Raw genomic sequence first — 60,948 nt, 5'->3', positions numbered from 1 at the left:
AGATCGTATGTGATCGGAACCCCTGGAATATCGAGGATGGTCGAACCTCAGACATAGGATCGTACCTTGGATTTCCCCGAGACAGCCAAATTGAAACAGGTACAATCGCTCGTTCACAAAATACACCGGCGTTTGTGTTAGCTGCAGTGACGACAAGCATCCCACACCGTTTGTTACAGATGCGGGCAGCCAAACAACACCAACAAACGTCCTCGGTGCGTTCGAATCCGTTGTTATGCAGCGCTGCTCATGTCGTCACATGTACGCAGCATTGTCAAAATATTTCACTATTTATCCGAAACGATGACGTAGATTTGAGTCGGTACGTGCTCACGCTCAGGACTAAGAGTGTATGAGGTATATATACGTATCTGAGTGTTTACAAACGATAACGTACTGATTACACTCATGGTCGGACTACTGTAACTAGGAATTAGACGGAGCTACTACTAGTAACTTCACCATGATGAACTTAAGGTAAGTTTTATATTACTTAAGCCTGTATGTATTAGTTTTGGCATGGCTACATATATGTATGCATAAAATCATACATTATATATAAAATTTTATCTGACAGTGATTTTAAGAAATTGTAATTGTCTGTCCTATTTTTACTTTAAATACAGGCTTTAGATTTAATGCTATTTGTGTAAGGACTTTTAACATCCTCGATATTCCAGGGGTTTATATCACTGAACATCTACGTGGATATAACCCGTGGATATAGTTCGACAGTGATAGTAATCCTTGGAACATCGAGGATAGGGATTCCCTTTGATCACACATGGGAATCAAAGCCTATTGGGAAACCCCTTTGATCGTACAGTATGGGGATTCCCTCAACACCTTAGTACGGGATTTCCTTTTGACCAGACAAGAAATTCACTCGGTGCCCTAGACAGATTCTTGTCGGGTAAACTCCTATCCTCGATATTCCAAGGATTACTATCATTAGATTCCCTTTGATCAAACCGGAGGTTCCCACAATGCCTTACAGGAAATCCCTTTGATCATACCAGAGGTTCCCACAATACCTTACAGGAATTCCCTTTGATCATACCGTGGATTCCCTTTTATCGTACCGGATATTCCCTCAATGTCTTACAGGGACTCCCTTTGATCATACGCGGGATTCCCCTTGTTTACACCGGGGATTTTCTCAATGCATTACGGGGATGCCCTCAATGCCCCACTTTTTTCTCAATCTTTTTAGAATTGTAAGCTTTGAAAGTGATTACATATACCCTATCCCTGTACATGAAATATATTCATTTTTGTAGAATACCACAAGTGCGCTACGTTGCAGCCATTTTGGCCACCATATCTCTCAGCTTTGCCTTGTATCCAAGCAAGTATTTGACAGGTCAAGGTTCAAAGTTCTTCAACTTTCTGTACTTCTTCACATTTATGTCGCACTATGGTGCACAATTTTGGATGACGTTTGTGGCAGGTAATGATGACGTATAAGTATTGTAATGATGTATTTTTTCGTCAATAATTATACATGCATATTGTTATTAATAAAACCATTATCACGTTGAAAAACAGTTTCGTTTGAACCAGTATGATATAAATTTAAAGACTGGCCGTTGTTTTTCAAAAGAAGATCATAGATTTTTATTTTTTTTTTACTTTAAGTTTCCTACATACGCGGTAACTAGCACATTGCACAGGGGGGGGGGGGGGGGGGGGGGGGATGAAATTATGAAATGTAGCTCAGGATCGAGATAACAGACAGCCTTGACATGATTATGATGAAATATTGTATCAATGAAAAGTTCGCTTATAAAGTATCAAGACTCAAATTGATAATTTTGGTAACTTTCTGTAAATATGAAATGTTTATATATATATAAAGTTACGCAATCGGGAAACGGAAAGTGCAGAATGTTCGCAATTGAACATTTTCAGGGAAGACTGTCCCAATGCACTGTAGAATCACGTGTCAAATATAAGTTAGTCTATTTTGGTTTCGAAAATACATGTTTACGCCACATGTGACCGCGCCACTCAGTCTGCTCCTATTACATTGTATTTCAGGACTTTTGTTGTTCTTCAACCTACCGCGCATATGGTTTGGGCACGTGCAGAGCAAACTCTTCCCACTGTTTTTCTGTTTTGGATTCGTGACGTCATCAATCACTATGGCGGTATTTGTAGCTCGACATAAACACGACAATAGCGACGTACAATTACAGGTAAATAAAGAATCTTGTTACCATGGCTACATCCAAACGTTAATATCTGAAAGCTTGTTGGGCAATGTAAGAAAGAATGTGAATATATTTTAGAAACTTTGATATTGGCACTGGATCTTTCGTTCGACTCACGTGGTTTTCAAACTATATCGAAATTCGAGAGTACAGAATTACAATTGTCCGTGAAATGGTTTGGGAAGATGTGGTACAAAGGTTTGGGGGTTCCTTTTTTATAAATGAAACTTATGGTTAATGTTCATGCGTGTTTCGGGGCTCATTGATCATGAAATTAACATCTGTTTAAAAAGTCAACTTTTAGCAGCGCATTCTGTAACGCTCTCGGAATCTCATAGACAGAATAATCATAGCCGGACTCCAATCTGTTCCAGACAGAAATCGTTCGTCAGTCGTTCAGAGCTACGTGATCGCAGCTAGCCTAGTTATCTCATTGTACGCATATAATTTTGAGCGTGCTACGATTCCTATCTAGTACAGTTGCTGACGTCATAAAAACCCCATTGCTAATGTACAGAAAAGAAAACAAACATTAGGTCCAATATAATCGAAACGTAAACATGGATTGAATGTTTTTGACTAAGTTTCAGTGTAGTAAATATTGTTTTGAAAAGCATTATACGGTTTCTCAAATGTGTACTCGGGACGAAAATTTTTAACCAACAGTATATATATATATATATATATATATATATATATATATATATACTATAGTATCAAGGGTATAAACTCGGGGGTCGAGAAAAACGGACCTATTTATTTAAAACCGTAGTTATTTTAATAAATGCGCTTTATACACTATTGACGCATATCTTACCTTAAAGAGAAATAATTTATCTTTCCATTGAGTGCTTGATGAACAAAATTGGCCAAGTATTGACGAAGTTATAGCTTGATGAATCGGGAAATTCACATGTGTACGAAAAATATGCCAGGTAGACATTTCTATATATATATATATACTATAGTATCAAGGGTATAAACTCGGGGGTCGAGAAAAACGGACCTATTTATTTAAAACCGTAGTTATTTTAATAAATGCGCTTTATACACTATTGACGCATATCTTACCTTAAAGAGAAATAATTTATCTTTCCATTGAGTGCTTGATGAACAAAATTGGCCAAGTATTGACGAAGTTATAGCTTGATGAATCGGGAAATTCACATGTGTACGAAAAATATGCCAGGTAGACATTTCCCTGTCCGGTCGAAATGTCGTCTCGCCTCTAATGGGTACCTCAAAAACCAAGCCGAAATCACAAAATCTACGCTTGTGGTGGTAAACAGTACCCATAACTATGTTCATCCACAATCTCCTTTGGAGGTGTCATGTGCCGTACTTTGTAGAAACTCAATTTAAACATTGTGTAGCTCACTTACTTAAACCATCACCGCCATGTTCATTTGTTCTTCGGAACGCTTCTATAGAAACGAGGAAAATCTGGATAGAGACAAAAGCGAATAATGAGATATTTTCAACGAAATTGTAGAGAACTGTGATATGTTCTAGAAAATAATATGAAAGTATACGAAGCAAGTACATATGTCAAACCACAGGTATTTGGTTCTATAGACATATATATATAATATAAATGTAATACTGTGTCATGGTCAATAACTCGGTCGGCGATATAGCACTACCAAATTCTAGAAAAAAATATATGATTATTAACAAACCGTATATGATGTGACAATGAGACTTTCAATCGACAGCCAGATAGTTTATCTTTAATTTGGTATCTGATACAATATATGACATGCTGTATAAATATCACTAGGTATCCAGAAACATCGGAAAACTGACAGATTTTAACTGGTCGGACACTGGTTTCCTCCGATAAACACCCAGGGCTCTAAACCACTGCATGTACAAAATTTCAGCTTCATAAGAATAAAAGTTTGGTAGAAAACAAACTTACCGGTTAGTTAGTTTATGTCTTAATACCATCCGTTTGCCCAACGTAACCCTTTTAAATTCCCGATTGAAAAATTTGTGCCTCTAACCCCCCCATTATTTTTTGTAGTACAATTGTTTTCTCGGCGTTGATTGGCTCTAGAAAATTAATTGACCTATCAACGCCAAGAAAACAAATGTGCTACACACATATGGCGGTTAGAGACTAGTTTTTCAATCGGAAATTTTAAAGGGCTGTTTTGAGGAAATGGATGGTATGTTTCTTTTCTACATAACTTTTATTCTGATGACACTGAAGTGTTGGCATGGTGGTTTTTGAGCTACCCATTAGAGCCCTGGCGTGTCCAACCAGTTGAAATCTGTCTGATTTCCGATGTTTCTGGATACCTAGTGACATGTATACGGGTATGATATATATTGTATCATATATCAAATTAAAGATACATTATCTGGCTATCGATTGAGAGTATTCCCATTGCCACATCTTATATGGTTTGTTAATTATCATACTTTTTTTTCTGAAATCGGGTAGTGTTATATGGCCGAACGAGTTATAAACCTTGACACTGCATTACATATATTTATATAGAGAAAAATGTCTATAGAGCCAAATGCCTGTGGACTGGTCAAACGCATATATCTCTGATACTAAAATAAGACAATGTATGTGTTATCACATGGACTTGACACGGATTTCTAACCAACGGGAAGTATACATATGTTTTATGATATATATATATATATATATATTGACTTTTGGGCGGAAGTCCCTGTGGGTGTTATAGAACGTATTTATAAAATTAATTTCTTCTTTTTTACAGATCGCTGCGCTTCTAACCAGCCTCGGTGCTGATTTTATCAACGCTTTCTTCCTTTCACCTATCATTATCGATAGTATGCTCACACGATTCTCACTGGAGAAGGAATCTGGAAAAGCCTACGAGATCGGCTTTACTGACCTTTCAGACCTTCTTTCAAATCCAGAGTACGCATGTGTGAATCGGACCTTCCGGTTATCGCACGGACTTAGTGGCGGAATAAATATGATTGGTCTTGCAGCCAATACGTTTCACTTGTATCATATAGCAATGACAAACGATGTCTGACGCTCCAACAGCGCCATAGGGATAAAAGACCATTGACTTCCGGTGCTTCTACGCAATACCGGAAGTATGTTAGAAAGAGCCGGAGACATCGTATTCGAATCATAAGTTACCTAATACGATGATGAAGAATTCTACAATGAAAGGACTCCGCTACGTGTTTTGATGAGAAAGTTAAGCAGAAAGTTTTATGAATGAACGATTACACTGACAAATGAGAATGGGACTTTCGTCAGGTCTAAAGCACAGGGACCTGGCACAAATTTTCAACCAAAGGTATATATACATGTATGTTTGTGTATTATACAAAAGATGTATTATATATCGTTGGTTGAAATTTGGTGAAAAATCCCTGTGGTATCAAGGCAGCATCTTTCGATATTTATCTTTGTGATTTAAATGAGAATTCATGTTGTGTCTATTTTGTACAAAAACGTAACTTGTCCTGTTATCTCATTTAATTTGGTTTTGTACACAGATCCCTGTGGTTTTGTATGTCTCAATATCCCTGTATGGTATATCAACCACAAATAAACGGGCTCACTGTATGTATTAATTATAAAGAACATTACAGTTCCATTCCTCCTGAAATTCACCAAGACATCTTTACTCCGTGTTCATACTAGCTGCAATATTGCAGCTCAAAAGACTTTTTGACAGAAAATGGTGTCGTCTTTAGAGCTACAATTGGTGCCTACTACTGCTAATGGAGCAAAGTAATGATTATGCAAACCATTATAAAACGTTTGTTTGTATTTTTATCGTACTTGTTTGATATCGCTTATCTACTAGGCAATAAAACTGAACCACATAAAATATCAAATTCTCATCGAGGCATTATTATTTAACATATTACATATGAAGGTCTTTCTGAAGGGAATGTATACGGCAAGTCCACAAATTGTGAATTTGACGTCTTGTGAGCGGTACGGTAGATATTAAGAATGGTAGTTATGTTTGTTTTGGACAAAAATAATATGTAAATGCATGTACATGTATATGCATAAAAAAAATTGGAAACCTACAAAAAAGTATAGAAAACTATGCCCGAGTGATTTTCGGAGGCAGTGCTCCACTACGACACATAGGGACCAATTCGTACCCGACCGAAAGGTATAGTAGGCCGGGTACGCATATTCGTTCTATGTTCATACTAGAGCTTAATAAATTAATAATAATATTGAGATTCAATAATTCATTCACTCACTCATACTTTAAACGTATTTGTTTTAATATACGCATTCACTATTATTGTTTTATCAAAGACGAGAAAAAATATTGCTATCGTTGTCTTTTAGAGCAAACTTGGAACCGCGAAATATTATTAACGCTAAAAAATGTAAATTTACACACTTTCATTGACTCGAGGTTATTTGAAGAACTGTGCACGAAGAATGAATAATACTACTTCACACATTGGCTTGTGTCTTGGGCTCTTGGCCGAAATCAAATGTCCCAAACATCTGCTCCGTTAGATATTTGTTTATTAATCGATCTTGTAGACTTAACCTACCGGACAATTGTGTTATCAGAGATATGCGAGCAGTACGTTCATTTCCATATTCATAAGAAGTCGGTCGGGTCATAATGAAGTTAATGGGACATTCGATGCGCGATTTACATTCTAGTTTGATCACAAAATCACGCGGGTAAGATAGTCAGAATCCCTCAAACTACAGACCGCCATCCATATTAGTACAATGTAATTTGGCAACTTCCGTTTCTTTAAAATTATTGTACTCTTAATTTCAGTCTCCTACCAATTAAATATTTGTTTTGGTTTAGTTTTCATCTGTCTCACTGTCCGTCTACTTCGCAATTACAAAGTTATTATATAATTTTTTATAGACCTTGATCCCAAAGCAGCCATGACCTGGTTTCTTTAGAACTGCTTTTCCATATTCTAGACATCACATAGCTTCTGTAGACTACCGCCAAACTGCACATATATATACAAGTAGTGATTATTGAACAGCACGCTGTGTCACATCTTTGACATTCCAGGGGTTATTTAAGGAATGATTTTTATTGTTTGTTGTTTACTGGTGTGTAAACTGCACTTTTTGTACAGATATTTTAAATGACATTTCGATCGACCATTTCATTCAAATTAAGTGTTCAAATAAATTAAAACTCTGTTTTTCCAAATGTTATACGGTCGATGGAACAGCCGGTCAATTGATGGAATCCCGGAACAGCTGGCTTCAATTTGGCGGGAAATGTTGTCAAATTCAGAGAGTACACAAAATATAGTTCCACATACAAAATTTAAGACAGATAGCTTCATTACTTTCTGAGAAACAGCGGTGAAATCCAAGATAGCGGCCGGTTGGCCATCTTGTTGACCAATCAGTCCCAAAGGTACTATGCACAACTAGGGCCCAAGGGGAACTTACGCATGGAATTTGAGATATCCCTTCAGTAATTTCTGACATATAGCGATAACTATCAAAATCCAAGATGGCAGCCGGTCGGCCATCTTGTTGACTAATCAGTTACCAAATGCAATACGCACAACTAGGGTCCTAGGAGAACTTGCATATGAAATTTGAGAAAGATCCCTTCAGTACTTTCTGAGAATTAGCGGTACCAAACTTTAACTATCAAAATTCAAGATGGCCGCCTGTCGGCCATTTGGTTGACCGATCGGTCCCAAAATGCAATATGCACAACTAGGCCCCTAGGGGAACCTACATGTCAAATTTGAAAAAGATCCCTTTGTACTTTCTGAGAAATAGCGGTAACAAGAATTGTTAACGGCCGGACGGAAGGCTATTTGAATAGCCCACCATCTGATGATGGTGGGCTAAAAACGGTGTTTTAATATAGCTACTCTATATAGGGGTTTTTATTTTACATATTTATACTATATGTTATTGACATAACTTCAAACTCCTGTGGTACATGTTATATGGATATGAACTTTTATTATTTTATGACAAGTTCCAAATCTAAGTCATTGTTTTTTAACCCCCCCCCCCAAAAAAAAAAAAAACCCAAGAGGGGATCTTGGCGCCCACCAAAGAATGATTTATGTCTGACAATGGAAAGAGGGATCTTTTCCCTGCTTTTCAAACACAACTACATATAAAATTTGAGACAGATCGCTGTAGTACTATCTAAGAAATAATGGTAACAAACTTCAACAATGAAATCCAAGATGACAGCCGTGCAGCCATCTTGTTGACCTATCAGTTACAAAATGCAATATGCACAACTAGGGCCCTAGGGGAACCTACATATAGAATTTGAGAGAGATCCCTTCAGTACTTTTTAAGAAATAGCAATAACAAACTTTAACTATCAAAATCAAAGATGGCTGCCAGGCGGCCATCTTGTAGACCGATTGGCCCCAAAACGCAATATGCATAACTAGGGCCCTAGGGGAACCTATGTATGGAATTTGATTGAGATGCCGTCAATACTTTATGAGAAATAGTGGTAACAAACTTTAACTATCAAAATCTAAGATGGCCGTCTGATAACCAATCGGTCTCAAATTGCAATATGCAAAACTAGGGTCCTAGGGGAACATACATATGAAATTTGAGAAAGATCCCTTCAGTACTTTCTGAGAAATAGCGGTAACAAACTTTAACTATCCAAATTCAAGATGGCCGCCTGTTGGCCATCTTGTTGACCGATCGGTCCAAAAATGCAATATGCACAACTAGGGTCCTAGGGGAAGCTACATATGAAATTTGAGAAAGATCCCTTCAGTACTTTCTGAGAAATAGCAGTAACAATATTTAACTATCAAAATCCAAGATGGCCGCCTGTCGGCCATCTTGTTGACCGATCGGTCCCAAAAAGCAATATGCATAACTAGGGCCATAGGGGAATCTACATATGGAATTTGAAAAAGATCCCTTTAGTACTTTCCGAGAAATAGCAGTAACGAGAATTGTTAACGGACGGTGGACCATGGACGAAAGGCGATTTGAATAGCCCACCATCTGATGATGGTGGGCTAAAAAAATCAAAGTACTGAAAGTACTGAGACTTAAGCCTAAAAAAAACATTACAAATCAAGAATTCTGATTTGCATTGATAACATAAATGATAAATCTCAATGTACAACAGCATGGCCATCAATTGTTGTCAAATTGCAATGGTAAAGAATTTTTTTGTATACTTTTTTAGAGTTAATTTTCTATTTCCTTCTACTCAAAACAAAAAAACATGCGTTATGCAATACAATAATCCAAAAACATTGCAATTCCTTAGATAAATGAATATGATATTGGTGTACATCATATCATAAATGAATTTGATATTGGTGTACATCATATCATACACATCATGTAAATTCCCAGTTGGACAACTATAAATTCCAGGTAAAAGTGTTGTATTATAAATGCAAGGACACTATCATAAGATGACAATTTATTTCATTATATATAAACAAATAGCAAATCATAAAATAGGGTTGACCATGAGTCAATGATTTATAAATATTTCCTTCTCTCTTTCTTTTGAGAAAATGGCAAAAAAATGTCATTTGTCACTCCAAGATTTTGTTATTATGTGTACCTTGTATTTATCATATCCTTTAAATCCCTTTACGGCAATCTTCAATTTACTCTGACAACATCAATTGGATAGTATCCTATATATAACTTATTCGTGCATATGCATATTATTTCTTTCATTCCTGCATATTTAATCGATATTGATTGAAAGACTTTTTTTGCATCATTAGCAATGTCAATAAAGCTAGAGCGCATCATGAAATTGGCCTCCCTCCAATTGGTATTCATATTGACTATGAATGCCAACTGAGAGCCAATGCTTATATTAATATTTACAACCTGAACTCACTCAAGGTTATCTGTATTTTACACAATATCATAAGCCACCTATATTTCAAATTATTTTGTAAATGTTGAAAATATCAAAATACATTTTAATTTGCATGTATACTTTTCAAGCCATCATTAGGTAATAGAAGCTTTTTTTAGGTATTTTTATTTCAACATAAGTATGTTAATTTAACACTGTTTGTGTCCGTTTTTATCATAATGATAGAATTCATTCTGTGTTATGAAAATTAGATCGTGGTTTTAATCTAAGAAGCATGCATAATTATGGGGAATAAACACAAAGAGTAAATTCTGCAATCATAATTTGAATAATAATAAGGTATCAACCATGAAACAGTGTCTCATTAAATTCAGTGATTTCATTCTGATGTACTGAAAATACAGTTTCAGTGTTTTTTTTTATTCATATATGATTTTCATATGTATTTGAGGAAAAGGCAAAAAAGATGATTCCAAGGCCATTACATTAATCATAGAAATGATCATGCCGCACAAGTATATATGGATTTCATGATTTTAGTGACACCTCCAAAGTTGAATCTTTGTTAAGCTAGCGAGATGCAAACACCATATTTCATTTTGAACATTAGTTTACATAAATGTTAGAAGAAATGAAATTGTAAACCATAATTTGACTTCATGGTCTGAATGTATGTACTTGTTTCACTTATAACCATAGATGTAAATGTAATATTTTTTGCAATACTGCCACAAATGCTAATATAATTCAAAATGATTTTTAGTTTTATGTCGATTACACCATTCTGTTTTTACAATTATCATTATAGTAAAAAAAAATAATTTTCTAATGATAAATATATGACTAATTCATAATAAAAACATTAAGCTGTTAGGCAGATTTCTATTCCCCAGAAAACAGATACTGTGTGTTATATGAAAATTAAGCTTAATTCAAAGCTTTGTGTATCTATCAGCAGTCAAATGTCTTGTGACCGACTTTGATATAGATTATTTCAACAATATTCAACTGATCACAGAAAAACCATATATATGTTTATTTGACATTTTTTTTATCAAAATTCTTATAAATAAAAGAAAAGATTTTAAAATAAAGAAAGCAAAAGTCTTATATTCATTAAAAAAAGTTCTTTGTACTACACTCTTGTGTTGCTCACTTATGTATGCAAGTAAAACCATGCACACATAATGGCAGCCTTATATTGTCTTTAACCTCAGGTCTGTTTTCAAAAGCATTATATAAAGTACACGGAAAGAAAGTTTGATTAATTTACTTTTTTTAATTATAACTTTTAGGTCTATAAGACTTAGATAGCAAGATCAGTAACAGAGATTATGTGTTTACGTTCGATGGGGGAGTCAACAGTGTGTATAGATTGTGTGGACAGCAGTCAGCTGGAAGGTAAGGTACTAGTCTAGCTGTGTATTAGTTGCCATTATACACATGCAGGCACAGGGGAGTAGGAGGGGGGATTGAGATGTAGTACACAGTATAGATAAAGAGCATTTAAATTAGAGGAGAGGGGTGAGATGTAGTACACAGTATAGGTCAACGGCATTTAAATTAGCTGGTCAACGGCATTTAAATTAGCGTGTCATAGGTCAACGGCATTTAAATTACTGAGTTGAAAGGTTACTGAAAGTAGTGCCTATGACTTAAGCCATACAAGGTATGGCTTAAGTCAAAAACCAACCAAACAACAATTATAGAATTTTATCAGTATGTTCAAGGTACATACTCAAATTGCAAGTCTACCACAATACACCCTGTTTGTTGGCACTTGGCTATATCAAAAGGGTCTCGGAGTACATGTAACTTATGTTTTTGATATCTTTCTCCTATTCTAAGTGGGGGATGATCCTGTTATCTTCCGTAGAGTGAGATGTGTTGTGTTTCTGTAGTTTGGTACAGTAGATGCGACAATTGGTCAGATTGAATATTTGCACTCGTGTTTTTGTTCCGGGTTTATTTTACATTTGATTGCTATAGTTTTATTCTCGTGCGCTAAAATTTCCGCATATAATTTTTGTATTTTCATTGAAAAAATTTGTGGTTTCAGTATTTTTTATTTATAAGTCCCTAATATTTATACGGTTTGGGCAGATGGAGAAGGCAAATCTTTTTGTTGGTATGGACGTAACTGTAAAACCAACTTCCTATATGCAGCAAATGATTTTTGTATTGTTTTTTATTGTCAAACAACTTTTTCACAGCACTTTAATCTATTTATGACTAAAATCATTCAAATTGTTTGATTTTCCCTGTGTTACAAACATTATTTTGTAATTTCATATTGCTTGCAAAATATCAAATTTAAATTGCACACGAAAATAAGTAGGTTTACAACTAGCTTAATTCATGTATAGACGAGTAATGAAGATGATTTGTATGGCCTAATGATTACAGAAGACCAATACAAAGAAGACAAGAAGACAAGTTCTTTGTTTCCCCTTTATTCTGGCACATTCATCACAGGTGTATAAGTTAAGTTTATTTCCCTTTCTTGGTCTTGAGCTTCCTCAGGTAGAATTCCAGCTCCTTACCCTCAAGGATGTATCCGTCACAGCGACCACACTGACCTGGCCTTGAGGCAATCTTAGCTGGAAACACAAAAAAAAAGCTAAATTAATCTTAGCACAAGGTTTGTTTTACTTTACTTGTATCAATTGTTATTTCAGATTATTTATTTTTAAATCATAGATTGAGCAGTCAGAGTAACTATGACTTGTTATCTTTGGGTGAAGGCTATACGCCAAGCCAGAACGGCCATAGCAAACCTAAACCCTCCAGTCATCAAGATATCATCATTCTGCTAAATCCATTCGTTAAAACTTACTGTAGTAAAGCTTAACCAATTAGTTAATACAAGTAATTACGAGCAATAATACAATATCAAAGTATTAAAGACCCCTAGGCCTCCTTCTCATTTACTTTTTTGGGTACTTGGGATTACCCATCCCAATATTCAGTTTTAAGAACATGCTAACATCTGCCTATGGTCTGTAAATGGCAGCTACCCCAATCACAACTTGCAGGTGAGGACTTGTGTTAATATATTGTGACTTTGAGCTTCTTGATCGACAGTCAGAGTAACTATGACTTGTTATCTTTGAGTGAAGGCTATACGCCAAGCCAGAACGGCCATAGCAAACCTAAACCCTCCAGTCATCAAGATATCATCATTCTGCTAAATCCATTCAATAACGCTTACTATATAATAGTAAAGCAGTTTGGAGGACATGCCAGATTTATAAGGTGAAGGAAAGCCGGAGTACCCAGGGAAAATCCACCTGCCTACAGTCAATACTATACAAGTGTTCTTTTCCGTAATATAGACTATGATACAGTTGTTACGGCATATTAGGCCTACTTCCTTTCCTACAGTTCCAGTATCCAAGCTACAGTAATATAATACTGTAGACAAGTCACAGAAAATTTAAGAAAGAGGTTTAAAACAGATACTAATATCAAGATCATTACTTGTAATACATATTACAAACAAGAGGCCCAAAGGGCCTTAACGGTCATCTGACTACCTTGGCAATAGTAAAATTAATTATATATGGTGTTACTTTGTCAGGACCATGTCAGGATCATTTTCAATTTCTTTCAACAAATTTTATTTCAAACAAGAGGCCCAAGGGCCTTAACATATAGGAAATTAATTAGATATAGTGGCATGGTAGCCATCTTCGATTTGTGATCAACCAGAGATGTAACAATACTTTGTCTGGCCCATGTCAGGATCATTTCATGCAAGTTTCAGCCAAATCGCACCGGTGGAACTTGAGAAGAAGTTCAAAATGTGTTTTCAAGATGGCAGCTGTGGCGGCCATCTTGGATTTCGGATCGACCCGAAAAATAACAACACTTTGTCGGGACCATGTCAGGATCATTTCATGAAAGTTTCAGCCAAATCGCACCGGTAGAACTTGAGAAGAAGTTCAAAATGTGTTTTCAAGATGGCAGCTGTGGCGGCCATCTTGGATTTCGGGTCGACCCGAAAAATAACAACACTTTGTCGGGACCATGTCAGGATCATTTCATGCAAGTTTCAGTCAAATCGCACCGGTAGAACTTGAGAAGAAGTTCAAAATGTGTTTTCAAGATGGCGGCTGTGGCGGCCATCTTGGATTTCGGATCGACCCGAAAAATAACAACACTTTGTCAGGACCATGTCAGGATCATTTCATGCAAGTTTCAGTCAAATCGCACCGGTAGAACTTGAGAAGAAGTTCAAAATGTGTTTTCAAGATGGCGGCCATCTTGGATTTCGGATCGACCCGAAAAATAACAACACTTTGTCGGGACCATGTCAGGATCATTTCATGCAAGTTTCAGTCAAATCGCACCAGCAGAACTTGAGAAGAAGTTCAAAATGTGTTTTCAAGATGGCGGCTGTGGCGGCCATCTTGGATTTCGGATCGACCCGAAAAATAACAACACTTTGTCGGGACCATGTCAGGATCATTTCATGCAAGTTTCAGCCAAATCGCACCGGTGGAACTTGAGAAGAAGTTCAAAATGTGTTTTCAAGATGGCAGCTGTGGCGGCCATCTTGGATTTCGGATCGACCCCAAAAATAACAACACTTTGTCGGGACCATGTCAGGATCATTTCATGCAAGTTTCAGTCAAATCGCACCGGTAGAACTTGAGAAGAAGTTCAAAATGTGTTTTCAAGATGGCGGCTGTGGCGGCCATCTTGGATTTCGGATCGACCCGAAAAATAACAACACTTTGTCGGGACCATGTCAGGATCATTTCATGCAATTTTCAGCCAAATCGCACTAGTAGAACTTGAGAAGAAGTTCAAAATGTGTTTTCAAGATGGCGACTGTGGCGGCCATCTTGGATTTCGGATCGACCGGAAAAAATAGCAACACTTTGTCGGGACCATGTCAGGATCATTTCATGCAAGTTTCAGTCAAATCGCACCGGTAGAACTTGAGAAGAAGTTCAAAATGTGTTTTCAAGATGGCGGCTGTGGCGGCCATCTTGGATTTCGGATCGACCCGAAAAATAACAACACTTTGTCGGGACCATGTCAGGATCATTTCATGCAATTTTCAGCCAAATCGCACTAGTAGAACTTGAGAAGAAGTTCAAAATGTGTTTTCAAGATGGCGACTGTGGCGGCCATCTTGGATTTCGGATCGACCGGAAAAATAACAACACTTTGTCGGGACCATGTCAGGATCATTTCATGCAAGTTTCAGCCAAATCGCACCGGTAGAACTTGAGAAGAAGTTCAAAATGTGTTTTCAAGATGGCGGCTGTGGCGGCCATCTTGGATTTCGGATCGACCTGAAAAATAACAACACTTTGTCGGGACCATGTCAGGATCATTTCATGCAAGTTTCAGTCAAATCGCACCGGTAGAACTTGAGAAGAAGTTCAAAATGTGTTTTCAAGATGGCAGCTGTGGCGGCCATCTTGGATTTCGGATCGACCCGAAAAATAACAACACTTTGTCGGGACCATGTCAGGATCATTTCATGCAAGTTTCAGTCAAATCGCATCGGTAGAACTTGAGAAGAAGTTCAAAATGTGAAAAGTTAACGCACGGCGCACGGCGGACGACGACGGACGAAACATGATGACTATAGGTCATGCTGACCCTTTGGGTCAGATGACCTAACAAGAGGCCCAAAGGGCCTTAACGGTCATCTGACTACCTTGACAATAGTAAAACAAGAGGCCCAAAGGGCCTTAACGGTCATCTGACTACCTTGACAATAGTAAAATTAATTATATATGGTGTCACTTTGTCAGGATCATGTCAGGATCATTTTCAATTTCTTTCAACAAATTTTATTTCAAACAAGAGGCCCAAGGGCCTTTAAATATAGGAAATTAATTAGACATAGTTTCATGGTAGTCATCTTCGATTTGGGATCAACCAGAGATGTAACAATACTTTGTCTGGACCATGTCAGGATCATTTCATGCAAGTTTCAGCCAAATCCCTTCGGTAGAACTTGAGAATAAGTTCAAAATGTGTTTTCAAGATGGCGGCTGTGACGGCCATCTTGGATTTCGGATTGACCCGAAAAATAACAACACTTTGTCTGGACCATGTCAGGATCATTTCATGCAAGTTTCAGCCAAATCGCACTGGTAGAACTTGAGAAGAAGTTCAAAATGTGTTTTCAAGATGGCGCCTGTGGCGGCCATCTTGGATTTCGGATCGACCCGAAAAATAACAACACTTTGTCGGGACAATGTCAGGATCATTTCATGCAAGTTTCAGCCAAATCGCACCGGTAGAACTTGAGAAGAAGTTCAAAATGTGTTTTCAAGATGGCGCCTGTGGCGGCCATCTTGGATTTCGGATCGACCCGAAAAATAACAACACTTTGTCTGGACCATGTCAGGATCATTTCATGCAAGTTTCAGCCAAATCGCACCAGTAGAACTTGAGAAGAAGTTTAAAATGTGTTTTCAAGATGGAGACTGTGGCTGCCATCTTGGATTTCAGATCGACCCGAAAAATAACAACACTTTGTCGGGACCATGTCAGGATCATTTCATGCAAGTTTCAGCCAAATCGCACTGGTAGAACTTGAGAAAGTTCAAAATGTGTTTTCAAGATGGCACCTGTGGCGGCCATCTTGGATTTCGGATCGACCCGAATAATAACAACACTTTGTCGGGACCATGTCAGGATCATTTCATGCAAGTTTCAGCCAAATCGCACCGGTAGAACTTGAGAAGAAGTTTAAAATGTGTTTTCAAGATGGCGGCTGTGGCGGCCATCTTGGATTTCGGATCGACCCGAAAAATAACAACACTTTGTCGGGACCATGTCAGGATCATTTCATGCAAGTTTCAGCCAAATCGCACCGGTAGAACTTGAGAAGAAGTTCAAAATGTGTTTTCAAGATGGTGCCTGTGGCGGCCATCTTGGATTTCGGATTGACCCGAAAAATAACAACACTTTGTCGGGACCATGTCAGGATCATTTCATGCAAGTTTCAGCCAAATCGCACCGGTAGAACTTGAGAAGAAGTTTAAAATGTGTTTTCAAGATGGCGGCTGTGGCGGCCATCTTGGATTTCGGATCGACCCGAAAAATAACAACACTTTGTCGGGACCATGTCAGGATCATTTCATGCAAGTTTCAGCCAAATCGCACCAGTAGAACTTGAGAAGAAGTTCAAAATGTGTTTTCAAGATGGCGCCTGTGGCGGCCATCTTGGATTTCGGATCGACCCGAAAAATAACAACACTTTGTCGGGACCATGTCAGGATCATTTCATGCAAGTTTCAGCCAAATCGCACCGGTAGAACTTGAGAAGAAGTTTAAAATGTGTTTTCAAGATGGCGGCTGTGGCGGCCATCTTGGATTTCGGATCGACCCGAAAAATAACAACACTTTGTCGGGACCATCTCAGGATCATTTCAGGTAAGTTTCAGCTCAATCCCACTAGTCAAACTTGAGAAGAAGTTCAAAATGTGAAAAGTTAACGCACGGCGGACGGCGCACGGCGCACGGCGGACGGCGCACGACGACGGACGAAACATGATGACTATAGGTCATCCTGACCCTTCGGGTCAGATGACCTAATTAATTATATATGGTGTCACTTTGTCAGGATCATGTCAGGATCATTTTCAATTTCTTTCAACAAATTTTATTTCAAACAAGAGGCCCAAGGGCCTTTAAATATAGGAACTTAATTATACATAGTGTCATGGTTGTCATCTTCGATTTGGGATCAACCAGAGATGTAACAATACTTTGTCTGGACCATGTCAGGATCATTTCATGCAAGTTTCAGCCAAATCCACTTCGGTAGAACTTGAGAAGAAGTTCAAAATGTGTTTTCAAGATGGCGGCTGTGACGGCCATCTTGGATTTCGGATTGACCCGAAGAATAACAACACTTTGTCTGGACCATGTCAGGATCATTTCATGCAAGTTTCAGCCAAATCGCACTGGTAGAACTTGAGAAGAAGTTCAAAATGTGTTTTCAAGATGGCACTGTGGCGGCCATCTTGGATTTCGGATCGACCCGAAAAATAACAACACTTTGTCGGGACCATGTCAGGATCATTTCATGCAAGTTTCAGCCAAATCGCACCGGTAGAACTTGAGAAGAAGTTCAAAATGTGTTTTCAAGATGGCGGCTGTGGCGGCCATCTTGGATTTCGGATCGACCCGAAAAATAACAACACTTTGTCGGGACCATGTCAGGATCATTTCATGCAAGTTTCAGCCAAATCGCACCGGTAGAACTTGAGAAGAAGTTCAAAATGTGTTTTCAAGATGGCGCCTGTGGCGGCCATCTTGGATTTCGGATCGACCCGAAAAATAACAACACTTTGTCGGGACCATGTCAGGATCATTTCATGCAAGTTTCAGCCAAATCGCACCAGTAGAACTTGAGAAGAAGTTCAAAATGTGTTTTCAAGATGGCGCCTGTGGCGGCCATCTTGGATTTCGGATCGACCCGAAAAATAACAACACTTTGTCGGGACCATGTCAGGATCATTTCATGCAAGTTTCAGCCAAATCGCACCGGTAGAACTTGAGAAGAAGTTTAAAATGTGTTTTCAAGATGGCGGCTGTGGCGGCCATCTTGGATTTCGGATCGACCCGAAAAATAACAACACTTTGTCGGGACCATCTCAGGATCATTTCAGGTAAGTTTCAGCTCAATCCCACTAGTCAAACTTGAGAAGAAGTTCAAAATGTGAAAAGTTAACGCACGGCGGACGGCGCACGGCGCACGGCGGACGGCGCACGACGACGGACGAAACATGATGACTATAGGTCATCCTGACCCTTCGGGTCAGATGACCTAATTAATTATATATGGTGTCACTTTGTCAGGATCATGTCAGGATCATTTTCAATTTCTTTCAACAAATTTTATTTCAAACAAGAGGCCCAAGGGCCTTTAAATATAGGAACTTAATTATACATAGTGTCATGGTTGTCATCTTCGATTTGGGATCAACCAGAGATGTAACAATACTTTGTCTGGACCATGTCAGGATCATTTCATGCAAGTTTCAGCCAAATCCCTTCGGTAGAACTTGAGAAGAAGTTCAAAATGTGTTTTCAAGATGGCGGCTGTGACGGCCATCTTGGATTTCGGATTGACCCGAAGAATAACAACACTTTGTCTGGACCATGTCAGGATCATTTCATGCAAGTTTCAGCCAAATCGCACGGTAGAACTTGAGAAAAGTTCAAAATGTGTTTTCAAGATGGCACCTGTGGCGGCCATCTTGGATTTCGGATCGACCCGAAAAATAACAACACTTTGTCGGGACCATGTCAGGATCATTTCATGCAAGTTTCAGCCAAATCGCACTGGTAGAACTTGAGAAGAAGTTCAAAATGTGTTTTCAAGATGGCGGCTGTGGCGGCCATCTTGGATTTCGGATCGACCCGAAAAATAACAACACTTTGTCGGGACCATGTCAGGATCATTTCATGCAAGTTTCAGCCAAATCGCACCGGTAGAACTTGAGAAGAAGTTCAAAATGTGTTTTCAAGATGGTGCCTGTGGCGGCCATCTTGGATTTCGGATTGACCCGAAAAATAACAACACTTTGTCGGGACCATGTCAGGATCATTTCATGCAAGTTTCAGCCAAATCGCACCGGTAGAACTTGAGAAGAAGTTCAAAATGTGTTTTCAAGATGGCACCTGTGGCGGCCATCTTGGATTTCGGATCGACCCGAAAAAATAACAACACTTTGTCGGGACCATGTCAGGATCATTTCATGCAAGTTTCAGCCAAATCGCACCAGTAGAACTTGAGAAGAAGTTCAAAATGTGTTTTCAAGATGGCGCCTGTGGCGGCCATCTTGGATTTCGGATCGACCCGAAAAATAACAACACTTTGTCGGGACCATGTCAGGATCATTTCATGCAAGTTTCAGCCAAATCGCACCGGTAGAACTTGAGAAGAAGTTTAAAATGTGTTTTCAAGATGGCGGCTGTGGCGGCCATCTTGGATTTCGGATCGACCCGAAAAATAACAACACTTTGTCGGGACCATCTCAGGATCATTTCAGGTAAGTTTCAGCTCAATCCCACTAGTCAAACTTGAGAAGAAGTTCAAAATGTGAAAAGTTAACGCACGGCGGACGGCGCACGGCGCACGGCGGACGGCGCACGACGACGGACGAAACATGATGACTATAGGTCATCCTGACCCTTCGGGTCAGATGACCTAATTAATTATATATGGTGTCACTTTGTCAGGATCATGTCAGGATCATTTTCAATTTCTTTCAACAAATTTTATTTCAAACAAGAGGCCCAAGGGCCTTTAAATATAGGAACTTAATTATACATAGTGTCATGGTTGTCATCTTCGATTTGGGATCAACCAGAGATGTAACAATACTTTGTCTGGACCATGTCAGGATCATTTCATGCAAGTTTCAGCCAAATCCCTTCGGTAGAACTTGAGAAGAAGTTCAAAATGTGTTTTCAAGATGGCGGCTGTGACGGCCATCTTGGATTTCGGATTGACCCGAAGAATAACAACACTTTGTCTGGACCATGTCAGGATCATTTCATGCAAGTTTCAGCGAAATTGCACCGGTAGAACTTGAGAAGAAGTACAAAATGTGTTTTCAAGATGGAGACTGTGGTGGCCATCTTGGATTTCAGATCGACCCGAAAAATAACAACACTTTGTCGGGACCATGTCAGGATCATTTCATGCAAGTTTCAGCCAAATCGCACTGGTAGAACTTGAGAAGAAGTTCAAAATGTGTTTTCAAGATGGCGGCTGTGGCGGCCATCTTGGATTTCGGATCGACCCGAAAAATAACAAGACTTTGTCGGGACCATGTCAGGATCATTTCATGCAAGTTTCAGCGAAATCGCACTGGTAGAACTTGAGAAAGTTCAAAATGTGTTTTCAAGATGGCGCCTGTGGCGGCCATCTTGGATTTCAGATCGACCCGAAAAATAACAACACTTTGTCGGGACCATGTCAGGATCATTTCATGCAAGTTTCAGCCAAATCGCACCGGTAGAACTTGAGAAGAAGTTCAAAATGTGTTTTCAAGATGGCACCTGTGGCGGCCATCTTGGATTTCGGATCGACCCGAAAAATAACAACACTTTGTCGGGACCATGTCAGGATCATTTCATGCAAGTTTCAGCCAAATCGCACCGGTAGAACTTGAGAAGAAGTTTAAAATGTGTTTTCAAGATGGCGGCTGTGGCGGCCATCTTGGATTTCGGATCGACCCGAAAAATAACAACACTTTGTCGGGACCATGTCAGGATCATTTCATGCAAGTTTCAGCCAAATCGCACTGGTAGAACTTGAGAAAGTTCAAAATGTGTTTTCAAGATGGCACCTGTGGCGGCCATCTTGGATTTCGGATCGACCCGAAAAATAACAACACTTTGTCGGGACCATGTCAGGATCATTTCATGCAAGTTTCAGCCAAATCGCACCGGTAGAACTTGAGAAGAAGTTTAAAATGTGTTTTCAAGATGGCGGCTGTGGCGGCCATCTTGGATTTCGGATCGACCCGAAAAATAACAACACTTTGTCGGGACCATGTCAGGATCATTTCATGCAAGTTTCAGCCAAATCGCACCGGTAGAACTTGAGAAGAAGTTCAAAATGTGTTTTCAAGATGGTGCCTGTGGCGGCCATCTTGGATTTCGGATTGACCCGAAAAATAACAACACTTTGTCGGGACCATGTCAGGATCATTTCATGCAAGTTTCAGCCAAATCGCACTGGTAGAACTTGAGAAGAAGTTTAAAATGTGTTTTCAAGATGGCGGCTGTGGCGGCCATCTTGGATTTCGGATCGACCCGAAAAATAACAACACTTTGTCGGGACCATGTCAGGATCATTTCATGCAAGTTTCAGCCAAATCGCACCGGTAGAACTTGAGAAGAAGTTTAAAATGTGTTTTCAAGATGGCGGCTGTGGCGGCCATCTTGGATTTCGGATCGACCCGAAAAATAACAACACTTTGTCGGGACCATCTCAGGATCATTTCAGGTAAGTTTCAGCTCAATCCCACTAGTCAAACTTGAGAAGAAGTTCAAAATGTGAAAAGTTAACGCACGGCGGACGGCGGACGGCGCACGGCGGACGACGACGGACGAAACATGATGACTATAGGTCATCCTGACCCTTCGGGTCAGATGACCTAAAAAGTATATCTAAATCGGCAACACGTAAGCACTGACATTGACTGTGCATTGTCATCTGAATATTGTTGGTTCGGTTAATTTTTATTACAGCCGGAGATCACCTTAAGTTGTCTGCAGCATGATCTAGTTATATTTAATGTTACAGTGTTTCATCTCGGAAGTATAGTATATATGGAAGCACAATGTGTTGCAAACAATACAGACTGTCGTACTTTAACAATACAGTATGTAGACCAACTCCTGTAGATTAAAAGAGCATGGTTTTCACGGAAACAAACAGTCCTACCATTCCAAATATTTTTGGCATCGTTTTGAGATTAAATAATGTTTTATTTGTTTAAAAAATCATGGAAAGTCAACTCACAAAAATGGTCAAAGTAAAGTACCTTTAGCTTCTGTTCGTGTAGTCTGGTTTCCTAATTAATATGTTTAGTATTTTTGGGTTACATTTCAGTCTTCGATTTCTCCATGATAATCCACACTGATGTCCGATTTGACTACGGTAATTACTGTACATACTGAACGTAATCTTAAAATATGTAAACTACTTCAGTAATATTGCTTACGAGTCTTGTAATGTACGGTACATTTCGTTAAAACACATGTAATCGTTGTCGCTGCAGCTATAATGATATACCTGTGTAGGCTTACACATGTGTGTATGACGTAACAGCGCCACCTGCTGGCACCGTCGAGATAACATAACCAAAACTGTGACCAAGTTATCAAGAGTGTAGCGACAGTCAAATCACCTGTCATGGTCGTCATTTTTAATGTGAGATCCAATGTAGTCTTTTAAAAGAGTTGCGAACATCGTCAAAAACAGATTGAAATCGGGACACTGCCTATTAAAAAGTACGAGTCCCTCAGTCTCTATCTCCAAGTACCACTCTGTCTGTACATGGTGGCATTAATATATATATATATCTTATTCCATTTAATAAAGCACTCTCAGATTTGAAAGACATTTCATAATTCTATATCAACAGCTAATACATGTAAATGGTCATCATCATCAAGTGCTTTATATGGAATTTCTTATTTCTTTCCGCACTCTTGGAGAACAGACAAATCTAGTCTTTGGGCTAGACATTAGATAGAGAAACAAGTCAAATCCCAGTAATAAAAGGCCAAACACTGAAAAGACTTTGGCTAACAGATTATGGGACATTAAACTTCCAATCTGAACAATGGATCTCACCATAGGGTACAGACCATCATGGAACCCCTGATGAAACATTTTACCATAGGGTAGACAGACCATCATGGAACCCCTGATGTAACATTTTATCATAGGGTAGACAGACCATCATGGAACCCCTGATGAAACATTTTACCATAGGGTAGACGGACCATCATGGAACCCCTGATGTAACATTTTACCATAGGGTAGACAGACCATCATGGAACCCCTGATGTAACATTTTACCATAGGGTAGACAGACCATCATGGAACCCCTGATGTAACATTTTACCATAGGGTAGACATACCATCATAGAACCCCTGATGTAACATTTGAACTCTTCTATATCAAAGGCTGGAACAGTTCATTAGGAAATTTCAGGGGTGGATGAATTATAAGTGTAGACGTTAGACCTCGCAATGTTTAAATGTAAACTGTGGAAAAGACACAAATCCAAATTACAAATGTCTGTCGGTGCACTTTCAGAATTGCAAGACGTAAATTTCATTGTGCATCAAAAGCTAATACATGTGAAATTGTCTTCATCACCAAGTGCACAAACCTATATTTCACCAAGATAGCAAACAATATGTTTACTATTGCCATCTTTCATACAAACAGCGATTTGTACCAATTGACATCTGATACATGTTTCTATTGGTGATGGAACAACGTCAAAAGATTATATCCTGCTCTAATGTCATTTCCGATTGCCAAGAGTTACGTTCCATCATCACTGAAGACTAGTACTGCACAAACATTTTAGAGTATCATGTAGTAAGTGAATTAATCCCATTCAGGCCAGTCTCTCCAGAGTGAGAAAATGCTTGTTGTAAATATGTAACTATTTAGGAGGCTTGAGTAAACACTTGTGCAAGATTTATAAAATAATGCTCCATAAGAATCTTACAGCACCGTTACAATAAGTGTTCCTGTTTACATTCATTCACTTGATAGACACGTTGGCTGGTAGCTGATCTAGTAGGCTGGTAACTGATTCAGCAGATTAGATTTTAGATGACATGTTAGCACTGATTAGCTAAAGCATCGGCAGCCTGACTGATTGCCACCTGACTGACAAGATCGCCGACAACATTGAGAAGTAGGCGGAGCCAGCTGAACTTTGATGTTCATACCTGACTCTGTTGTACAATGTGTTTGATTAAGTTGTGTACTATTTAATTTTTTACAATGTATACTTTCAATCACTGTATCAAAAATTCGTTATTGTTTTGTTTCACTTATTAAGCCAATGGTTTTAAGATGTTTTGTTAATACATGACTGGCCATTTCTCTCGACTTGAGGAAGTATTCATACTGTAGTGCATATATGTATTTACAAACCTCCCAATAGATCAAATTTTTCATCGTGTTTGTTAATGTGTTGGGTTTAGATCTATTGTATCCATTGTAATGTTATATGTAATGTCACAATCTAGCTACTGTTGTACCTTCTGACTTTCCGCTGCAAGGTCTATTTGGTGTGGAAAACCAATCAGGTACGGCTGACAAAAGATTACAGTATGTCTTCAAATCAGGTACGGCTGACAAAGATTACAGTATGTCTTATCAGAATATATTCCGATCAAACATGGTTTCGATATATACCTGGCTGTTAGTAGGGGATGTTATTCTAGTTGTAGACGTCAAGTTTGAATGCATTGCCTAATAATTAAAATTTGATTCATATCTACCTCACAGGTAATGTTCTCGGAGGTTGGCGCATGCGCGGCGATAGTTTACAAAATGTCTTGATTTTAGCCGAGAAATTGTCAACACTAGATTCAAAGCATCTATCTGATTAAATACTGGTGACAGAGTTAAAAAAATCTACGCCTACAGCTGGAATAGCATCCCCTACTAACATCCAGGTATGTGCCAAAGCCGTATTTTATCAGAATTTATCTCGTATTTTGACAAGATGAGATGGTCGGTCGTACATTGTACCCGATTTGGTTTCCCACACCTTGTGGTAAAGTTATAATTAGTCAGAAGCAGGTGATTTCTTTTTCGCACAATTTCTGACTGACTTTTCCGCTACAACAGTAGCTCTTTCCATAAGTACTTCACTGATTAGCGCTGATTCGAAGTCTTATACATGAGGTAATTAAAATGTATTTGTGTACCGTATTTTCCAGACAATAAACCGCACCTGTGTATAAGCCGCAGAGGCCTTTTTTACGATTTTTTCAGGTTTTGTACACGTATAAGACGCACAGTTAGATAAGCCGCATCCAAAAGGTAGGCTCATGCACCAACGTAATCATCTTTGTATACAATCAGAAACATACGATCGATCTCTATTGAAGTATACGGTAATGCTTATCGATCGTTTAGAATCACGAAAACTGTCTGTAAACTTGTACTGTAAATATATAACAAATAAAACTCACTATGGTGTAAACATCTTTAGCAAAATGGACTTGGTCATGTTTCTGTTCGTTGTTTATTCTGCCATTACGTAAGCCTACTTGTGTGTAAACAAACATGGCGGCCGTACGAATTCACGCTTACTCTCTCTCTCTCTCTCTATCATTTCAGCATGCCGGTTAAAATACTTTCTTCAGTATGCATATGATTTTAGTGAAACACGTGTGCAAGTTTGAGTTGATGCTTACTCTCGCTCATATTTGAGTACGCCGGTAAAATACTTTCTTCGGTAACGTTATGCATAGGAGTGGATTATATATCCTTTTGGATATATTTTATGTGTTAAATATATCTTTGTGAAAAGAGTTACTGTATCAATGGACTTTGTTTAGAGTGTTCTTCCACCGTTTTAAACTAGGTATCCCATGATGCAATTCACCGAAGCCTTATTTTTGTAAACTTCCGGATTATGACCTCGTGGTGTTTGCCGCTGCATAGATCGATAAAATGATGTTTTATAGACTGCTTGATGCTTATAACATTGCTATAATGTTCTATATAACATGTAAACCAGAGGGATCTTGGCGCCCACCAAAGAATGATTTATGTCTGACAATGGAAAGAGGATCTTTTCCCTGCTTTTCAAACTTTTTCAAACACACTACATATAAAATTTGAGACAGATCGCTATAGTACTTTCTAAGAAAAAGTGGTAACAAACTTCAACAATGAAATCTAAGATGGCGGCCGGTTGGCCATCTTTTTTACCGATCAGTCCCAAAAAGCATTATGGAGCAGTCCTTAAATGCAATATGCACAACTAGGGTTCTAGGGGAACCTACATATGAAATTTGAGAAAGATCCCTTCAGTACTTTTTGAGAAATAGCGGTAACAAACTTAAACTATCAAAATCCAAGATGGCCGCCTGTCGGCCATTTTGTTCACCGATCGGTCCCAAAATGCAACATACACAACTAGGGCCCTAGGGAACCTATATATGAAATTTGAGAAAGATCTCCTTCAGTACTTTTTGAGAAATAGCGGTAACAAACTTAAACTATCAAAATCCAAGATGGCCGCCTGTCGGCCATCTTGTTCACCGATCGGTCCCAAAATGCAATATGCACAACTAGAGTCCTAGGTGAACCTACATATGAAATTTGAGAAAGATCCCTTCAGTTCTTTTTGAGAAATAGCTGTAACAAACTTTAACTATCAAAATCCAAGATGGCCGCCAGTCGGCCATCTTGTTGACTGATCGGTCCCGAAATGCAATATGCACAACTAGGGTCCTAGGGGAACCTACATATGAAATTTGAGAAAGATCCCTTCAGCACTTTTTGAGAAATAGCGGTAACAAACTTTAACTATCAAAATCCAAGATGGCCGCCTGTCGGCCATCTTGTTGACCGATTGGTCCCGAAATGCAATATGCACAACTAGGGTCCTAGGGGAACCTACATATGAAATTTGAGAAAGATCCCTTCAGCACTTTTTGAGAAATAGCGGTAACAAACTTTAACTATCAAAATCCAAGATGGCCGCCTGTCGGCCATCTTGTTGACCGATCGGTCGCAAAATGCAATATGCACAACTAGGGTCCTAGGGGAACCTACATATGAAATTTGAGAAAGATCCCTTCAGTACTTTCTGAGAAATAGCGGTAACAAGAATTGTTAACGGACGGACGGACGGAAGGACGGACGGACGACGGACCACGGACGAAAGGCGATTTGAATAAAGCGAATAAACTTGATTACTGATTATTTCATTGAAATCACAGCGACAGGATACCAAGAAATACACATGTTGACCGAGTGTAACACGTGTGCAAGTTAGCAGTCATTCAGAAGATCGTTTTCTTGCTGTCTGCGGACATTTTTTGCACACACATAATATTTAAATAATATATTTAACTTATTGTTTGGTATTTGATGATTTTTGTTATTATTTTCTTGATAACAATCCTGCAGCAAATCGATAGTGAAATCAGTCCGCCATTTTGTTGTGACTGTAAACAACCACGCTTCAGTCGGCCGATTTTCCGTGAATTAAACAATTTTACGATTGAACATGTTTCTGGTACGTTGTTATTTTTATCTTTATTATATATTCATCACATATTATATAGTTTAAAAACAGTGATTTTTTCCATGTATAACTTTACTAAACCGCCATTGAGTTGTGACTGGAAACAACCACGCTTCAGTCGGCCGATTTTCCGTGAATTAAACAATTTTACGAATGAACATGCATCTGATTCGTAATTATTTTCATCTTTAATATATTTTCATTGCATATTTTATCTTTTAAACACTTTTACAGTGATTTTGGAGATGTATAACTCAACAAAACTGACGAGTAAAACTAACGATTTTCACATGTGAATCACGACATAATAATGCAAAAACATCGTCAGATTTTGGTTTTCGTCCACGGATAAGCCGCACTGGTGTATATGCCACACTACCGATTTTCAAGGGAAAAAGTTGCGGCTTATACTCCGGAAAATACGGTAATCTTTTTACATTATGAAGCGTATGCCGATCATTTTATGTATATATATACTGCCTACTGGTACAGTACATGTTTCTGATCTCGGTATTTGACGAAAGACATTTCCGACTGTTTAGCTCCGCCCCTACATTGAAGGGACAGCCAATGAGAGCCGCGCTTACACAGCTTATTGAATGTCGTTGGCAAATTGACTAGCTACCAATCAACGGAACCAACTACTAGACTGGCTGTTGCACGTACGCTTGTTGTAACGGCGCTGTAATGTCTACAATAACAGAGGACTTGCACTAAACCTAACATTATTCCAATGGCTCCAATGCTCTCCCCAACCCCCTTCAAAATAGAATGTTGATAATATATGATTAAATCTTATTCTATCATTGAAGCAATTCCATCTACTCTTTGCTCTCTTTTTATTACCTCGTGGGTCAGAATCAATTCCATTTACCAGAAACCAAGGTACACTTTCAGAATTGCAAGACGTAAATTTCATTAGGCATCAAAAGCTAATACATGTGAAATTGTCTTCATCACCAAGTGCACAATTCAACTTGATTTTAGTTCTTATAGTTTTAATCAAATTTTCAACTGATGCAGACATTAAGCCAAACATTAAACAACCTCCCCCACCCACATGATGTAGACTTTAAACATTTTGTCACAATACTGCAGATTCCTCCATTTTCTCACCTAGAACACGGCCCGATGAAAACTCCTCTTCCAAGGCGGTATCTACTTTGCTGATCTTTTGTCTTTCTTTGTATTTCTTGACAAGCTTTCTTGAAGCAGTCTGTAGCTTGTTTAATATGGATTCTTCTTGCTCAGACTGTAATTAGAAAGAGTACCGATTAGGTTATTAATTCTCAACTTAATGTAGTTTCGTATTTTTCTGAAACTTACTATAACCAACTTACGTTTTGAAGTCAAGTGTTATTGAAATTACATAATTATGAAGAAATGTATGCACCAGAAGTATTAAACAGTGGTTAAATATGTCTGTTTCACGGAATTTTGGCATTTCATGCTAGCCTGTTTGTTTACCATGCGTAAACAAAATGGCGGTCGGTGCTTTCGATCGCTACTTTTGTTTTGTGGCAGATGGGAAATACTGACAAGAGCACACAATACAATAGATCCCAGAGGGATCTTGGCGCCCACCAAAGAATGATCTATGTCTGACAATGGAAAGAGGGATCTTTTCCCTGCTTTTCAATTTTTTTCAAACACGATTACATAAAATTTGAGACAGATCGCTATAGTACTTTCTAAGAAATAGTGGTAACAAACTTCAACAATGAAATCCAAGCTGGCGGCCGTGCAGCCACCTTGTTGACCTATCAGTTACAAAATGCAATATGCACCACTAAGGCCCTAGGGGAACCTACATATGAAATTTGAGACAGATCCCTTTAGTACTTTCTGAGAAATAGCGATAACAAACTTTGAATATCAAAATCCAAGATGACGGCCATCTTGTTGACCAATTGGTCCCAAAATGCTATATGCACTACTAGGGCCCTAGGGGAACCTACAAATAAAATTTAAGACAGATCTCTTCAGCACTTTCTGAGAATTAGCGATAACAAATTTAAAATATCAAAATAAAAGATGGCGGCCTGGCGGCAATCTTGTTGACCAATTGGTCCCAAAATGCTATATGCACTACAAGGGCCCTAGGGGAACCTACAAATAAAATTTAAGACAGATCTCTTCAGCACTTTCGGAGAAATAGCGATAACAAACTTAAAATATCGAAAACCAAGATGGCTGCCTGGCGGCCATCTTGTTGACCGATTGGTCCCAAAATGCAATATGCACAACAAGGGCCCTAAGGGAACCTACATATGAAATTTGAGACAGATCCCTTCAGCACTTTCTGAGAAATAGCGATAACAAACTTTGAGTATCAAAATCCAAGATGGCTGCCTGGCAGCCATCTTGTTGACCGATCGGTCCCAAAACGCAATATGCACAACAAGGTCCCTAGGGAACATACATATGAAATTTGAGACAGATCCCTTCAGTACTTTCTGAGAAATAGCAATAACAAGAATTGTTAACGGATGGACGGACGGAAGACGGACAAAAAGCGAAAAATAAAATGAAAATATTTTCCAGCAATTTTATTTCCGTATTTTGTTTTTCCGTTTCCAGACGAAAGTTAGTATAGCGGTATCTTACGAAAAGTGCCTATTGAAGCGCAAAAACTCGAATGTTTCCATTCAAAACACCACTAACTTCCTTCGACATCCATATACGGTGTAAATTTATTTCTATTCTGCAAAAAGATAGGTATACAATTATAACGATAGCGGTCATTCATTTGTTACTACTGACTTGAAGTTTTTCATTTTGGGTCTCCGTTAATCCATGTGTATTCCATCTGATAGTTTAGTGGCTATAATGATTCTTCGATTTTACTTCATGCATGAATCTTCAAAGTTATACTATATTTACCAATTGCCACACCTTTACATTGATACACTTCAAGTAAACAGTCGGAAAGGTTTCAGACGAAATATTTGCTCAAATGCCAATGTCAGAAGCAAGTTATAATAGATGGATACGGAGAAATAAAATACGTTTGCCGGGATCCGGATAGCCAGGTTACAAATGTATGACGTCACAGAAAGGACGGTCTACGTTAACTAACTATTTTCAGTGAACAAATAATTTATTTGTTTCTTATTTGAAATATAAATTTTAGCAAAGTTTGAATGTGCTTGCATCAGAAAATCTGGCAATTATACAGCTTTGACATCGTCATATGTCGATAAGTTGGGGAAAGATTTTTCATCATCACAAGCACCTGTTTTACTTGGCTACCTTCATTTAAGCCATAAATATTGGTCTGATTGACTGCACATCTATCAAGAATTACATTAAAGTAAACTTGTGCAATTATAGTGAAATGATGTAATTGCAATGAATCAATTGTTAAAAGACAGCAATTCATTTCCTAGTACATTTAAAAAAAAAAAAAAAAAAAAAAGATATCAGTTCATGACATTCTGTCTTTGCATATTTAAGAGTTTAACTCCCTTTTAGGTAGGTATCGATTACGTTTCAAATATCACGAAAGGCTCACCAGTTTGGCAACCTTCTTCCTGCCCAGGGGAAGGGCATAATGAGCCTCGTACCACTGTCTGAACGGGGTAGCATCAATTTGGACAATACAGCTTTTGACAAGAGTCTTGGTTCTCACCAGCTCGTTGTTACTGGCGTTGTAGACGACATCGATGATACGTGTCTGTCTGGTGATAGCTGTCAAAACCGATAGAAGTTTTCGTAAATACACTTGTGGTAATACATTACAATAGGGAGGGTTTCGAGATCCCAAAACGATATTGGCTTGGTCTTGGTAATTGTGACGTCATATTTTGATGCTATTTTTGTGACATCATATCACCAGAATGGTTGGTAATTAAATCATACTTTACCCACATTATTTTGGGATCTCAGAACCCGCATACTTATTCAATCATGCGATTCCTAACTCATTCGCCCCTGAAATTCTGCTCTAGCTTTATTTTTAGAAGAGTTCAAATGTGTCTTAAAGAGTGAAAGAGTTAAAACACCCGACTAATCATTCATAATCAAACTCATTCTCAAATTTTGTTTGCTTGCATCAGAAAATCTGGCAATTATACAGCTTTGACATCGTCATATGTCGATAAGTTGGGGAAAGATTTTTCATCATCACAAGCAGTTTAATCCTTCTAAAATTTGAAGTCATTTTTCCTCAACAAACTCACAAACAGTCAACTAGGGCTTTATATGTAAATTGAAAACAAAACTAGGAAAACTATACTCATTCACCCCTGAAAATTCATAATGGAGTGTTCCTACCTTTGAAATGGAAGAGATCCATCGTGTCTTCAAGGGTAAATAAGTTACACTTAGTTACATAACTTGAATACAGTTTAATGTTCTTTTCCAAGTGGCACAAGACGTCCATCTGTACTTACCCTCAGATCCCCATGAGAAGTTTCCTTTGTCTAACCGTAGAGCACGGAACTTCTTGTTTCCACCCATGGTTCTCACAGTACGGATTCTCTGGGCACCAAGCTGTAGTCCAAAACAAGCAATAATTTATAATCTTGGAATCGTTGTGTAAAGTCTACCAAATATTTACAAATACAGGTTTACTACATAACATATTTTTATCATTTGCAGTACAGAAAAGAAAGCAGAGTCTAATCTTTTATATTATCTTTGGTGAATTTTTCAAGCTTGTATTTTTTATTTTATTTCAATGCCTCAGAATAAAGTGATAGAGAATTATCTGGAATCGTCAGGTAAAAACAAGTTGTCCATCAGCATTATTTCAGCCGAAAGATGGTGTTAGGTTGATCATCATTGATTCCAGAGAACTAAAATTACCATTCTTTTTATCTTTCTGTGATCATTAGTCAAATAACATATCAAATAGTGATAGAGAGAAATGAAAAATACATGTCGATCTCATGATCACTCAGCTATTTACAAACTTTTATTTTATGGATGCTAGATTACAAGTTTATTACAAATTACAAATGATTTATTCTAGAATTTAATAAACTTGCCATGAACTTTTTATTTCACTAATTTAATTTTCAAACATAATAATTAGTGCTGTGTATCGCGAGGTAAGTGACGATACGATACGTATTGCGATATTTTGAGACACTTTGAATGTTGTGGTGTCGTCGTAAATGTGTTGTTAGGTTTGTTGTATAATCGGAATATTTTAGCTTTTGCTTACACTCCTTACAAAAGATGCGACTTTTATTCATTTCTCATGTTCCATTACTAGATTTAGTAGACAGAAACTTGAAATAAGAAAGGGTTTTTCTCCTTGTGGAATTCCGCCGTTTTGTTACTAACAAACCTTCAGCTGAAGTTGATCAAGGCAGATAATCCAGTATTCAATTTTTATTTTTAGGTATCGCGATACTCATTAATTGCACACAATACATCGATGCAACGGTGAATTGTTACACCTCTAATAATAATATGTTTCTGGAATCGTCAGGTAAAAACAAGTTGTCCATCAGCATTATTTCAGCCGAAAGATGGTGTTAGGTTGATCATCATTGATTCCAAGCTAAGGCTTTTTAAGTAATTTACTTATATCCTTAAATTGTTAATGATTCAAAATTTAATTAATGCAGACTGAAATATTCAAAATCCTATTTCCAACAGGCCATTCAAGTATGTCGGAAGACTCGCATAAAATATGAGCAAAAATTTTATATCAATTTTAATCACTAAAAATTAAGTTTTTTGGAGACATTTTTTTAAAATTTAAAACTATGAAATATCGGCAATATCAATTGCAATGAACCATTGAAACTAACTGGATTAACTACAATTGTAATTTCTATTGGAATCTTCAGAGAAATTGAAATATTAATGAATCATTTTTTTATCAATATAGTACAATTGTTCATCATGGATTCCAAAGAGAGATCAGGAAATTATTATCATCTGCATCATCTGTATAAATGTAGCAAAATAATGTACAGTTGATTAATATCAAGAGATCTCTAGTCAAGAACTGTTTATATGATCAACTTTGCAGTGATTGTGTATCATATCATATTTCAAAACCATTTTTGACGTCGCACAATCAGGTGGGACTTTGGTCTGTCATCTTATATAGATAATTATTATCTCAAAACCATAAATTATATATATATTTTGACGTTTATGAACATGAATATTGGCCACATAATTCCATACAGTTGCATACATTTTGGAGTTTCATACAGATATTAAATCATACTTGCATCAGAAAATCTGGCAATTTATACAGCTTTGACATCGTCATATGTCGATAAGTTGGGGAAAGATTTTTCATCATCACAAGCATTGGTTTCTATTAACACCATAAGAACATCAGTGTTCTCAGTCATTTTTTCAAATGGTTTTTTTTTTACCCCCATAGCTTGCAAAATGGGGGTACTGTGCCATATTTACACCCGGTCCACCCCAACTGCGAACGATGCGTGTATATAAACCCCTACCGCTCTACCGCTGACTTGTATCGATGTATTGAATGAGTGTAGTTATTTATAGACTCCAGTACTGTCGCCAAATCCACAGGTAAACTGGTACTGGATGCTACGCTCGGGCCTCTCATCCAGCTTAACGAAACTGAATGGCTAGTTAGCTTAACCGATCTATATATCATCAACAATGCGTCTGTATCTACTTAAAAACAAAACAAATATTCTTCAAATTGCATAAAAATTCACTTGACTAGTATTTCTTTATTTTAGATATTTTAACAAATCTTCATATTTCTAGTAAAACTGCATATGAAACTCCTTATAGATCTAGCTATGCTTATTACGTAGGGAACCGCCATAACATGTCCCGGCTGCAGGCCGTGTGCAAAAAGTCAAAACACACGTGGGATTTATAAGACGAGTCCTAAACTGTCCTATATTTAGGATTTTCAATAAGTGGTTTGTAATATTATAACAGCAAAACTGACAAGCTAGAAGGTTAGTGGCATTTTAACCGTACTGTTATATATAATTAGCCATCAGCTTGGATCTGGTGCCGTACAGATAGTAAGTTCACTCACGATGTGATTATTGCAAGCCAACGTAAATGCTATCGGAATGCTCTTTAAAGTTTGTTAATGATCTCAAACACACTTAAAACTTATTGTGGCAATATTAAAGTAACTAAATTATAATATTTTCAAATAGTTCTGATAACTATTCATGTGTAATATCTCCAGACATTGACATGTGTACGGATCGAATACGGCGGACTGCCAATGTTTTTGACATATTCTGCAAGATATATTTCACTGTTTCAGTTACGGTGGCCAATAAAAGAAAACAAGCACAGTGCAATTATATTATGTTATTTCTTCTAAATACAACACTTTTTGTGCAAGTTGTCAAGCATTTATTGTGAATGTTTTGCAACGAAATTACCACCTTTATAACACTGAATTTGTGGTTCCCCGGACATCGTTTTCCCCAAAATTTGAATGCGCAAAATATACCGATAGTAGATTTTTTTCAGTATTTAAAGCCATAAGAAAAAATACATGTGCAAAGTACACTGGTGTGTAAGTAACACAAAATTTTACGGTATTTGTAACATTTACGATTGTGTTTGGTATAGCTGATGTAGCCAGAGCGCCCCGCGATTTACCTGTGGATTTGGCGACAGTACTCGAGTCTAAAAATAGCCACGTTGTGTCGGTAGAGTGTTAGCGTTTATCGCTACACGGTACAGAATTTCTCGCTGTGTTACAAATCAATCGATTGACGGTAAGGAACTTCATAATATTTATCATTCGCAGTTGGGGTGGACCGGGTGTAAGGGGTATACTATATTTGCATATTTTCCCCAAATGTATTATTTGATAGAAAATAAAGACAAACAAAGTGTAACGTAGATTTTGCCAAAGGAAAATAAAACACAATTAAAAACAGTTAGATATATATCTCTTTGTTTGATTTATTTTAAACAACATTGCTGCTTCTTAAATTTGTCTGCAAGTTATTCAATCAGATAAAATATGAACAGACGGCGTACTGTACATGTCGGCCGTGTTGTGTCAGTTTCTGTGTCAATCATGTTCTCAATATGCATAAAGTCCATCTTACATTAAAATTAATTTATAAATTCATTTTGAAAAGCAATTTTCAAAATATTTTGTATAGATCTACATTTTTTTTTACCCTACCGTTCCGTGAATGTACTGATCCTAAATGGCATAAATAATATGTCGCTGGTAAAATGTATCGCTCTCTTATAGCCGATTTCTGTCACAAATAATTTTCTTGTTCAAAGAACCATGTATGTGAATTTGAAGTTCGTTTTCATACTCTATGATAGTGCTTGACATACACAAGTCTAGTTGTTCTTGCACAATTAAAATTTGCATCGTAAATTGCTTCCCCTAACACATGCTCTTTGAGCGATATAATTATCAGTCCCGAGACTACCGATGGTCATAGGTATGGTCTCGGATTTTATCATAGGACAACACAGATAAGTAGTTAACACATCTGCCGCTTGGTGCGCGGCAGTTAATGTTTACTGAAAGGATTATTTCCGGTATTGCAAAACACGTTTTGACACACTTACAATTTCTTCAATCAAAATCAGATAATATAAACAATTATCACCAAATAATGGAAATTATTTAAGTTCATGCACGTACAGGTTGTAAAATTTATGCGTGCAATAACACAAATTGTACGTGATTCACACATATTTCTGTGTGATGGGGAACACTGAATATGCACAACAATTAGGAATGTTGGCTGTGTACTTTGTTCTGCTGTTTGTGTTTTGTTTAGATTTACATTAATGTGTTAGGAGCAAGGTTTCAGCCCTTAAAAATTAATACATTGGCTGTTAAAGTTAATTAAACGAGTTGAATGAAAAGAAAATGATCATTTATATCCGATATGTTGGCATCAGAAAAATCTGGCAATTAAACAGCTTTGACATCGTCATATGTCGATAAGTTGGGGAAAGATTTTTCATCATCAAGCCTCCATATCATGTGCAAATACATAAATGCAAATTACGAGTAATAATGCATTTTATTACCTGAAGTATAGTGCTTTTTATAATTGACTATGAATTGTTTTCCAACTTGCAACATTCATTTGAAATAGACTTAGATCAGATTATATTTCAAGGAAAAAGCTTGCATCAGAAAAAGATGTAGAGGCATTGTCGTGACATCGTCATATGTCATAAGATGGGGACAAATTTTTCATAATTGCAAGCTGATCTAATCCAACTTTTTGCCTTTTTTTTTTTATTTTTAAATATATTTCCAAGTACAAAATTTACACAACAGAAAATGTGGGTAGAATTTCTTTGTCGTTACCTCTAGCATATAACAGACAAGCAATTAAAGATAGAATTTTCTCATGAGAATTATTAACTTTCATTCAGTGCTAAAACTATAAGCAAATCAATATAGCTATTAAGCAGCTTTTTGCTTGCATTAAAGAAATATATGGAGGTAGTGTCACGGCATCGTCATAGTGATCAGATGGGGACAAACATTTCATCACAACAAGCATGAAGCTGAAGTCATTAGAACAGAGAACTGAAAATCTAATCAAGAACATACACGTAATCTGTAGAGATTGCTAAATGTGTAACAGGAGAGGAGAAAATGCAGCACCCAGCCAAACTAGAATTCTAATTCGGAACCTCTACACTATATATATCAGCATGCTCTACAAATGGAGCTACCTGGTCACCAATGATCGACCCAGTCCAATCTCGCTACAGATGCATCATCTTCAGCAATGATTAGCTTGCATCAGAGAAATATATAGAGGCATTGTCACGGCATCGTCATAGTAATCAGATGGGGACAAATTATTTCATCACAACAAGCATGAAGCTGATGCCAATAGAACAGAGAAATGAAAATCTAACCAGAGGGCCTGTATCGCTCACCTGGTTTTTTGTTAGTAATTATCACAAGACTCTGACAATTAGAAAAATAAGCAAAATTGACTCCCAAAGTTTAATTTTGAATCACAACCATACAATGATGCTATTGATACCATACAAATATGCTATCCAATACATAGGTTCAGAGATAAAGTAATTTATATGAAAATAGTAGCCTAATTGACCTTTTGACCTCGCATCTATTGCCGTCTAAGGCCCCGGGGGTCAGCCCTATCATTTGTACAATTTCAAATCCCAAACCTATAAGGATGCTACCATTGCACTATAAGTGCTCTTCCATTCTTAGTTGCAGAGAAGAAGTCGTTTATATGGAAATAGCTAAATTGACCCCTTTTGACCCCACCCTTCAGGCCCCCGGGGGGTCAGCCCCATCATTTGCAAAATTTTGAATCCAAACCCTATAAGGATGTAACCATTGCATTATGAGCGTAATCCCATGTTAAGTTGCAGAGAAAAAAGTCATATATATATGGAAATTGACCACTTTTGACCCCGCCCCTCAGGCCCCCGGGGGGTCAGCCCTATCATTTGCACAATTTTGAATCCCCACACTATAAGGATACTACCATTGTATTATGGGTGCTATACCGTGCTTAGTTTCAGAGAAGAAGTCGTTTAAATGGAAATAGCCAAATTGGCCACTTTCGACCCCGCCCCTCAGGCCCCCTGGGGGTCAGCCCCATCATTTGCACAATTTTGAATCCCCACCCTATAAAGATGCCACCATTGCATTATGGGTGCTATACCATGCTTAGTTTCAGAGAAGAAGTCGTTTATATGGAAATAGCCAAATTGGCCCCTTTTGACCCCGCCCCTCAGGACCCCCGGGGGTCAGCCCCATCATTTGTACAATTTTGAATCCCCAAACCTATAAAGATACTACCATTGCATTATGAGTGCTATCTCATGCTTAGTTTCAGAGAAGAAGTCGTTTATATGGAAATAGCCAAATTGACCCCATTTGACCCCGCCCCTCAGGCCCCCGGGGGGTCAGCCCCATCATTTGTACAATTTTGAATCCCCACCCTATAAGGATGCTACCATTGTATTATGGGTGCTATCCCATGCTTGGTTTCAGAGAAGAAGTTGTTTATATGGAAATAGCCAAATTGACCCCTTTTGACCCCGCCCCTCAGGCCCCCGGGGGGTCAGCCACATCATTTGTACAATTTTTAATCCCCACCCTATAACGATACTACCATTGCATTATGAGTGCTATCTCATGCTTAGTTTCAGAGAAGAAGTCGTTTATATGGAAATAGCCAAATTGACCCCATTTGACCCCGCCCCTCAGGCCCCCGGGGGGTCAGCCCTATAATTTGTACAATTTTGAATCCCCACCCTATAAGGATGCTACCATTGCATTATGGATGCTATCCCATGCTTGGTTTCAGAGAAGAAGTCGTTTATATGGAAATAGCCAAATTGACCCCTTTCGGCCCCGCCCCTCAGGCCCCTGGGGGGTCAGCCCCATCATTTGTACAATTTTGAATCCCCACCCTATAAGGATGCTACCATTGCATTATGGGTGCTATCCCATGCTTGGTTTCAGAGAAGAAGTCGTTTATATGGAAATAGCCAAATTGACCCCTTTTGGCCCCGCCCCTCAGGCCCCTGAGGGGTCAGCCCCATCATTTGTACAATTTTCAGTTAGTAGCCCATAAGGATGCTACCACTCAAATTTTGTTGAAATCCGACCAGCGGTTATGGAGAAGAAGTCGATTGTTGACGGACGGACGGACGGACGGACGAGAGAAATGAAAATCTAATAAAGAGTATAGATACAATAATATAGCTGTAGTTAATGGTGTGTAACACTAAACAGGAGAGGAGAAAATGCAGCAGCCAGACAAGAATTCAAACCCGGGACCTCTACACTAGCAGCATGCTCTACCGAAAGACCTTCCTGGTCACCAATGATCAACACAGTCCAATCACGCTACAGATGCATCATCTTCAGCAATGATTAGCTTGCATCAGAAAACTATATAGAGGCATTGTCTTAACATCGTCATATGTTATAAGATGGGGACAAATTTTTCTTCATCAAAGCAAGCATCATCATGCAGCATTCAAAATTGAAAGATAATTGCATCTGATAAATGGTTTCATGAAGACAACATCTAGAGCCTAACATAAGGATTTTATGTAACCATGTTTAGAAGTAAACAGCTACTTATATTTTTGAAGCCCTACCCCAGTACATTTTTTCATTTCTTTTTTTTAAATAGTAACTTCAAAAGGAAAACTAAATATTATAAGCGTTTATTCTGGAGTTTCAGCACTTTTCATATTTTCTTCTTCTTGTTTATGCACAACAATTAGGAATGTTGGCTGTGTACTTTGTTTTGCCGTTTGTGTTTTGTTTAGATTTACATTAATGTGTTAGGAGCAAGGTTTCAGCCCTTAAAAATTAATACATTGGCTGTTAAAGTTAATTAAACGAGTTGAATGAAAAGAAAACAAGAGGCCCATGGGCCTTAGCGGTCACCTGAGTTCGGATACAGAAAGAAACAAAGACACAAAAACACTATATATTTGCCCATCAGGCCATTGAAACCAGTCAGTGATTTTATAACTGACTTTTCAATCTATGAAGAGTATCTGGTTCCATTAAATCTGTAAATTCAGAATATTTTTTTCTTCTTATTTTAGTCATTTTTACCCCTTTTGGAACCGCCCATCTACCCCTGGAGGTTGGCCAGGACCAATGTGGATATGATGCTAAAATGCTATCACAGGGTAATAATTCTAACCAAGTTTGACCTATTGAAAATTAAGCAAATAATGCTCATAAATGTATTTTTCCAATATCCATTTAAATAGATTTGACCCCTAATCAGGGGAAAGTCTGAGATGCCAGGGCCATGAAATTCACAATTTTTGTACAGGGCCTTAAAAAGACCTTCCAATCTATGAAGAGTATTTGGTTCCATCAAATTTGTAAATTCAGAAGGAGACTTTTGAAATTTTAGCCATTTTGACCAATTTTGGCCCCACCCTCTGGCCACTGGGGGTCGGCCAGGACCAATAGGGATATGATGTTAAAATACACTATCTCAGGCTAATAATTCTAAAAAAAGTTTGACTCATTTCTTATAACAAATGACCAAATAATGCTCAAAAATGTCTTTTCCCTATATAAACTATAGTAAACTTGACCCCCTCCCCAGGGGGGAACGCGAGATCCCGGGGTCATATAATTCACAATTTTTGTAAAGGACCTCAAGACCTTTCAATCTATGAAGAGTATTTGATTCTACCGTATCTGGAATTTAAGAAGAAGATTTTTGAAGTTTTAGCCTATTTGACCCCTTTTGGCCCCACCCCTCAGGCCCCTGGGGGTCAGTCGTGGAAAATTGTTAATAGGAATTAATGGCCATCTCATACTGATAATTCTGACAACATTTGACTTATTTCCTATTACAAATGACCAAATAATGCTCAAAAATGTCTTTTCTCTATATAAACTATAGCAAACTTGAGCCCCTACCCAGGGGGGAACGTGAGACCCCAGGGTCATATAATTCACAATTTTTGTAAAGGACCTCAAGACCTTTTAATTTATGAAGAGTATTTGATTCTACCATTTCTGGAATTTCAGAAGAAGATTTTTGAAGTTTTAGCCTATTTGACCCCTTTTGGCCCCACCCCTCAGGCCCCTGGGACCATATAATTCACAATTTTGGTTGACCTTTGGCTATGGAAGGTTTCTGCAAAATTTCAACAAATTTGGTTCAGTAGTTTTGGAGAAGTCGAAAAAGTAAATTGTTTATCGCCATACGACGGACAAAAGGCGATTAGAATAGGTCACTTGAGACTTCGTCTCAGGTGACCTAATGATCATTTATATTAGGGCTGAAACGATTAGTCGAATAATCAAAGGCGATTAGATTAATGAAGCTCCGACTGGAGTTTCATCTCTTTATGTACATGTTTTGAACTCAACAAAGCATATATGATGTGAGAAATACTTGTTAAATTACGTCTCTGTGGAAGTTAGTCATTAATCAATGAAAAAGTGGATGTCATGAGAAAGCTTGCAACACACTGTTCGCCAATTTTCACTAGCGATCGACTCCCATGTTTTTATGTCACGGAGGCCTAATCGCTGCCGGGACGCTCGGGAGTGGAAGGAGCAGTAATCTTTAACATTTAAATTTTACTATTGCATGTGTTTATCATATAAAAAGAATGTTTTTGTTCATATTCTAATTGCAGAAAAAAGTTGTTGATTTATTTTATTTTTTTGATCAAGGAAATAAAAAAGTTCATTGACGAAAATTTGGTCTTGTCGCTCCGTGGCGATCCAGATTTGGTTGATTAGTCATACATGTGAAGGTCATGTCAAAACAGCGGGTTAGCAGACTTGATTTAAACAATGTTACGGAAGACGATACAGGAACGGAATTCAGAGCTTATTTGGGATAAAAATATGTTTGTTTTGTCAATAAATCTATTCTTATTTGTTGGTAGGCTTACATTATATTAAGGCATGTCCTCTGTCATATTGTACATTAGGTGGTATTATTAGTTGATAACAAAACATGACGGACGTTGTCAGTAGTGAAACAATATAGTTGCCTTTAATTCAAACGATTAATCGATTAGTAATCGATAACATGTGACCGAATAATCGAATACAAAAATTACTAATCGTTTCACCCCTAATTTATATCTGATATGTTGGCATCAGAAAAATCTGGCAATTAAACAGCTTTGACATCGTCATATGTCGATAAGTTGGGGAAAGATTTTTCATCATCAAGCCTCCATATCATGTGCAAATACATAAATGCAAATTATGAGTAACAAGAGATCCCAGAGGGATCTTGGCGCCCACCAAAGAATGATCTATGTCTGACAATGGAAAGAGGGATCTTTTCTCTGCTTTTCAAACTTTTGCAAACATACTATATATAAAATTTGAGACAGATCGCTTCAGTACTTCCTGAGAAACAGCAGTAACAAACTTCAACTATCAAAATCCAAGATGGCTCCTTGGCGGCCATCTTGATGATTGATCGGTCCCAAATCGAAATATGCACAACTAGGGCCCTAGGGGAACCTATATATGAAATTTGAGACAGATTCATTCAATACTTTCTGAGAAATAGCGATAACAATCTTAACTATCAAAATCCAAGATGGCAGCCTGGCGGCCATTTTGTTGACCGATCGATCCAAAAACGCATTATGTACAACTAGAGCCCTAGGGGCACCTACATATGAAATTTGAGAAAGATCCCTTCAGTACTTTGTGAGATATAGCGATAACAATCTTTAACTATCAAAATCCAAGATGGCTGCCTGGCGGCCATCCTGTTGACCGATCGGTCCCAAAACGCAACATGCACAACTAGGACCCTAGGGGAACCTATATATAAAATTTGAGACAGATCCCTTCAGTACTTTCTGAGAAATAGCGATAACAAACTTTAACTATCAAAATCCAAGATGGCTGCCTGGCGGCCATCTTGTTGACCGATTGGTCCCAAAATGCAATATGCACAACTAGGGCCCTAGGGGAACCTACATATGAAATTTGAGACAGATCCCTTCAGTACTTTCTGAGAAATAGCGATAACAAACTTTAAGTATCAAAATCCAAGATGGCTGCCTGGCAGCCATCTTGTTGACCGATTGGTCCCAAAATTCAATATGCACAACTAGGGCCCTAGGGGAACCTACATATGAAATACGAGACAGATCCCTTCAGTACTTTCTGAGAAATAGCGATAACAAGAATTGTTAACGGACGGACGGACGGACGGACGGAAGGACGGACGGACGGACGGACGGACGGACGGACGGACGGAAGGACGGACGGAAGGACGGACGACGGACCACGGACAAAAAGCGATTTGAATAGCCCACCATCTGATGATGGTGGGCTAATAATGCATTTTATTACCTGAAGTAAAGTGCTTGTTATAATTGACTATGAATTGTTTTCCAACTTGCAACATTCATTTGAAATGGACTTAGATCAGATTATACTTCAAGGAAAAAGCTTGCATCAGAAAAAGATGTAGAGGCATTGTCGTGACATCGTCATATGTCATAAGATGGGGACAAATTTTTCATCCTTGCAAGCTGATCTAATCCAACTTTTTGCATTTTTTTTTTTTTTAAATATATCTCCAAAGTACAAATGTACACAACAGAAAATATGGGTAGAATTTTTTTTGTCCTTACCTCTAGCATATAACAGACAGGCAATTAAAGATAAAATTTTCTCATGAGAATTATTAACTTTCATTCAGTGCTAAAACTATAAGCAAATCAATATAGCCATTAAGCAGCTTTTTGCTTGCATTAAAGAAATATATGGAGGTAGTGTCACGGCATCGTCATAGTAATCAGATGGGGACAAACATTTCATCACAAAAAGCATGAAGCTGAAGTCATTAGAACAGAGAACTGAAAATCTAATCAAGAACATACACGTAATCTGTAGAGATTGCTAAATGTGTAACAGGAGAGGAGAAAATGCAGCACCCAGCCAAACTAGAATTCTAATTCGGAACCTCTACACTATATATATAAAGCAACATGCTCTACCAATTGAGCTACCTGGTCACCAATGATCGACCCAGTCCAATTTCGCTACAGATGCATCATCTTCAGCAATGATTAGCTTGCATCAGAGAAATATATAGAGGCATTGTCACGGCATCGTCTTGGTAATCAGATGGGGACAAATTATTTCATCACAACAAGCATGAAGCTGATGCCAATAGAACAGAGAACTGAAAATCTAATAAAGAATATACACAAATCTGTAGGGGTTGTTAATGATGTGTAACAGCAGACATCGCCAAATTTGCAGGTCCGACGGACATTTTAAAACCCGGTCCGTACGGACCGTCCGGCAATTATTGAGTAATGGAAGTTGGTAGAAATGGTGTCTCTGAAGTATTATGCAGGTGCCGAACCTGGCAAATATGTAAACTGCATAAGATGAATTAGATAATCACAGACCTGGGTATATATTCTGAAGCAAATGTGGATTTCCCATTCCCCAATGTGTATTTTGCACAACCAATGTGTATTTTAAATTATCGGTCAATGAACTGTTACCAGCACAGAAAAGTACTTAATTATGATATACATTATTTGATTTTTACTTTAACGAATATCTTAATATCAATTACAATAAAACAATTTATACATTTCAAATATATTGTTTATAGTTCCAATACACACAGCACAGAATGGTTAGTGGGTAAGACAACAAGTAATATGATATAAACTAAAATGGCAAGTAACTTTCATGACCCACGTGTCTTTGGCAGTCATAACTCCAAGCAAGGCCGCAGGAAAAGTACCTGGCACATTAGGAAGAAAATATGTAATGTGTGCCCTTTTGTGACATCTAGAGAAAGGGCCACTCCTCACTATACTTTGCCATCAATTCCTTCGTCCATACCTTTTTAGGTGTGCAAGAGTCCTCACGATTGTCATCTTTGCTTTTGTTTAGACATTTTTCCTAACAGATCAGTGTCACGCTGACGCTTCACATTTCCATGCAAAATGTTCATCACATTCAAGCGCTCTTCAGACGCTTCTTAGCAACCGAAACTCCTCGAGATTTTCCGATATATCGCTCATTACGGAGAAAGGTATGAACACGATGTCTTTTTTAAAGTTTTAATTTGCATCAATAAATCATAGAAAGCCAACGCAATGCGTATTGTGCATTTAGGACCACATATGCGTACTAAATACGCCAAAATTGTACACATACCCAGGTCTGTTATCATGAAAACAGCTGCCTGGATACTTATAGCAGGGAGTTATGTTTACTACAAAACTTCACATTTATGTTCCGTCCGGTAAACTAATATTATAAGCGTTTATTCTGGAGTTTCAGCACTTTTGATTTCTTCTTAAGCTTGTTTATGAGTGATAATCTGAGTCTTCAGAGATAAGCATTCTAAATAGGAACTATTACAAAAAGTAATGTAGACACTTGTTTTCATTAAATTTCCTTTTCAAACGAAACCAACATTAAATTTTGCTTGCATCAGAAAATCTGGCATATTCAACAGCTTTGACATCGTCATATGTCGATAAGTTGGGGAAAGATTTTTCATCATCACAAGCTAAAGGTTGACAAAATAGTTCCTGTTCAGTGAAAATCAAAAATTTATTCTTCGAAGGGATCGATTATCTTGTAAAATAAAAACAATCTAACTTTAATTTATCAATCCGTCATGTTTAGTTGAGTTGCAAACTGCATGTATTTACATTGTGTAGCAAAAGCAACAGTCATAAAGAAGAAAATAGCAAGAATCAAAGCGTAGAATACTTCATCTGATCTTGAAATATGTAACATGCAGCATGCATTTAATATTATTTGTATGCATTGAGATGTTCCTATGATGGCAGTATGACTGCTTTTTCATGTTTTGTTTAAGCCCCAGGCTGACAAGCCAAAATCTTTCACTCTGGTTGCAATATCCCTATATCCATCTGACAGACCCATAAAGATTCTATTATTCCAAATTGATATCCCTTCACTTTATTTTGAGGCTAGGGTTCTCACTAAGTTTTTTAATAGATGGTTGAAAATTAATAATAGGTGGCTGGGGGCAGCAGGCCCTTATGGTGGCTAATACTTATTTCTGACAAAAATAGCCGGTTGTAAACAAGGAAATAGATGGCTTTGCCGGCAACGGGCTTTTAACGAGAACCCTGGAGGCGCAAGAATAAACTTCTGAAAATTATATATTTGAAAGGCAACCGTTTTGCAATTTGAGAACCAAACCACATGAAACCCATTAGGCTAAATACCTGAATCATGGAATCATCAGTGGATAAATTGTTAGTCCATCAGCATTTTGTCAGCCGAAAGATGGTGTAATTTTCATTCATCATCAACTCCATGCTGTTTAGGTAATGAACCATGGGGACTTGTTCATGAGGTGTTTGTAAAATTTCCCTTTTTTATTCTAGCAAATGTTCATATTGGAGAACAGAAATTATGCTCAACATTGTAACCCAGTCCTCAATATCACATTTCGCTTCACTGTTCCCTTATCAGTTTTGATTTTTAAGCAAATTGAAGAAAATTAAAGACCTTTTTTAAAGACTTTTTTTCTTTGACTATATTTGATATTTTACATACTAGGATACTGTTTAAGTTAACTTAGCAAGAACTCTACAAGACCAAGACCGCTTTTGTTTATACCTTTTGTGAATGTAATTATACAAATTTAACTCCTGACAAAGCTGCAGATTTTGACACAGGCTTTGTCAAGGCTCGTCTGAAGCAATATAAAATCACCAGGTCTGTCATTAATTCAAAAACAAACATCAAGTGTCCAAGATGTGTCCAACCAGGAAAACTGTATACCGTATTTGACCCAATAAGCGCCCCTCCACCTTTTTGAGGCTTCGATTTCAATTGTCCACGCATAAACAAAGACCAAAAGTACACAAAACTGTATAGATTTGCAATAATATGGTCTTATTAGCACCTTTTCATTTTTCATTGTTTTTCGAACACCCTGGGTACTTATTGGGTCGAATACGGTAAATAAAAGCTACAAAGAAATCATATTACTCAACAATCTGTAAGTTGTTTGATGTATACCTTGGTGTTTGAGGCAGGGCGACCCAACTCAAACTTCCTCTTCTTGTGAAGCTGGGCCATACGGCCTCCAGTCTTCCTCCTCTTGTGCCATTTGTCTCTGGAGATACCTGGCAAACAGCGAGAGGGCAATTATTTTGGAGCAAAATGACAACAGCAAAATTGACTATCAGAACTGGTGATGTTGAAACGGTGACCGCCTTATATCCATACGGCCCAATAGTTTGAAGGCCTGTTACTCCGAAGGCCAAATAGTCCAAAAACAGATGATAAATGAAAATAAACAACGAATTTGTTCGTTTGTTTGAGTTTTACGGCCCATCGACAACTATGGTCATTTAGGGCCAATATAATTTAAAAAAGGGCACAATCTTGAAATATGTGAACGTATCAGATATTAAAGAGTATATGCATTTTAAGTGTACAATGTAATCTGGTTTAACACCCTTATTTTAAATCGGGAAGTATGTTGAAAATGGTTGCTTGTATCAGAAAATCTGGCAATTATACAGCTTTGACATCGTCATATGTCGATAAGTTGGGGAAAGATTTTTCATCATCACAAGCAACAGTCAACATGTCGCATTATTCTGTCGAGCATTGTCGAACATTTCTAATGATACGGACATAAATAGCTATTCCGGAAATAACTGATAGTGACACACACGGGACAATGTCATTCAAAATCATATCAAAGCCAAAATACTCGATAGGTTTTCTTCGGTTTCTCGTGTAAATGGTACTGTAATGCAGTTATAAACATTGTCAGCGACTGGGGGTTTCGTCTCAAATAAATGCCAATAAAATTTTAAGTACAATTTTCAGAGATTGTAGAAAGAGTGTGAGTTAACAACAATATATCATTTATTGATTAACGAAATATTTCATCATTGATGTTGGAATATTACGTTGATTTTCGAAGATTGAAAAGTCACGTTAATTTCCACACATACCCATGATGGCGATTTACCGGAAAAGGAAGTTTTCTCGCAATATCTCGGTAAGTTCTCGTTGGACATTTGAGGGGCCTCATACGGGATACTTCTAACTTCGATTCGTTCGACGATTTGTGGACGTTTTGGGGGAGATGATTAGGGATTTTTTTAAAAATATAATAATGAGTATTTGGTAATCAAACATCTTATATTGACACTGATTTTGCATGGACTTTAAAACATTGAAACAATTTTGATTACAGCATTTTAAAATTCATGGTGTACAAAGATAGACGGAATTATTCAATAAAGAAATTCTCGACATATTATCACATGGGCCTCAACCTATGGGTCGTGAGTTCGAATCCCAAGTGGTGCAGTCACCAGGTACTAACCCGCTAGTCTAGTCGGTGGTTTCTCTTCGGGTACTCCTGCTTCCTCCACCAATAAACCTGGCATGTCCTTTAAAGGTGATAAAAACAGAAGGGACATGGAAAATGAGATAATACGCTAGAAACATTTGTATGTCCTATTAAAACATATATCAGTTTGATATTTGCTTATATTTTGTCTCTAAATAGTAAAATTAATGAAATCAATCTTCACATCTTTTTGACGACAGATTTTTTCTATGACTTACCTCCCTTGAGTTCCGATGAGTTGTGACGTCATCTGAGACAATCAACTAGCGGAAGCCGGTGTGCCGATCGCGGAACTGTCAACATGCATGTGGATTTTAGCCACAGGTCTTAGGTCTTACACACTGAGAAAAATATGTTATATTCCGACTTATTGGGTAGCGTGATTTATCCCATACATAATGACACATTATTGACGTCATAACCTATAAAATGACGTCATTATACAGTTGGTAGTAGACTAAAGGTTACACCCTTGTGCACACGGAGTGCACTACGTTTAGACTACAGGTAGACACGGAGTGCACGAGGTTTAGACTACAGGTAGACACGGAGTGCACGAGGTTTAGGCTACAGGTAGACACGGAGTGCACAAGATTTAGACTACAGGTAGACACGGAGTGCACAAGATTTAGACTACAGGTAGACACGGAGTGCACAAGATTTAGACTACAGGTAGACACGGAGTGCACTACTTGTGAACACGGTGTCCACTACAGGTGGACATCGTGTCCAGGTACATTGAGACCTAGACAGACAAGGTGATGTGTTACAGTTAGGGATCGGGGAAGAATAAGTTCTTCAATTTGAAATAATACATAATTATAATTTTTAAGTGTTTATTTTTTTTAATTACAACATCTACAATTTAATGTACAGTATATATAACTATATAATACAATATTTTTTAGTATACACGAATAAAACCTTTTCACTGCAAAAGTAATAAAGATTGATTTATATTCATTAAGTATATATATATCATTTACATCAAGCATTTTCACAAGTTAAAAACAACTTTGAATTGCAGCAATAACCAGTCCTAATGTGCTTTTGAGACACTTTTTCTTTTATAATAAGCTATCAGTAATACAATCATATACCGGGTAACACATAGCTTTTAAACAAAAAGATTTGGTGCCTATCAATCAGTTGTCTAGCGATACCCTTGTAGATCGTCTTTCATTAAAATATATACACTTTTATAATATTTTTCTTGCTATTTTAAGTTCTAAAAGTATTGTACGTAAAAATAGCTTAATCACATATTCTGTATTAAAAACTGAACGTCTTTAAAAGATCATGCAGAATTAAATCCACTTCAAACTATATGACGTCCTCCACTAATTGGTGGCTAGTCTACCTACAATTACCCAATTCAGCTTGTTTTGATTCTTAATTACCGGTTCACACAATAAGTTTATGATCCCAACCCCGCAAGTTATCTTGATCGTATATTGCGTCATGGTCCAATAATTATAACTTGTCAAACATACAGGTAAGCCACAGTATCCAGCTATACAGGTGCCTCAAGGTGACCATCGATAGATGGCCAGAGGGCAGAATCGTTACCTTCTGTGTTTGCACGGCTTTATGAGAATGGGGGGCAGTATCTTTATATAATATGTGATTTTAGAATTGTTTCTATGGAAGTTTGTTAAGACAAACAAATATACTTTACCGTTTAAAAATCATATAGGTTCATGAGTTTGAAACACATAAGTACCATTCTTATTAGATACTTAGATACATGTAGGTTCCGGGGGTGGGGGTGTGGGGGGGGGGGGGGTTAGATTGGGATGAGGTATGAGGGTAAAAACTAGCTGGCAAAACATATAGTAAGTGATGCTGAATACACCTCAATTATTGTCAGGCAGCCGTGAAGTGGAGCTTACGGTAGCTGTACAATGCGTAAATCATGCATGTCTGTCACAATTAACCTTGAATTTACCAATAATACATGTATATATTATAATCAAAATTAATGTAGATTAGGTACTTATTCAACATTGTAATATGGTATTTTATATACATAGTCATGATAATCAGGTGTCTGATATATGTAAAAAGCCAGTGTAAAAACAAATTAAATTAATGAAAAGATATTGGATGAAATATGATATTCCACTAATCTTGAAATAAATGTTTTAGTTAACTATACACTTGGTATTTAGATTATTTTTAATTTTAATATATAAAGCTTCATTAACAAATAAATTAAAATGCACTACCAGTTAAAACACATATCCCTATTGACTAGCATTGTTGTATAACTGTACGTATTTGTGTGACGAGTACAATGTATGCATGTAGAGAGGCTGCCACCAAAGTACAGCACGCTATAAATGGACCTCCTGGGGTTGTGATAAGGTACTACATGTATACAGGTGTTGTTAGTCTGTGATACACTTGACTGAACATATTGGAGGGTGCCCAAAGAAGGCCCCAGGCCCCTGGCCCCACTCTGGCCAATGTTAGGTAATTTAGATTATCATACCCGTGTGGTTGATGGAACAGTATGTAGTCCAAGTGACCATGGCAACTGCAGTCCTAGCCTAGGGGTCTACCTTTCGAGCAGGCAAATTCAAGTGAACAATATACTACATGTATGGATCATACATTAATATACATGTATACATTGCTATCATATAACTCACGCGGTTTGTAAAAGAAGGTCAGAATATGATATTGTCAATTTATCAAGGTTTCTAGAATTAAAATAATTATGACAAATTCAGAATCTAATCAACAACTACGAATCTACAGTTTAAATGGGTAGAAGTTGGATTTATTTTGATTCTGTCTGTTTGATTTGTTATCAGACAGCATGTGACCTACATTTTAGCGATCGGTCCTTTGAACAGTGTTGATGCTCACGAGCAGCCACATGCCCGATAATAAATTTTTGCTTTCTTAAGCCAGTGCTTACAGGTTCCTCAATCGGTTGCAGAGTGTAATAAAGTGTAATTTCTAATGCCGATTTTTAACGTCTATGGACGATTTCTCATTTTCCCAATGCTTTGCAACGCGCCAGGTTCCATGTAGCAAATGTATACGTATTATACAAACTATTTCGCGCACCTTGCCGTTTAGAAAACTATATTCCATACATACATAGTTAAACATTTTATGAAGAATTTAATTTGTTTATGTTTATATGTCCTTGCTTTTATTATGCCCATCAATATATTCTTTTTAATCAAAATAATTTGCCGATCAAAATATCTCTTTGGCGACGATTTACTTATACTAAAAATCTTACTCCACGCAAGGTTCATCACTTTATGCGTACGAAAAAGAATTTCATCTTTAAACTACTTATCACTAGCTAAGCAAAATAGTTTTTACTAGGAACTATCCATTGATGAGACATAACCAGTATGTGGTTTACCGTACGCAGTTAATTTGCAACGCAGTTAATTTGCTGTTATAAATTCTATAATTAACGTCCTTATTTATGAATTAAATTGTTTGATAATATATATTGAAACATTTTACTTTATATGTATCTATTCAAATAAACATTACAGTACGAATGATTTCCAGTAATTAACGGCAATTTTTATGTTGCAATAAATATTATGTTTCTGATCGCAATAACTATTTCTATCTGTCAAAGTCCATATAGACTGCAGAATCAATACATATTTTCTCATATTTCTGTGGCACATCATCTAGTCTGTCTGTAGTCTGGATGTAGTGGACATTTTACCTGGACACGATGTCCACCTGTAGTGGACACCGTGTTCACACGTAGTGCACTCCGTGTCTACCTGTAGTCTAAATCTTGTGCACTCCGTGTCTACCTGTAGTCTAAACCTCGTGCACTCCGTGTCTACCTGTAGTCTAAACCTCGTGCACTCCGTGTCCACTCGTAGTTCACACCGTGTGCACAATGTGTAACCTTTAGTCTACTACCAACTGTAGGAGATTTCAGAAAAGATGGCGATGACGTCACACAAAGGTACATCCGGGCGCTCAAAGGTACAACTCCGTATATCTGTACACATTAACATGGTGGGAACACAGCCGCTTCAATGTTTGTTTACATTTTATTGTAATAAATAGTACGGCAATCCGACAATTGTTGCTTTATCTTAATTTCAAAAGGTGTAAATAAAAATAGGTATCATTAGTATATAGATATAAACATATGGTATTCATATATTTTACGATGTTTATACTCCATTTTCGACAGCCACGAGAAAAAACACGGTCGCCATTATGTATAAATTTTGACAGAATATGGCAAATATCAGCTTGAAATTACAAATTAAATTCCAAGTTACGCAAATATCGTACTGAAATTTTAATAAGCGATTACTGTTTTCTTAGTCTTACTTTGTAAAACACCTTAAGATGTGTGATTATCACCAAATTAAAGTTTGCTTTCGTAGATCACCCCAAGCGCACGGCAGCCATTACGTACAGTACTGCCGAGATCTCGAATTTCGTCCTTTTTTCAGAGTCACAAAATTACGTATTCTAGATAATTTTTTTCGTCAAAATTTTGGATTTTAGTTTATGGCATACAAATGAGTCAGTTTATAGTTACTTTTTATCATATTTTTAAACAAAACTTTAAGTATTTTAGGATTTTCGAAGCCGTGCGCAATGTGTCCTGGTTGGCATTTACAGTATTACGATCTGTATTCATAAAAAATCTAAATGTAGTCTATCTAACATGTATTCCAATTATTTTAAAGTAATATCACTTCAATTTGAGACTTCACTTAGAAACTCATGGAATAAAAGCGCATGAAATTAAAAAATGAACTCTACAGCATTAAAACTGAACGATTTCACCATTTTATTTTTCGAGATATCGGCAGCCTTACGTTACGTAAACATGTACATTGCTTAGATCTGCATACATTGTATAAGTGTAATGGCTTACAGCATTCCTTTAAAGCAAGATATACATAGAAAAGAACGAAATATATATCTTTTGCAAGTACTTATTGAGATATGTGTTTGTATTTACGTATTTATATTATTAAATTCCCAACTATAAGATGTGGTATTAGGTGATATATTATAATATGATATCGTTATATTTAAAAGTGTTGTGAACAGCTTTTTCATGCATAACAGAAAGTTACTCAATCAAATCAATTATCTATTCATAACTTTTTCACAACATGGATTTCTACCAGTGAAGAAAAAAACGGGTACTGTGACGGCCCGACACCGCTTGGCAAGCTGGCTTCAACACTAAATTTACACATATATATTTAGCGATAAACAATTGTAAATGCAAAAATATAAATGTCTGTAACGTCTGAAACAATAAGAAACAATTTTAAAATCGGAATTTGCAAGTATGAATGTGTATACTTTTGTCAAAGTATCGATTGTGTAGCAGGGATGTACGTATCTGTTATTGTTTTTATTAGTCGCCATACTGTGTTTGTACCTTTGAGGGCCCGGATGTAAACTTTCTGTGACGTCACGCCATCTTTTCTGAAATCTCCTATATGTAAATGATGTCGAGTACATGTATCATCATGTGGAGTATCATGCGAGGGGTTAAATATAAGGTCATTTTTCACGAATGAATAAGTATTACTTTCCTATTCAGTCCACCCTGGAGTAATACGACTGTGCATGTATGTAATTTATAGTTTACACATAAAATTAACCGGGGAGTTTTGATATACATACTGGTAATTTTATGTGCAAAATAAGATTGTAGTGAAAATGGACAATCATTGCGGCCCACCTCCTTAGACCTACGTTTTGATGAAAAAAAAATCATCTGTTACAAACATACACGCATGATTAAAAGAAAAAACAAAGTGTCCTCCTGCACAGTTTTCATACTTCCTTTTAGAGATTCTACTGCATGAATTAAAAAAAAAATATATGTATAAGTCTTAGCAAGACCATTAATTCATTATTACATTTCTTTGTACATGTACTTTGAGTTACACAACAATGTGCCGATGGTGTGAAGCCGGTATGTTCAGATCGAGCAGGGTTGCATAATGATATGACGACATTCACAATATTATCATTATATAAATGCAGGTAATTTAAAATCGAAAAATTACAATGTTAAGAACGCTTTAAAATCATCATAATACATCGTAAAACTCGTCACAGCCATTGTAAATAGTATGCTCGCCAATTTCGCCCGCAATTTGCGTACTCATTAATTTCCTGTTATATTCTTCATAGTACACTTGCGTATATGTAGAATACGATTTTTACCGATTTTTTTTATCTAGACCCCTAAATCGTCTCATAATGGTCAATAGGCTATCTAGCGTGTCCATATTGATACAAACTAATTCTCAAATCCCTGTGGACTGTTCGTATACTTTTGAAATTTTCCAAAACTGCGCACGGTTAGATAATACAATGAAGCGGTCTTGTAAATGATTTGTCTTTTATAAGAAATAGGTTGTTTCATGGCCCTGTGTTAGTTGAACTATTAAACGTGCATATCTTGTCCACGAGTACATGTCATGCATATAATTTGGCCATTGTATCTAGTATCTGTTTTGTCCCGTCTTTTTTTTATCGGTCGTGCGTGCATTATTACTACTGTACATGTTATTCTATTTTCGTACACGGAAAGCCCCGAAATTTTGTCGAATAAATCCGTAAAACTTATTACAGAACTTTAAAAAATACATAAGCCTAATCCTTTCTGTGCGGTGTTCTGAATGATTTCAAAATAGGAAATAGAGGTATGTAGTACATACATACATAAGGCGGGAAAGGGGCACGTTTGTCGCGGTATGATAGGGTTTTAGAAAGGGTATGAAGGATGTCGGGGTCTACTTTTATAAATATGCATTATATGTATGTACATGTAGCATATGTAGTGTCATTTTTGTGTTGGTCCATTTTCTTGTTAACTTTTATTTCTTCTTGTTGATATTAACTTTAAAGTGTGTGTTTAGAGTTTTAATTTACAGACAAAAATCAACCGCAACCTCCTCGAACCTGAGTTGACACACGGACACGATGTCAAATGACTTTTGACCTAAAGAACATAACAATTTTATAGCCCAGAATATAACGATTAGAATGAGTAAACGATCGTTTTTATTATATCAGGGTATGTTATAGATTGTATACTATATATACGGATACATTTCCACTTATCAATATAGCAACTACACGTAGCGCGACTGTTTTATATATTTATAATCGCCAATACCGCAACACTGTCCCATTGAATTTTTCCCGGCTCTTGTCACAGCTGTTGATCTCAGATGACGTCACGAATCTACGGCCACCTGGTGATATCAGGGGCGATAAGCGATGCGATCGTTCTAGACAAGGGTGTTTATGGACTTCGTTTCAAGCACATTTTATGGAAATTACGTCAAATACAACCTGTATTTTTTGTTGGAAATCATAAAGTGCATCACAATAAACAAATATCAACACAAAAATAGCATATTTAAAATCTGTTTTTATCACCTTTAATAATGACCCAGGCCAGATAACATGCCAATATTGGCTCGATGTAGTAATGGTCGTACGGTCGGGTGACCGCTGGCAGTCGGTGTACTATCAATGGCCCAATATTTGCCCGATGTAGTACGACCAACGGTTGGGATGATAAAGTTGGCCAATTATTGGCCCGATATTGTACGCCCAATGGTTGGTCTGCTTACATTGGTAAAACATTGGCCCATTATTGGCAAATATGGCCGATTCCCAATACAGTTTCATTAGGCCAGTGCGTTTTAAGATGCGTGACAGAAAAAACAAACTTCATAAATAATATAAAAAAAGGTTATGTAATACACACATTTGCTAGAACTTCTTTAATGACTGATTTATGGTTTCTATCGTAAATAATGTAAATCTTAAAAAGAAAAAAAAATCTATTTTCTGTTTCATTTTTTATCTTTCTCCTCTGTGTGTATTTGCGAGATTCATGGTTTGGAATTAAATTTTTTGCATATTTGTCTCGGTCTTCTGGGCATACTTCTACCATTACGTGTACAAGGATTTACAAGTGAGTCTTATTTCCGCTGATCGGCACTATCAATGGTGACCGCCTTATATATCCCTACGGCCCAATAGTCCGAAGGCTCGTTGGTCCGAAGGCCCAATAGTCCGAAGGCCCGTTAGTCCGAAAACAGATAATATAACTGGAATTTATATGCGAACATTTCTCGAAATGAAACAAACGTTTATTACAATTTTCGACGCAAAAGTGCTAAGGTCTACTTATATATAATTACATGTATGTGACTCTATATATTTGATACGAATAATGATAATAAACAAACGAAATGTTGCGAATTTAAAAAAAAGAGCATAATCTTAAAATACGTGAACGGATCTGATATTAAAGAGTATATGCATTTTATCATCCTCGATACTCCAGGGGTTTCGATCACTTACGATCTCTATACCCCTGGAATATCTCATAGTGAAATTGAAGGCAGCTCAAAGCGGAAAACATTTGACCATTCACAGGCTAGCAAAGATTTCCTTCGAAGAACAGAGAGAGCAATGACTCACATCAAAGCCTGTCAACCACAGTGTACCATTATACGGCTCTTTTGATGTACATCAAATGACTAAATCACCAGTTGTATTCTGTTGCCTCCAGTTTTACTATGAGATAGTCCAGGGGTGTAGAGATCGTAAGTGATCGGAGCCCCTGGAGTATCGAGGATGGACGAACATGGACCCATCCTTAGCATGTAAGGAAAACATTGTCAAACTTTTTGGATGTTTTGATATTCATGAAGATATTTGTTGAATGCATGACGGATTTATTAACTACCAGGGGCGGAATTAGGTTTTGAGATTAGAGGGGGCGTGGGACAAAGCAAATCAGGCGAGGGGTAGGCGGCCCCCAGAAGCTCTCGAATAAATGGTGCAAAATCCTGCATTCTGAGGATTTCATGAACACATTTTCCAGAAAATAATTGAAGCCATTTAAGGATGTTTATTTATAGTTTTCGTGTCAAGTGTCATATTTTTTATTTGAAGTTTTGATTTATTTTTTTACTTACAGAATTGCAACATCAAAATCTTAATATTTATATGGACATAAAGCGAAGAAGGGCGGGGGTCTGGGTGGGGGCCGCCTAGGCCCCCAGAAGCCCTCGAATAAATGTACACTTTTTCCAAAAAATAATTGAAGCCATGTAAAAATGTTCGTTTATTATTTTTGACGTCTAATGTCAGATTTTGAATATAAAGTTACAGAATTGTGTTACAAAAAGGTCTTAAAGTGGTAGGAGTAAAACGCTGGTCAAGCGGTTTATACTGGACATGGGCCCAAATAAGGTAAAAGGGTTCTGGAGTCTTCTCAGAATCGTAGGAAGTTTGGGGATAAAAAGAGGTGCGGGGGTTAGGAGAGAGAGACCGGACAGAGAGGAGAGAGAGACCGGACAGAGACGAGAGAGAGACCACCAGGAAGAGTCCGGAGAATGAATTTAATATAGCAAGGAGGAAATTGGATATACCAAAAAGACAGTGAGAGAATGAATATTTTATAAACACTCTACGATCATGAACCCAGGAATAAATTATCAACTAAACAAAAAGACCCAGAGTTATGTTTTATAACATGGGGTCTTTTCTGGTGCCTTTGAAGACCAGGATGACGAACTTGGACACGGAGCGCAAGAAATGGGCATAAAAGGTGAGTGACAAGAATGTAACATGGCCGAAAATGTAGGGCTTCTATTTGGCAACTTAGGGCAACAACTTACCGGGTTAACGTCAGCAATCAATGTCCAAGGGGTTGTTGGTTCTATACCTCCTTATGATGGGGATACAAAAAAATGTAGAGAATGGCTCAGTGCTATAGATAAGGTAGCCACATTAACACAAATAGGGCCTGATAGGACTAAATTAATTGCGTACCAAACAAGCAGGGGGGCAGTAAGTGAGTATATAAAAAGATTTTTAGCTGAAGCACCCGGTGGTACGTGGGCGGAATTAAAACAAGAATTAAGGGGACGTTTCTCAGATGTAAGCGACCCTCTGCATGCTTTTGTCGTGTTAAGAAAAACACGTCAAAAAGAACATGAAAGTGTTCAAGTGTATGCTGAGAGACTCCTTACTCTGGCAGAAGATGCATACGTAGGGATGCAACAAGGGAATCCTGCCATTGAAAGGCAGATGATAGGTTTCTTTACAGATGGGTTAGTAAACGACCAATTAAGATTAAAGGTCATGAGGGATAACCCACAAACCTTTCAAGGCGCAGTAACCTGCGCAATGACAGAACAAAATCTGCGGAAAAGATTCGCACTAAGAATGCCGCAGCGTTCTGGTCCTTCAATCCCTGCGCATGGGCCTGAACCTATGGAAATAGGTCAGAATAGGGTACGAAATAGGGAATTGGTATGCTGGGAGTGCAACCAAACAGGTCACCCTCAGAGGCTGTGCCCGAAATTAAGGAATAGGAACCCAAGAAAAAGGTTAAACCAAGACGCTCTCCTTACAATGAAACCGGTAGGCAGGGCAATAAAACAATGATTTATGAAATACCCTTAGCAGGCTCACCAAGTTCAGTATTGTTAACTTTTGGTAAACAGAAATTTAGATCACTTGTAGATTCAGGAGCTCAAGTATCACTTATGCATAAACGAGTATTTGACTTATTGCAGCCAAAAACGAAACTTTTAAAAAGTAGTATTAAGTTACAGGCAGTAAATGGTAATACTATGGACACATTAGGTCGTGCTATATTGACATTTAAGCTAGGTGACGTGACTGTGAAACAATGCTTCCATATTGTAAATGAAATGAATAGGAATTTGCTTTTAGGTCGTGACTTTCTGACAGAACACGGCGTGATACTTTATTTTGACCTCAAGAAATTGAGAATAGGGAGTACCTATGTTCCATTAGAGGAGGATATACATATTAGTTCATTATTACGTTTACAACAAGGTATAAAAGTAAAGCCTCAAACGTCTGTTTTATGTGTAACTAAAGTTAAGTCCCATATGAGAAATAATGTAGGGATAGTTCAAACCAAACCTGTGGTTTCAGGTTTTATAGGGTCAGAACCAGGCCTAATGGTAAGTCAGTCAATAGCAAAGATATCAAAACATGGTAATCTACCGTTACTATTAGTTAACAGTACTAATAAAACATACCATCTTAAGAAGGGTTGTATTATCGCAAAAATTGAATCAGTAAATGAAAAAGAAATAAATCAAACATCATGTCGCTTAGGAGATAAAAGTGTAGAGACAAAAGATGAAACGAATACTGAAAATCCGTCAATGCATGATAAACTAATACAGGAACTTGTAAAGAAAAATGAAGATTTGTTTGTAGAACATGATAAAGATTTAACTCATACTGACACGGTAAAAATGAGAATTGATATTGGTAATAGTCCGCCAATAAAAATGAAACCGTATAGAACTCCGTTAAACAAACGTGAAATAGTCGATAAGGCCATTGATGAAATGTTGGATGCTAAAATCATCAAAAGATCACAATCACCATTTTCTTTTCCTGTAGTAATAGTTGATAAGAAAGATGGAACAAAAAAGTTTTGTGTTTGATTTCAGGCAATTAAACAAAATCACTAAACCATTTTCATTTGCGTTACCTGTAATTGATGATATTTTAGCCAGGTTAGACCAAGCAAAATATTTTACGTGTTTAGACCTTAAAAGTGGGTATTGGCAAGTATTGGTAGATGAAAAAGATAGACCTAAAACAGCCTTTGTTTGTCATAGAGGACTCTTTGAATTTCTTGTAATGCCTTTTGGGTTAACTTCAGCTCCAGCAGTTTTTAGTGAATTAATGTCAATAGTACTAGAAGGGTTAGATCACATGGCTATAGCTTATTTAGATGATATTTTAATATTTTCAAAAACCATTGAAGACCACATTAAAGATGTTCAAACAGTTTTTGATAGATTGAGACAACATAATTTGAAATTAAAAAGGAAGAAATGTAATTTTGTTAAAGAGGAAACAAAGTATTTGGGGTTTGTAATTAATAGGAATGGAATTAAACCAGAAATGGACAAAGTAAAGGCCATTAGATCCATGGGTGAACCCACTAATGTAAGAGAAGTTAGAGGATTTATCGGTTGTGTCAGTTATTATAGACGATTTGTACCAAATTTCTCAGAAATTGCTGAACCTATCATAGCATTAACAAGAAAAAGGGCAAAATTTAAATGGACTCCGTCATGTCAAAAAGCATTTGAGTATCTCAAAGAAAGTTTAACTGCAATACCCCAACTTGCGTATCCAGACGTAAATAAACCATACGTATTATATACTGACGCTAGTGATAAGTGTATAGGAGCA

General features: G+C 37.4%; 2 protein-coding genes and 5 non-coding genes across 7 annotated transcripts; 1 reads left to right on the top strand and 6 right to left on the bottom strand.

Annotated features, from left to right (window-relative positions):
* The first annotated feature begins 206 nt into the window (after window positions 1-206).
* LOC138308859 (transmembrane protein 205-like) lies at window positions 207-6,056 on the top strand. Its single transcript, XM_069249889.1, has 4 exons — window positions 207-477; window positions 1,281-1,450; window positions 2,041-2,198; window positions 4,952-6,056. Exons 1-4 carry the CDS (start codon window positions 464-466, stop codon window positions 5,234-5,236), a joined length of 627 nt encoding a protein of 208 aa, XP_069105990.1. The 5' UTR covers window positions 207-463; the 3' UTR covers window positions 5,237-6,056.
* Window positions 6,057-12,473: 6,417 nt separating this feature from the next.
* Window positions 12,474-48,346, bottom strand: LOC138308865 (small ribosomal subunit protein eS8-like). Its single transcript, XM_069249895.1, has 6 exons — window positions 48,275-48,346; window positions 47,325-47,431; window positions 32,233-32,332; window positions 31,353-31,528; window positions 28,955-29,090; window positions 12,474-12,636 (listed from the first exon to the last, which is right to left on the bottom strand). The coding sequence occupies exons 1-6, from the start codon at window positions 48,276-48,278 to the stop codon at window positions 12,527-12,529; spliced, it is 633 nt and encodes a 210-aa protein (XP_069105996.1). The 5' UTR covers window positions 48,279-48,346; the 3' UTR covers window positions 12,474-12,526.
* Window positions 30,984-31,073, bottom strand: LOC138309878 (small nucleolar SNORD12/SNORD106). The gene has a single exon (XR_011206345.1). It is a non-coding gene; the product is annotated as a small nucleolar SNORD12/SNORD106 (small nucleolar RNA).
* LOC138309881 (small nucleolar SNORD12/SNORD106) lies at window positions 36,691-36,783 on the bottom strand. The gene has a single exon (XR_011206348.1). It is a non-coding gene; the product is annotated as a small nucleolar SNORD12/SNORD106 (small nucleolar RNA).
* LOC138309880 (small nucleolar SNORD12/SNORD106) lies at window positions 42,407-42,499 on the bottom strand. Its single transcript, XR_011206347.1, has one exon. It is a non-coding gene; the product is annotated as a small nucleolar SNORD12/SNORD106 (small nucleolar RNA).
* LOC138309877 (small nucleolar RNA Me28S-Am982) lies at window positions 46,531-46,611 on the bottom strand. The gene has a single exon (XR_011206344.1). It is a non-coding gene; the product is annotated as a small nucleolar RNA Me28S-Am982 (small nucleolar RNA).
* LOC138309879 (small nucleolar SNORD12/SNORD106) lies at window positions 47,801-47,890 on the bottom strand. Its single transcript, XR_011206346.1, has one exon. It is a non-coding gene; the product is annotated as a small nucleolar SNORD12/SNORD106 (small nucleolar RNA).
* Window positions 48,347-60,948: the final 12,602 nt, after the last annotated feature.

The sequence above is a fragment of the Argopecten irradians genome, chromosome 15, assembly GCF_041381155.1.
Source record: "Argopecten irradians isolate NY chromosome 15, Ai_NY, whole genome shotgun sequence".
Lineage (NCBI taxonomy): Eukaryota > Metazoa > Mollusca > Bivalvia > Pectinida > Pectinidae > Argopecten > Argopecten irradians.
Note: the sequence above shows the minus strand (reverse complement) of the source record. Positions and strands in the feature narration are given on the sequence as shown.

Coding starts and splice junctions, on each gene's coding strand:
- LOC138308859 (XM_069249889.1), top strand. Junction 1,451..2,040: donor TTGGATGACGTTTGTGGCAG/GTAATGATGACG, acceptor ATTGTATTTCAG/GACTTTTGTTGTTCTTCAAC. Junction 2,199..4,951: donor ATAGCGACGTACAATTACAG/GTAAATAAAGAA, acceptor TCTTTTTTACAG/ATCGCTGCGCTTCTAACCAG.
- LOC138308865 (XM_069249895.1), bottom strand. Junction 31,529..32,232: donor CTTCTCATGGGGATCTGAGG/GTAAGTACAGAT, acceptor CGGTTTTGACAG/CTATCACCAGACAGACACGT. Junction 12,637..28,954: donor TTCATCGGGCCGTGTTCTAG/GTGAGAAAATGG, acceptor TTGTGTTTCCAG/CTAAGATTGCCTCAAGGCCA.